Source organism: Mauremys mutica, chromosome 10, assembly GCF_020497125.1.
Source record: "Mauremys mutica isolate MM-2020 ecotype Southern chromosome 10, ASM2049712v1, whole genome shotgun sequence".
Taxonomy (NCBI): domain Eukaryota; kingdom Metazoa; phylum Chordata; order Testudines; family Geoemydidae; genus Mauremys; species Mauremys mutica.
This window is the reverse complement of record NC_059081.1, coordinates 46,618,461-46,690,549: the sequence shown is the minus strand read 5'-3', so window position 1 is coordinate 46,690,549 and position 72,089 is coordinate 46,618,461. Positions and strand designations below refer to the sequence as shown.

The 72,089-nt window shown below is 41.2% G+C and overlaps 1 long non-coding RNA gene across 1 annotated transcript; it reads right to left on the bottom strand.

Moving 5' to 3' along the window:
• Nucleotides 1-14,824: 14,824 nt before the first annotated feature.
• LOC123343334 lies at nt 14,825-50,152 on the bottom strand. Its single transcript, XR_006572204.1, has 3 exons — nt 50,039-50,152; nt 17,320-17,691; nt 14,825-14,950 (listed from the first exon to the last, which is right to left on the bottom strand). It is a non-coding gene; the product is annotated as an uncharacterized LOC123343334 (long non-coding RNA).
• Nucleotides 50,153-72,089: the final 21,937 nt, after the last annotated feature.

The window sequence follows — 72,089 nt, the reverse complement described above, 5'->3', positions numbered from 1 at the left end:
AATCCGTGGGCTGCAGGGGCTGCCATGCAGGTCCTGCTGGGCGATACGTCCTGCCACGCCCAGCCTCCTCTAGGAGTCCAGCCTCACAGGGTCCTCCTGTAGGAGACCAGCCTAAGCCTCCAGTGCTGATGCAGCAGCATCAGCAGCACAGAATCCCCATGGTCCCAAGTTCTAACCTTTCAGGTTCTTACAATCCCTGTGAAGAATCAGAGTATATCTGTCGATCCAATTAAAATTGTTACAGCAGCCACTGAGACTATCCAGTGGAACAGTTGACAAGAGGCAAGTATGAACCCTGAGTTGGAATTCAGGCTCATATCCAGGGTGGTAAATCATTGTGAGACAGTGATTCATTTAGGTCACCCAGAATCCAGACAGCAGAAAGTTGGCTATATATCAGATTCCTGTAATTACAGTACACAACATAATAGGAAAACAAGTGTATGAGAAGAACACGGCACTTTGATTGGTTCTTGGTAATGTTTAATAATTTTTGTCTGTCAGTGGACTTTTACTTTCAGTGTTAACTGCCATCTTCTTGAGTGCACTCTTCAGGAATGGATAGAAGATCTATTGCACTAATGGAGAGCAATATAAGGAGAACAAAAGTGACCGCCTACATTTAGATTGCATAATACTTTCTATTATAAACATTCTCCCAGTATTTTTAAAAGCTCTAGCTCCTCCGGGATATACCGAAGAAAATGAAATTTGGCAAGACAGACAGACTGGGGTCAAATATACATACACTGAGAGAGAAAGATTGGTGTAGCTTGTGAAAAAAATTTAAAAACAAAAATATTTTTGAAAAAGTATATCTTAATGAAAACACACAACAAATCAAAATCCTCTATTATGTCTTCTGCCTTCCTCCACTCTTATATTAGCTACTGTGTTTAGGGTTTGATACTAAAAGGTCATATTCACATGACTTCAATTGCATATTGGGATCAGGCCCTTAGCCCTGATCCTATACATAACTTTACTCACATGAATAGTCCCATTGAAATGAGTTATGAAAGTGTTTATGCTTTTACAAGATCAGACTCACAGGCCCTATCTACTTCATGGGCGGGAGGAAGTTGGGGAGGGGGGGTTCCCCAACCAAGTTACCACAATTGAGTTGGCTGAACATAACTGGAAATCTCCCTTAATACCCATGTAGATATTTTCATTCATGTGACCTAGTTCTGTTGTTGTCTAGCCACCTGTCTGGACCACCTGGTAAGTTCCTTGGGATAAAGACTTTCCATATTATATGTTATGTGCTTAGGGCACCTTTCGGCATTATAATAAATAATAAACAGCATAATGATGCACAGCATGCAAACAATTTACAAACCCTTGAATTTCCAAATGATATAACTAGAAGAATTCAGCACTGGAGAAAAAAACATTTTGTTTTGATTCAGCAATTTGAATTAAGTGTCCTGACTGGAAATAATAAGGGGAGATATTTGTCTTTTAAACAAATTACTCTCAATCTCATTTTCAGCCCTCTTGCTATGAATGCCCAGCACATCTCTTTCACACGTGTAGCATAGTGTGATTCGTTATCAACAAGTTCTAAAACAAAAATAAATTGAAGTATAACAATCTACCTGACATACATCATTTATCAGAAATTAAGAAAGTGCTACAGTACGTAACTAGAAATGCTAGATCAGCCTGGCGAGACCATAAATTTAAAGCTTTAAAGCCAGTTTGAAACTGCCTTTAATTACATGTGGTTCAGAGCAGAAATATGTTCAATGTTCACAATTACTTCTAGTAATATAGTATCATTCCCTGTCATGTTACTTTCCAATGATTTACAATGCCCAGTTTTTAGGGGTGCTGAGCATGTGCAGCTCCCATTGGTTTCAGCTAGAATTCTGGGTGCTTGGCCATTCTGAAAATCACCCACTAAATGAAAAAATATAGGTCCATGTTGTTATCTGGGGAGAGGGATGTGTGTGCTGGGAGCATGGGAAAGGGAAGGACACTTTGTGCCCAAAATACACAAGTCTAATCCCTTTTCATTTCAGAATACACAGCACCCTTAAATGCTTCTTCCCAGCCTTTAGATCAGGGGTGGGCAAACTTTTTGGCCCGAGGGCCATATCAGCATTGCAAAACTGTATGGAGGGCCAGGTAGGGAAGGTTGTGCCTCCCCAAACAGCCTGGCCCCTGCCCCCTATCCACCCCTCCCACTTCCTGCCCTCTGACTTCTCCCCTCAGAACCCCCAACCCATCCAAAAATAAATTGAAGTATAACAATCTACCTGACATACATAATTTATCAGAAATTAAGGAAGTGCTACAGTATGTAACTAGAAATGCTAGATCAGCCTGGCAAGACCAGGGCTCCTTGTCCCCTGACCGCCCCCTCCTGGGACCCTCACCCCCTATCGAACCCCCCCACCCTGCTCCCTGTCCCCTGACTGCCCCAACCCCTATCCACACCCCCGCCCTCAGACAGGCACCCCAGAACTCCCATGCCTATCCAATCCCCCCCTCTGCTCCCTGACTGCCTCAACCCCTATCCACACAACTGCCCCCTGGGACCCCACCCCCTATCCAACCCCCCCACCCCACTCCTTGTCCCCTGATTGCCCTGCCCGCGGGCCATAGTTTGCCCACCTCTGCTTTGGATTCATCTATTGAAATTGACAAACCCCATATTCATTAACTTCTACAAGATTTTATTTGACACAGCAGTGCCTGCAAAGCTATACGTTTGTAAGCTTCACAAGACATAGTAGACATTTCTTCCTTTCTCCTTTCCTCGCTTCAGACAGGTATTTTATGAAGATTATCTAAACCACTAATTAAAAAATAAAGCTACATTTAGTGACAAAGAGAATGAAATTTGTAAAATAACTCCAGTGAGCAAATAGACCTGACCATATGTGCAATAGTAAAGTAAGAAACTAATTTTCATGGCCCTCTGCTCAATTATTGTGAGCTAGCACACTGTTGTCAGTTCTAAAGGTTAATGCAGTAATGAGAGATGACAATCTCTCCTAAGTGATTACTGAATGCCCAAACAGGTATTCACAGATTAAATTAAAGGTGCTCAGACAGCCTGCAGGTGTAGAAGATTTCACCAAAAGATCTGCCATGGCCTGTGCAAAGTGTTAACTGAGCCTCAGCTGCCCTCAAGCATAATGTCAGATACCATCAAGATAAAGAAGATTCTGGTGGAGCTCTTAATGCAAAATCTCTCACAAAGACAGAGCAGAAATATCCAGAGTACATCACCTGAGCCAAGGCTACTTGAATGAAACATTTCATGTTCATTTGATGTTGCAGAAAGAAGAAAGTTACTTTAGGAAAGATGTTTATGCCTGTGTATTGCTTTGGTCATCGGAGGTAATGGCTTTCCTAGCATCACCTTTAAGTTATCATGCTGTTCAGTGAGATGTACTAGGTAGACAAATAAAAGATATTACAGTACAAGATGTTGATTCACATGACATTTCTCTCTGTGGACACCTAACTGTACACTTTACCATTCTTAGATGACAGAGTAGGTAATCTGAATGAGCTAATGAAATAAACTATTTAGTGTTTAGCTCATATGCATATTCATAATTAGCTTTCAACTCTGCCAGTAATTACATAATTATAATGGGTTCTAAACCATACCTGTTTGAACAAAGCATTGAACGTGTCACATTCTTAGATATCAGATACACCTGCAAGATTTTCCTTAGTCTGCACTAGAGAAAAGAGATTATTCAGATGATGCCAATAAAAATGATAGTTATGATGATGACTACTTCTTTCAAAAGTGAAAGAGATGTGTGTATTTAATACAATAATCCATCGGAGACTATGTTAACAAATAGTTCAAAGTCCTGGTTCACATTTTCAAGTCACTTGCTGCTAAAACGTTAGAAAGCATTTCTAAAAGAATAATTTTAGCTTCCTAATCATTTGTTTCAAATTTAAATAACAAGAAGGAAAATGTTTAATAAGGGAAAGAGAATATGGAAAATGTAGTCCCATTAGTTTCAGAAACAAACAAAAAGAGGTATAAATCTTTCAGACATTGTCATGTTATCAGAAATTCAGGCATAACCAACCGAAAGGGTGTTGATGAAGACAGTACTCTGCTTTATTAGATTGGCTTATGGCTTTTTCTACTGCCAGAAATAATGAAGTAGTAAATTCTAGACAGAAAGAGAACCACAGAGGTAGTGTATATTGCTTGCTCAAGAAAGAGATATTATAGGACTCAAGCATACTATGCCCTAGATGTTTTCACTTTCTAACTTTAGCCCTTTTTATCATCACTACATTTTGTCATCCAATACTACATCAAATGGTATCTGTAGACCTACTCATTCAATTCTGAGTCTCATTGAGGGCGTGATAGTATGAACATGTCACAGGTTGTGTTTTGGTTTTGTTTTCTGTTTACTTCACTTTAAAAATTTTTGAAGAATTTTGGCAGGGTACAGCCAGCAGCCATTTGGTTCTCAGAGTTCCTGCAGCATATTATAGAGGAAGCATACACTATGCTCTCCAAGTGAAATTTTACTTTTGTAAAGATTTTTCTTAGAGTGTTTCCAAATTGGCCAAAACAAATGAGTAAGGGAAATCTCATGAGGGTGCCTGTTTTTACAATATTTTCAGACCAAAAATTCAGATAATATTCAGAAAAGCACATGATTTGGGGGATGTGAGGGTGGAGGGAAGAAGTCATGGGAAGGGGATTGTTTATTTTAAGTAAACCTCAAAGGTTTACTTATCACTTTTCTAAAGCTATGTGGTTCATGCCACTCACCCAGCTCCCTTTTTTTCCCTTCAGGATCAACGTTCATAGGCTCAGAAATAGTTTTATGTTCAGTACATGTTAACAAACATTTACTTCCAATAACACAAGAGTCTGAATACCATTCTGACAGAAAATATATTAAGGCTGGAGTTAAACATAATGTGAATTCCTTTCACCTGTCAGTCAAGGGAATGGACTAGACTGGATTAAGAAAATAGAAGACTGTTTTCAATATGTATAACTCAAAGTCATTATTGCTCTTTGTTGTAATTTAAAAAAAAAGTCAGAGTAGCTACAAGTATTTTACACAACGTGTTCAGAAGCTGTACTGTAATATATTTCTAATCACTATGGCTTTGCTGTACATGGATTATGGACAATAAAATAATCAGCCCCTGGGAAGCCTATACAAATATCTCATATCTTTTTACTCCTAAATCAAGGTCACCAAGAGATAAGTGTAAAGCACTTCTACCCTTTTATAGTCCCAATGGTCTCCCTAATGGAGCCATTAGTGTCAGCTGAGCCCAACCACAACTCTACCCCATGACTGGATTTCTTTGCAGTCCCAGCTAGCAGTGAGGGTAAATATCTGGCTGTTGTTCTCCTTTGCTAGAGCAGGGTTTTTTTTAACCCTATCCTTGTCAAATACTGGATAGGGCCTATACAACCCAATAGAAAAAACATACATGGAAAACAGAAGCACAGTAAATCATCGGGAATAGCATGGTGCACTGAAACTGAGTTTATTTGAAGGATTTATGAGTACAAGATTTTTTTTCTAAAACAGCACATTACTCTGCATAGCTCGGTTAATATCATAAAGCAATTAAAGGTTTTGACCCAGTGACAGCACTAAACTGACTGAACATTAAAAGGCCTTTGCTTCTACAGACAGGTTCCCTTGTGCACACATACAGCATATCGTATCAAACCTCTCCGCTCCCATGAATAAGCAATAGCTACTCAGAACTTCAGAGTGACAACAGGGATGGGACTCAGATGCACCTAACCCAGAAGCACAGACATCTATTAGCTGAGCTAAAGGAAAAGCTGTGTTAGCAATATTGGAGCTAAGAAGCAAAGGTATTTAGTTGCCCAGGTCTGGGGTTTAGGTGCCTAAGTCCCAGTTTTAGGTGCCATTGTTATTCACAATACTCCATCCTAGCTGCTGCCTAATGCTGTAGGCACCTCAACTCACTCATGACCTAAATTTTTAAGTTAAAATTTCCCTAGGCACCTATGTTTCTACTTGTGCACTGTTGCCTCCCTCTAGGCATCTGATGCCTAACCCCCAGCGTGATCCACAAACCAGGTGAAGAGAGGTGGAAGAGCACCTAACTCATCCATGGGACTTGATCCAATAGGGATACTCAAAGGCCAGACGAGGAGAAAGGATTCGAATGGGGATCTCCAACACCTCTCAGAAGAAGTATGCTAATCCCATGAGCTATGGGATATTCTGATGTAGATCTCACCTCAATCTCTCCTGTTGAAGCTTTTCCAGTTTGGATTAATAATTAAACAGTCATTGGAGCAGGGCAACTGGACCCTAAGTCATTTGCCTCCCAAGAGGGTACACTAACAACCAGGCTATGGAGTTAATTTCTCTCTCTCTAGCCCAATGACTGCTGAATATTTATTTGTGGATTTCATTCTTAGGTACCCATCTCTCGACATTCATTGTATGAGAGATTAGGTGCCTAAATGAGACTTTGTGGATCACAGAACTGTTCCATTGATTTTCTAGGCTCCTATAGTAGATGTTTCAAAGCCTAAATCAGCAGTTCTCAAACTATGGATCGGGACCCCAAAGTGGGTCACAACCCCATTTTAATGGGGTTGGCAGGGCTGGCATTGGATTTGCTGGGGCTGGAGGCCGAAGCCCAAGCCCATCTCTCATGGTCAAAGCCCAAGGGCTTCACAGCCCTGGGCAGTGGAGCTCAGGCTACTGTCCTCCTGCCCAGGGCTGAAGCCCTTGGGCTTCGTCTTTGGCCCCCGCACCCAGGGCAGTGGGGCTCAGACTTTAGCTCCTCTGCATGGGGAAGTAGAGCTCATCCAGGCTCAGGCTTTTCTCCCTCCTCCTGGGGTCATGTAGTAATTTTTGTTGTCAGAAGGGGGTTGCCGTGCAATGAAGTTTGAGAACCCCTGGCCTAAATCCCTTTGTGTATTTGGGCCACAGAATACAGCATTTCTCATATCATACAGTAGAGGGCAGTGGTGCACAAAAACATTATAGCACGAGAGACAAAAAACACCAACCACCATCTCAAAGTGCTCCATTTTATAGTCATTATAGGGGATGACTAAAGACTTTTTAAACGACATTAAAATTTCAAATTATTATGAAAATGGTAAAACTAATTTGTAATATAATTATATGATTCCCACAGGGTAACATTTAATTTAATTATTAGACATTGGTATCAGGGAATCACTCAGTTTCACTTTACGGCTCTCTCGCTACCCAGAAACCTCGGAGATACTGCAATTCATTCACATGCATCCTGCAGGAACATTATTATATATTGTATGAACAGTGCACTAATTATAAGGGAGTCTGGAAAACATCTTTTAAAAAAATAGATAAAATGTTATGGTTGAGGCCTTACCTTCATGTCTGTCTGTAGAGTGCCTAGCACATTGCTAATGATACAGAAATAAAATAAGAAGTTATCAATTCACATCTTCAGTGTGATGTGTTAAATAATCTCATAATAAATACTAGTTCTAAATAATAGCCTTGTCTCCTGCCACTCTTCCACTATCATTTTGCAAATCCTTCAAGGAGACTTTAGTTTTTTCCATTTTTAAAGGTAACAGTCCTCCAAAATAATGCCATTCTTTTATTCTTAGACCTTTATCTGCCAGTTTCAGATTATATCACACACAATTTAAACAATATTTAAAGGTCAGACCAATAAGCCACAGATATTGTTGAGCATCTTGTAAAATTCAAACAAGGCTAGGTAGAAGCCACAAGGGGGTACTTAGTAAAGCGATCAAGTACTTCTCAGTTTCACATATTTATTCAATGTTACCAGGGGCACAAAATAATCCACTTGTGCAGGAAACGATGGGAAAGGAAAACTGCTGGAAATGAAATAAAATTGTCCTTGCAGAATTTCTTCTTTATCTCCTCTTCAGCCTTATTGTCCATGAGGATCCTTAGGATATATAGTACAATCAAATAGACCGTGGGTCATCACTGTGGAGGGACTTTCCCGCATTGCTTATTTTAAAATCTTTTCTTACTGGCCTGGCCATAATGTGCATGCCCATTTGGTTTGCATGATCCCACCACATCCTTGGCATTTAGCAGCTTCGGAGGGGAGCGGATGCTGCTCTCACCATTCCTGATTCTCACTGGATTTACCTAGGGGAAGATCCAGTAGAGAGTGGCTACCCTTCAGGTATATACGCAAAGCAGATCCTAGATTCTGGTTCTCTCTGTGTTCATTGGGTTTGAGGTTTCAAGCGTGGTGGTTTATTTTCCTTCATTTATTTTATTTATTCAGTGACAAAGCTACACTGAAAAGGACGCGGTTCTAATTTGTTTAGTTTATGGCATACTCTATGGTAATTCCCAGATGTTTGAAATAGAGTTGTAGAACTGCAGTCTGGCTGCAAGGAACACGCCATCTCCTATATTTACAAGCTTCACCTTTGTATTGGACAATTCCATTGTTCCTGATGAACACAAATTAAACATTAGATCAGAGGTAGGCAACCTATGGCACGTATGCCAAAGGTGGCACGCAAGCTGATTTTCAGTGGCACTCACACTGCCCAGCTCCTGGCCACCGATTCGGGGGGGGCTCTGCATTTTAATTTAATTTTATATGAAGCTTCTTAAACATTTTAAAAACCTTATTTACTTTACATACAACAATAGTTTAGTTTATAGACTTATAGAAAGAGACTTTCTAAAAACGTTAATATTATTACTGGTAAGCAAAACCTTAAATTAGAGTGAATAAATGAAGACTTGGCACACCACTTCTGAAAGGTTGCCGACCCTTGCATTAGATCATGAACTCAGAGAGAGATGTATCTTTGAGGTGACTTTTTCCAGCACAATGAGGAACTAGAAAGGTTTAGATTAGTTAATAAATAACATTGGATTGCCCTTAAAGAAAACAGTTCCAGACAATTGCAAAGGTAGGGGAAAACTCCATGTACATTAATATGTGGAAATTAACAAATGACTTTCTGATCCCATAATTGTGGATGGGTGGTTTCTGACAAATAATGTAACAAAAGCAAACTCATTATCTGTGAAGTGCTAATGACTTATATTTAACAGATGAAGGAAGTAACCCTGTTGAGAAGAAATTAAAGTAGTTTTGAAGTTATTCACTTTAAAAACTGTGATAAGTGTTGGGACTCACTCAACACTTTTTACTATGTAATGATCCTTACAAAGGCATATCTAGGAAAAGACAGTTCTAAATGACATAGCTCTGACTACAAATTCTAACTATAAAAAAACAGATTATGATGTTATGGAAAACAAGAAGGGGGAGTAAGAAAGAAAAAATGAGCTGAGACAATTAAGCAATAACTCAAACCTTTGTCAGATAAAGAAACAAGGAAAGTGTACACAATGCACACATTTGCAACCCCATATGGAATTCTCACCTGCTGTTGATCAGAAATGTGTAACCAATTACTAATGTGGACATTCTACTGATTTTGTGGGTTTGGTGTCCAGACTGAGATGAGACAAGCTGCTTGTTTTGAAAGTTTTAAATGTTGGTAAATGTTGTCTGATAATTAGTTAGCTCTGATTTTGGATTTAATTACACTTTTGGGTCTCAACTCAGAATACACTTAAGCATATACTTAAGTCAATCATATATTTAAATTAAGCACAAGCATAAGCTCTGTCCTGAATAGGAATGCTTTCTTGAGGAGGGGTTCTAAGAAGAAAGAAGGAAATATTTGTTTGGGGTTGTTGTGGGGTTCTTGGGTAGTGGAGAAGGCACACAAACGTATTTAATGGGTATGTGTTTAAATGTCATGTGTGTGCATGCATGCACATAGCTAGATATATTATCAAGATATTGTTGATAAATATTTTTTAAAACTCCAGTTTTAAATTTTTTATTTTGTCATGTTTCAGGTAGATTGCTCTGACTTTGTGAACCCTTTCAGGAGCTACTCCTGGGGGAATGCTGTGCTACTGTGCATGCACATAATTGCTGAGCTGTGCATATTTTTAATTTTTTTGTGCAGAAAAAGCTTCTGCCAAAATGTTGCTGCAGTTCTGCGTTTTTCCCACCAGAGGGTGCTGTCGTGATAGAACACAGCAGCAGATCCCAGTCAGCTAGGGAAGAGAGAGAGAGCCTGCCTTCTTCATAGTGGCTGTCAGGCCAGGTCAGGAGACAGGTGCTATGGAGAGACAGACAGCATGGGGTGCTGAGGGGGTGTCAGACGGGCTCATAAGGGCTAGTGGGGGAGGACAGACTGGGACAATGGCTGAATGGGAGTGGAGGCACAGGGCCACAGGGGGGAGGGAGGTGCAGGACCACATGTTTGAGGCTAGCTGAGTTGGGGCACAGACACATGGGGATGGGGGAAGTGGTACAGAGCTACATAGGGACAGGGTGCAGGGCCACAGGGGGAGTGGGTGTCTGAGTGGGGGTGCAGGGACACCTGTGGACAGCAGGTGCAAGACACACTGGGGTGCAGGAACACATGGGAACTAGGGCAGATGTGCCTGACTAAATGGGAGAGGCTAGGGGTCAGCCAGGTCTGGATCGGGGAAGCTCCCTAACACTCCCTCCCCAACCCACCCCGACAAAAACCTGCTCCATACTTTTCCCACCCATACCCAACAACTCTCCAAATTCACACCCAGGCCCCTTCCTAGCAATTTACTTCCCTCTCCCTCAGCTCCTCCATTACTCTTGACTCCCCCAAGCCTTTGTACTGCTTCTGAGGGGGGCAGGAAATATGGTTCTGTGTTGTAGTTTAAATGAATTATGCAGAGTTCTGTATTACTATGCCTGGTAAGGAATCTATTTGTCAAAAAACATTTCCTGAATCTATCCTTATGTAGCTCTGCACCCCCACCCCCCATCACCATGTGGCCCTGCACCTCCCTCCCTCCCTCCTGTGGCCCTGTGCCTCCACTCTCATTCAGACATACTTGCTGACAGGTATTTTGAAATAAATGACCAGAAATAATTGAAACTAGTGTGATTATATTGTGTTATTTTGACAATTAAAATATGCATAATGTTAAAATATTGTGTGCAGAATTTTTTGGCGCAAAATTTCCCCAGCAGTAAGGAGTGCACTCTGCCTCCTGGCAGATAATGTGTCATAATTAAGGTTCCTATTTATAAGTATATTCTGATGGGAGGCTTAAGAGTTCATATTAAGTAACATGCTTCAATCTTTGCAGATTCTCCCCATTTCTAGACAACCTGTGCAGAATTCTGATTTATAAATTAATATATCACCACTTTGCGATAGTATAGTACCACCCTTAGACTGGTTAGTCATTTCCCTTGATATTGGGCTGGTATTTCTTGATCTGAAGTAAATGAAAATGGAATTTTCATATTATCAGGACATGAAAATAATGTAATATCCTGCTTACAGGCATTAACTAGATCCAGGAAATTCTCTCTCTCTCTCTACTTATATGGGTCCCCTAAACTGTAGAATCTAAGTACCTTCCAAGTATTTAAAATGGTTATTTCTAGCTCCCTTCTCACTCTTTCCCTTTTCAGGGGGAAGGAAAAATAATCTGATTATAAGCAGCAAAGAATCCTGTGGCACCTTATAGACTAACAGACGTTTTGCAGCATGAGCTTTCGTGGGTGAATACCCACTTCTTCAGATGCAAGTGAAGAAGTGGGTATTCACCCACGAAAGCTCATGCTGCAAAACGTCTGTTAGTCTATAAGGTGCCACAGGATTCTTTGCTGCTTCTACAGAACCAGACTAACATGGCTACCCCTCTGAATCTGATTATAGATTTTATTGTTTGCTTACATGTATGGATGTGTTCTCTGTGTGTGTGTGTAGAACTTATTGAGGGAAAACTAAGCTGAGGAAGTGAGTTTTACATTTAGTTGATGATGATTATTCTTATTGGGAGTGAATTCCATAGGGTAGGTCCAATTTCTGTTCTATTTAGATTCTTTACAACTTCCATCAACTTCCATCTGCATGTAACTTATGATCCTCTCTGTACCAGTCAACCATGTCATTATTCTGGTAAAATGTAGCTGTCATGGGAGGTCATAGTCAGAGGGAAATGCAATATACGGCTAGACCCACAAAGGCCAGTGAATGTCATCACAAAGGCCTTGAACCAAGAACAGCTTGTCAGCAAAGGGACATGAGACGGAGCGTAACCAAAAATTCCTAAAAGCTACAAAATACATTTTGCACTTTAATTTAATATGTATACAGATTTAAGGACAAATTTTGATTGTGTCAGAACTCACTCATTACAGTAGTAAAAACACAGTTGAAGAATGTAGAGCTACATGAGGCTCAAATCTTGGTATCGCTAATAGTGCCTCAAGAAGCTGCCTTTCTACCATGGCAATTTACCACACCTAGGAATCAGTTTATAAGGGTGTTGCTGTGGTAACACTACTTGTTGAGGCTATGACCAGATTGTAGCAATTAAGCCTGGGCTACAGGGGGTGGGGATGAGACTTGTGCCCTGCATCTCCCTGGCCTCCTCCCTCATGGGCCAGGCCCCAAGTGTGTGCATGAGGAGCTGCTGCTAAGCCCCAGGCATGCCTTGTGCTCCACCCCCGGTGCCGGTCCAAGTAGTAGTAACGGCAACTCCAGCTCCCAGTTCTGCCTGCTGATTCTTCACTGTTAAAAAGGTAAGCTTTTAGGAGCTTTAAATTATATAGTGGGCAGCGGTGGAAATAACTACAGTAACTCCTCACTTAACATGGTAGTTATGTTCCTGAAAAATGCAACTTTAAGTGAAACGATGTTAAATGAATCCAATTTTCCCATAAGATTTAATGTAAATGTGGGGGGTTAGGTTCTAAGGAATTTGGAGGGGGCAGAAAAAAGGCATTATATACAGTACAGTACTGGACTGTGGTGGGGGGGTGCCCCTGGCTTATCCCTGGGGCTCTGGGTGGGGGCGCGGGGTTTGGGAGGGAGTTAGGGTGCGGGTGCAGGAGGCGGCTCGGGGCTGGGGCAGGCAGGAGGTGCAGAGCACTTACCTGAGGCAGCTCCTGTTTGGTGCAGGGGATGTGCAGATGGCTCTGTGCAGCACGGAACCACCCCCATGGCCGCAATTCTGGGAGCCGCGATTCTGGGAGCTACCCCCCCACCCCCAGCAGGCAGGGCCACCCAGAACGCTGGGGCTTTAGCGGCTGCAGGGCCCTGGGCTAAGGGGGCCCCAGGGCCCTGTCCTGCAGCTCTAAAGCCTCTTTCGGAATGCGGCCCTGTGAGCATGGGTCGGAGGACTCAGGAGGAGCAGGGCAGCCACACAGCCCGCAGCCAGAGAGAAGCAGTGCTTTCCCCTTCAAAGCGCCGCTTCTCTCCAGGCGGCTTTGAAGGGGAAAGTGCCGCTTCTCTCTGGCTGTGTGGCTGCCCCTGCTCCTCCTGAGTCCTCTGGCAGGGCCGCATTCCCTGCCTCTCTGGCCTCTCGCCTTAGCCCAGGGCCCTGAAGCCTCACAAATATCTTGAGCTGGGCATCTAATCCCCTATTTGTAAGGAGATAGTTAAAAATTTTTGACAAAGTATTTATGTTGGAAAATGGGGTTTTGTGAAGAGGGTTTTTGTGAAGATTGACTTTCAATTAAATTTATACTTTGAAAATATTTCTAAGCAGAAGTTGGGGGAGTGTCCAAAAAGTTATGGGAAAATGCCCACATTCTATTTTTCACTGCCCCAACTCTTCCCCCCCGCCCCCACTAGAAAAGTGTAGATGGGGTTTTATTGTCATAGGTCTTCAGTATTCAGAGCTCAGTAAAGAAACAGGGAAGCTACATTAAACTGAAATGTGCAATTCAAAGCAGATCCTTCATTCATTTAGTGTTGACCAAGAAAATGTTTTTGTAAAGTGTTTTCCAGCTCAGGATGTGTATTTAAGAGTCACATGTCATGTATTATAGATGTTATCCATTGTGACGGTCCACGACCCTAGGGTCAGGGCAGCATGGCCTATCAGTCACAGTCTATAAAGCAGCCCTTCAGTTCAAGGCAACGTGGCCTAGCAGCCAGAGTCTATAGAGCTGCCCTTTGATGCAGGGCAGCAGGGCCTAGTGGCTAGAGTCTATAGAGCCACTCTTCAGTGCAGGACAGCATGGTCTAATGGCCAGAGTCCATAAAGCAGCCCTTTGGCACAGGGCAGTGTGGCCTAGCAGCCATAGGCTATAGCACTGGGGCACCCTTTATGGGGTGTGGCAGCCCTGGCCCACCCGACTCCACCAGGCCCCAACCCAGGGCCCTAACAGTGGTGTAGCGGCTTGCCACTGACTCAGCAGGGGGGTCCTACCAAAACAAGCTGAGTTTCCTTGGGCAGGAGGTACCACTCTGTCACCCTCCCTGGGTCACTTCCTACCAGAATCTGTGTTGGGGTTTCCCATGAGATGTCAGGTCCTCTGTGTTTGGAAGGGCCAGTCATCTCCAAGGGTTCCTCCAGTCACCAGGGTGCAGGCAGGCTGTGGACGGCTTTGATTCCCGGTGCAGTCGGGGCTGTGGCTGGCCCTCCACAGGAGCTTCCCAGGCAGGTCCTTCCCCTACGGCCTCCAGACCAGAATGAGTTGGGCTCCCTCCCTTTATACTACTAAAGCACTTGGAGCATGCCCAGTCTCGCCAGGGAGGTGGGACTTCCGCTGTCAGTAACATGGGCTTAACCCTGTCTGGGCTAGTGTGGGGTAAGCAGACCCCATCACATCCATATTAGTACACTTTAATTAGAAATAGCCCCTGCAATATCAAACAGTTGTCTTTTGTGCAGTGGGTCCACACTGAGCAGCCAGAGAGACTTAAAAAACACAGGCTTTATCCAAGTGCTAGCAACTAATAAGAGCTCTGTCAACAACCATTGTAATTTTCCTGGTAGAAGCTAAAATCATGTAGATTGGCTGAATTGGCAGGAGGAAGATTTGGGAAGAATGTTGAGAGTTGATTGTTTCTGCTGGATCTGCCTTGGCACACTGGCATGTTGTAGTGAAAGAGCATCACCTTTAAAGAAGAACACGGTATTTCCTTATTAGCTGTGGTCTTTCAGACTGATGGTGATCTATTTAGATTGCAAGCTCTTCAGGGAAGGGACTGTTTGCTGCTCTGGTGTAGAGTGCCTCACACAATGGGGCCCCATTCTTCATTGGCTTAGGCTCTACTGTAATAAACATGATTAATAAGTGATATCCTACTTTTACATTGATGAACAATACTAAGAGTATCCCCAAATAGGGTTAACATTCTGGTTTACTCACACAGGTACAGGGAGAGAGCAAGCAAGAAGGTGGGAAACATCTTTCTAAAAAGGGGTTGGGGAAATGCCGGCAGTAGGTGGGGACGTGGGGCATTTAGTATAAGTAGGGCAAGTTGGGGTGTGTAACGGGTTGGACTCACCCCTGCGGCGCCTCCTGCTGGTGACTCCGGGAATTAGCTCTGTTCCAGCATTCGGAGCGCCCTCTGCAGGCTGGTGATCCACCTGTCTTCAGGCCCCCGTGTCCCTCCCTGGACCCGGTACCCTTTTACATGGGGTGCTACCCCCTAGCAGTAACCCCTTTCTCTCTGGGTCTCCCCTTCTGTCTCAGGGAACCCCCACCCTCTATCCCTACCTTGCCTCAGTATTTGGCTACTGCCAGTCATTGTCTAGCCCCACACTCTGGGGCAGACTGCAGTATCAGCCTACTCATCACTGGCAAGGAGGGTTTGGACCTGCTGCTTTGGCCTACCCCTGGGCTGCCCACTGCAACCCCCAGTACCTGTTGGCCCTCTGCTAGGCCACAGCCTGGGGCTTTCCAAGCTGAAGCTCCCCAGCCTTTCCCCAGCCCTGCTTCACTCAGGTATCCAGTCTCAAGCTCCTAAGCAGCCAGGCCCATCTCTCTCTGAAGGCAGAGAGAGACTGTCTGGGCCTCTAGCCCAGGGGTCCCCAACCCCCGGTCCGCGGCCCGGTACCGGTCCGCGGCCTCTTAGAAACCGGGCCGCGAACCGACCCAGTGCAGCTTCCGCAGGCATGCCTGCGGGAGGTCCAGCTGAGCCGCGGGACGAGCGCTCCCTCCGCAGTCGTGCCTGCGGGAGGTCCGCTGCTCCCGGGGCTCAGCTGGAGCTTCCGCAGGCACGCCTGCGGAAGCTCCACTGGAGCCGGTGGACCTCCCACAGGCGTGCCTGCGGAAGCTCCAGCTGAGCCCCGGGAGCAGCGGACCTCCCGCAGACACGACTGCGGAGGGAGCGCTCGTCCCGCGGCTCAGCTGGACCTCCCGCAGGCACGCCTGCGGAGGGTCTGGCAAACGAAACCGGTCCCTGGACCTAAAAAGGTTGGGGACCCCTGCTCTAGCCTCCCTGGCCTTTTATAGGGGCCAGCTGTGGCTCAGTTTGGGGCATGGCCCCAGCTGCAGCCACTTCCCCAATCAGCCCAGCCTAGAGCAGCAGCTCTCAAGCCCTGCCAGGCTGCTTTTTAAACCCCTCAGGGCAGGAGCAAGGGTCCACCCTGCTACAGGGTTGTTTTACTTTGTGCCACCATTTGAGAATATAGTTGAGTCAGCTATAGGACGGTGACACTTCCCCGCTGATTCCATTCATTGGTTCTATGACCAAGCTCCCTTTCTACTTGTACACTATCCCTGGTGTGTTGCAGGCATACATTACTGCCTGCCCTATTGAGTATTTGGGAACATATTGATCACATGGTTTGTACCAAAGTTGATGTTTCCGTACACACATTCTCATTTTCATAAACTACACTCTGCCCAGCTGGGGTGGAGGTGACAGAACCAAACTGTTTGTTATACAAAACATGAAATACAGGAGTTACAGAAGCAGAGAGCTGAGGGAGGGGAGGAGGATGGAGGCATGCAGTGCAATTAATTCAACCTTTCTAGCTATATTAAAGTTACTAGTAAATACATATTTTCTAATGCAGGAAGTAATCAGCAAAGGTAAAAGATTACTTCTTAAGAAGCCACTTTTAAATGAAAATGTGCTGGAGAAATTCAGTTCACAAGGGCAAAAACAAACAGGATCTGGATAACTGGGATGTTTCTCATTTTTCCACACTGAAAAGTAAGCTAATAAAGCATAGAAATAACACTTGCTGTTCGGTGATTTCATATTTAAAAAAACAAACACATAGCAGTGTTTCTAGGCAGGCTGTTTTCTTTGCTACGGTGTATCTGTGGCCATAATAAAATAAGTCTTGTGAAGATCAATGTTTACAGCAAAGCTAAGTATTTGTGAAATATCTAATACCTCTTCCCATTTACACTGAAATTTTTCCATGACTTTTTCTTCATCCTTTATTGCCCGTTATAGATTACCTTTTATTAGCATAAAAATCATTTTTGCTTTAAACTGAAGGGAAGTCGCATTCAAATTGCACATACCTGTTGAAGACCTCTTTTTCTGGGCTTTGGAGCCATGCTCCGGCTCTGCTCCAGCTCCAGGCAAAAACCTGCAGCTCAGCTGCTCCGGAGGCTGCTCCATGCTCCAGCTCTAGGCTCTGCTCCAAAGCCCTGCTCTTTTTCTTTCTATTTGCCTTTAAAACAAGTGCCCAGATGACCTCCTCCTACACATACTGCTTTTCATCAGGATCCCCTCTTACAAAGTACAAGCAGTTCTTCAAGCTTGATTACTGTGATTGGCTTCTCAGATATCATGGTCACAAGCATTGTGTACGGACCTAAATAGTACGGAGTGGTGGTTGCCAATGATTCATTCTTCTGAGAATCAAAATTGGGTTTCTTTCACTGCTTGGCCTAGGAGGAAGAATACCAAAGCTGACTGAGAATCTGTTGGCTTCCCCTGTGTCACAAGATGTACAAATAACTGTATTATATCAGCACTAGATCAGCATCAAATATCCTTGTTCTTTTGGAAGATATTAGTTTCAGTTACAAATCTAGCTCTTGCAGGAACAGAGATAGTATGACATACGGATCCAGCTCCTCACATGGTATAAGTGAACTGCTTAGTGCCATGGATTTGAATGGAGCTGCACAGATATACACCAACTGAGAATCTGGTCCTGTATCTTTAAGTTGCTGAATGAGGATTGAAGAGCAGAAGTTGTTAGACATTATCATGTCTATTATTCATTGATAAATTTGATCTTTTCCAGTGCCTCCTGAATTGATTAGCTAGATGAATGTTCAGAGTTGTCATGAACCATATGTTGAAGTCCTTACTCCATTTCTCTCAGACAAAGCTCCCAATGAAGACTGCTTGGGTTATGATTTGGAGTAAAAACTGAGCAGGTGGTTCCCAGCATGTACAGAAAAGGGTGGTTAGGGAACGCCTATCCTTTGCTCTGAATCCCACAGAGCAGCCTCCATTAGGTGGTGAAGGACAGGAATAGGGAGGCAATGTACAGGGGAGTTGTATAGTGTTGATAGGAAATGCCTAGCACAAGGACATAAGATTGTGTAAACAAGAAAAAGTCAGTGTTGCATCACTGCCACCATCATGTGCTGGGTCTCTAATCTCTATGTGGTGTCAGAGTTGGAGCAAATAAAGACCCAACAGACCACTGAACATCCCTGCTGCCTCCCCCCACTCCCACCCCCCCAAAAAAAGGGGGGGAAGGAAAACAGAAGCAAACCTATCAGTCCACCCAGAACAGCCAAAAAGCTGCACAGGACTAACTTCAGAACAAGTAGAAGAGAGGCCTTAAAAGAGAAAAATAAAAAACAAAGAACCCAGAGTCCAGCTATGGTGAATCCAGGCTGCAACAGAGAACTAGGGGTTGCGGGGTGGGGGGGAGTAAGACACACTATAATTAAAGCTAGGCCCATACCCACACCAGTTTGTTTCCTTCAAGAGCCACACGCACACATGGTGGCAACAAAGAAAAAAGGGGGAGGGGAATCTATAGTTTGACATATATAACGGCAGAGATGGCTACATCTGACACAGCCTTTATCCAAGTACAACCCCTCATCAGAATTTGATTTCCAGTGCCCTGAGGGATGGCCACTCCCAATAAGCAGATTCCAGAGGCTCCATCGGGCTTCTGATTTAGATCAGTAATCAGAGGAGAAACAATTTAACAACCTGCTCTATACAATGGGACCTTTAGCAAAGATCATTATCCTTCCAGAAGACTCATAGCTGCTCAGGTAAAACAGATCAATACAGCTAAAGGAGAACTAGATAAGCATTTCATGCCATGATGCAATGCGATTTTTGAACAGGCATGATTTTACTCACACAAGCAAGAGAACCGTGAGTCATAATAGCCCTATACACCTTAATCTGATGTGGTACCAAGTATCAGAGGGGTAGCCGTGTTTGTTTTTGTGGATACAAACTATGAGGAGTCCAGTGGTACCTTAAAGACTAACAGATTTATTTGGGCATGAAGAAGAGGGGTTTTTACCCGCTGAAAGCTTATGCCCAAATAAATCCGTTAGTCTTTAAGGTGCCACCAGACTCCTTGTTGTTTTCTTAATCTGACACTGTACCTAGGGGGGATGAATAAAGAACTTGCCAGAGAGACTTGTTGGGCTGAAGGACAGCCAACTATCAGTGTGATGTTCACATCCACTGTACCTCCCCCTCTTCCACAAACATCAACTGCTCTGAGACCTTCTTGCTGTAAATAAAGTACATGCTGGTGCTTACAGTGTCTCACTCCCTCCAGCAATACAGATCCAGGCATCCACACTTTTGCGCTCTTTTCAAGCTGTCGGGCCCCTTCTCCCGAGGGGTGAGTGTACACGTATATCCAAAAAGACACAGATTGCATAACCTGAGGTTTTAGGAGATGATCAAAAAGAACCACCATGGATCACCACAATCACACTGGGAAAGTATAAAATAGACTTTAAAATAGACACAGGCGCTGATGTAACAGTGATTCCATAATCATTTTAGAGGTACCAAGCAGCATAAGCCTCATGAGCACTCCCCAATACAGAGCAGCACTATGCCCAAATAGAAAAAGAAGCCCTACCCGCTACACAATCAGTTTACAGACTCTCCGGTGGGCATAAGATTTCATGTGGAAACTGACCACAAACTGCTAGTTGCTCTTCTAGGTTCAAAAGTCTTGATGAGTTACCATTTAGGATACAACATTTTCAAATAAGACCCATGAGGTTTCAGTTTTTGATTGCTTGTGTACTTGGGAGAATGTCACCACAGGTAATACACCAGCGTAAACAGGAGGAGCTTCTCATAGAAGGTTTCATATATGCAGTACTTACTACTTGACCAACAGGGTGATATGAGTACCTGTGACTGGTAAACATCTCTAGCAAATAGAATCAGCTCTCCAGAACTCTTGATGAGAAGGAAGTTGAGGTCCACTATTCCAACCACCCTCTCCCACCCCTGCAGGGCTGACTCCCCTAGGTCTCAGAAGTCCAATAACAAACCCATGAAAAGGAGGACTTTGTCAGTGACAAAGGGTCAAATCCTCGGCAATATTGACCCCAGGAGATGATGTTTGGGTGAAAGATTCCCAAAAAGAGGGGATAGTGTAAGGATGTGCCAGGACACCTCAATTCTATTTTGTTAGGGTGTCAGCAGGAGTCATCTATCAGAATCAGTGTCATTTTGTGCTGTCACCAGGTGGACCTCCAATACACCCTGAGACTGAACCTGTGAACAATACCCCATCTATCCATACAGAACCACCAGCATGTCCTCCAAATCTTCTCCCTCCAAGGAGATATTGCACTAGAGAAAGACAGCCTAATGCTTTACTGGAGGAGTATATAAGGCATTGAGAATTAAAGAAAGTCAAAGGACTACTAGCCAAATGTCTTAAAGGGGCAGAATAAATCCCTGACACAAGGCTGAAGGTTGAGGTAGCGTACCCTGTCTTTCATAGGACTGTTTACTCTTGATTTGTGTTGATAGTTTATTCCTACTATATGTTTAATATGATGTTTGAATAGAGATTTTAATTACCCTTTCCTTTTTCAAAAGGAGGATGTGGTGTTAGTTGTGAATGGTTAGAGTGACCAATAGGGGACACAGACAAGGAGGTAAGACCATGTAAACAGGAAATAAAGTCAGTCAGTCTTGAATTCACTTCAACCACAGTGTGTTAGGTCCCTAATTTCCATGACGATGGAAGATAGATAGAGGAAAGGTAGATTTCTCTCTAGGATGGGAGGGACAATTTAATAACCATATCTCACTCTGGCCCAATGTACAAATATATGCAGACAAAGCAATGTCTGCTGAGAGACTTATTACATTTTATCATTATAAATAAAAAAACCCAGGCTGTGGTGTATTTGTATTACCTTGTCTGCACACATTTACACATCCTGGGTCCAGAGTAATTGTCCAGTAGTGAAAAGAACAGGAGTACTTGTGGCACCTTAGAGACGAACAAATTTATTTCAGCATGAGCTTCCGTGAGCTACAGCTCACTTCTTTGGATGGCACAAGTACTCCTGTTCTTTCTGCAGATACAGACTAACATGGCTGCTACTCTGAAACCTGTCCAGTAGTGGTACTACCACCTTATTAATGCAAGGTATGATCTTAATTATTAGTCTTTTCCTCCCTCTCCCTGGTTTAGACATTGTCTTCCACCACCCCCTATAGCCCTAGTGTTTCACTATGCTTTCCTCAAAAATATTTGAAGACAATAATCCATTTAGAGACCCATATACTACAAAATACTGGTGGTATTTACCTGAAATACACCACCCTGATAGAAGGTATCAACTGGGAAAGGGTTAAATAGGTTAAGTCAACTTACTGAAGTTGATGACTTTTATATCAGCTGGTGTGAATAGGTTCCCCCTTCCCGCTCCCACAAACACTGGCTGATAAGCCCTTTTTGTAAAAGGGTACCTCTAACAAGTATTTTTATTGCAGTTTATACTCCAGGAACATCATAACACCCACACAAAGTCCACCTTCCTGGTTTCTGGCAGAGTATTTTATACTGCTTGCTTTCTTCCCAGTGCTCTCCAGCTGGTGAGCTAATTAGCACATCAGGCTCCCTACAGGTGCAAGTGATCCCTTCTAAACCCAATCAAGCTACTTAGGGCAGGTCCATACTCACCGCGCAGGTCGACGCGGTGAGTTCGACTTCGAACTGTCGCGTCTAATCAAGACGCGATAGTTCGAACTCCCCGTGCGCTCCGGTCGACTCCAGAACTCCACCACCGCGAACGGCGGTGGCGGAGTCGACCTTGGAGCCGCGGAGTTCGACCCCGCCGTGTCTGGACGGGTAAGTAAGTCGAACTAGGGTACTTCGAGTTCAGCTACGCTATTCGCGTAGCTGAACTTGCGTACCCTAGTTCGACCCCCCCCTTAGTGTAGACCAGGCCTTAGCTCCCTACCATGCCAGCCATATCGTGTCCTGGGGGATCTAAGTGGCTAAGGTATTTATCTTTAAAGGGCTTTGTTTGTAGCTGCTAATGGCACCCTATCACATCTGTAGATAAGAGAGGAAGGCTCAGCTCCCTTGGAACAAAGGAACTAGGGTATCCTCAGAGAAGATTACAGGGTGCTAATAACTATAGCAAGAAAATTCAGGTTGAATTTTATTGTAACATTGTTTCTTTGTTAATATCCAAACCGCCTCAAAAAGGGGGCGAGTTTAGACTCCAGGTAGTAGGTGTGATTTGTTTGGAGTAATTCTGTATGTATAATTTCATTCCTCCCATGTTAAAAGCACCTGCTCATAACTACTTTGGAACACTCATGTTCATACAACATGCCCTTTATTGTCCTGTGATTCACTTTATTCCTTACTACTAGAGAAATTCTTGTGTTGGTTCAAAAAACCTCAACCCTAAATTGAAGCGTTGGCTTCTCAAGCCTTTAAGGCTACAGTTCTTCAAATTAGAGAACAAATTTAACAGTAAGTTAAACTTTGTATTCCAGACTCAACCTAGTACTGTTTTATTAGATGCATTTTAATGACTTTTTTTCTGTATTGTTTTATTAAACAGCATTTCACAAATGCTGGTATGGGTGTATTTTAGATTGTTGATATACTGATTGGTTAGGTTGTTAATGGTTTAAAACTTTTCCTGCATTTCATTCAAGCTTCCATTTCCTGTTGAGTAAATCCCTTCATGCTGTTGAAATGACTGATTAGCAGACTTTTAAGAGAGACTTTATAGTTGCAGTCAAATCTACTGTGTCTTCAAACATTTTTAGTTCACTACCTGTTTTCATATTTCTTTATAACGAAACAATTCACTATGCTGGATGACTGTGTTCAGACCCAATATGCATATTATGCAGCGTACTCTGGTTCTCATATGACCTTTGTTTAGTAAAACCACAATATTGCAAAGAAATTGTATCCTCTGCAGGTATATTATCAGTTTTACAAATCTTTATTGCTACCTACTTTTTCACTTTGCAAAAGATTGAAAGGTCATATTCTGCCTTCATAGCTATCACATCTTTCTCTTCTCAGGTTATGAATTCTTTAGAGCCAAATAACCCTTTCAGTTTTTTCACAGGATTTCAAAGTAGTCTCAAGGAAGAAATTTATTTTCACTAAGGTTTTCATTAATAATGACTCAAGTAAGGCCACCATTCCATAATGAACAAGACACTAGAGCTAGAAGTCTACACTGTGCCAAGGTATAAGCTACTCCCCTGGTAACATCCCTCAGGCATGTTTAATACTAACATATAGATTCTTCCTCTGTTCAAGCACAGCTTGTCTCTTGTTACAATCAAACCTTGTATTATAACATGCAAAATACAGGAAGAAATAAAGTGTTGAAAAAGTGTGTGTTAAATAGCTAATTGTAAAAGTAGAAGGGTGACAAATTGTAAAGTTTACATATACACACTGTGGACCAACTTCTGTAACTCTTTTTCACATGGAATAGCACCTTACTCTTCAAATAGATCCCTGAAGTCAATAACTGTACTCAGGGAGTAAGGTACTATTCAACATGAATGTGTGTGTCTGAATCTAACCAGCTAACAATAATCCAATGAAATAATTAAAAAAAAAAAATACAAGTTTACAAATGTACTCTTTTAAACTATAAGTATTTTTCTCCATCATGCCATAGTTAGGCATATGCAGCTAAGCAATAATTATATTCATTTTTTTCATGATTACGGCAGTGCCTGATAGACAGCTTTAACAAGTGAAGTTTTCTGTTTAAGCACAGAATAGGAACAGCTCAGACAATGAGTGCAAGCTGCCCTGCACTGCTCCTGCCCTAACATAGTTCAGCTCGCACAACTCATTCATTCTTTGACTTCTCTGCTGAGATACCAACCAAGGGGACAAATTAGTTCCAACTGTACTGGTGGCTTGATACTTACCCACAGCTGTCTGGACTGAGACCACTGGAAAGAGCTATTGGAAGATAGCAGCTTTTAGTCCCTACCAACCAGGATTGGATTTCTACTTGTAATCCAGAAACATCTAGGCCCTGCTTCTATTTTCTTACCAGTTGGTGGCAGTAATAGATTCCACATTCATCACTGTGGAAGCTTCTTACATATATTCACTTTCTGCTATGCAGTGGTATTGATCCAGTGAGCATAATTTTAGAGACACTGGATATGCTTTCAGCTCTCATAATAAAACTGATGCAGTGACATCATTGCATGAAAGTGTAAGGTTGGAGAACCCTGTGCTACAGGATGAGCTACCAGGTGCTAGAATCAGTGCTGACTGAGGTTGAGGGTATGGAAAATGGCTACCTTTCTAGTACAGGTTGCTTTCTATATCTCCTGGAAATCATGGAACATACCTCACTGTTCTCTGCACTGTCCATCTTGCTGTGATACCAACTCATCTGTGGCCAGGATCCTGCTCTCTCACCCTTCCATGTCTATATATGACCTAAAAAGGCACCAAAGCGAGGACAGGATGGGGAGAGGTCAGAGTACTGTACAACACAGCTTGTGGACTATCGAACTGTGCTCCTTATCAGCCCTATCTACAGATGCTTATAGGGGAGTTATTGGTGCTGGATGGGTTTAGATTGAGCTGGGAGTAGTGCTGGAAAATAACCAATAGATTTGTTACTATTGGTATTCACTGGCCAAAACTCCAGGAGTTGCTGTGCTTAGACACAAACACAGCCACTGGACTGAACTAGCAGGTCCAACACCACTCTTCCCCCAGCCCTGCAGAACTCTCCTGCACAGAACCCATTGCTTGGGCTTTTCGCAACAGAAAGAATTTCAATTGAAGTGGATTTTTTTTTGACCTTTTAGTGATGAATTTGAATGGGGAAATGTTCAAGTTTGCCCTTTCTTGATGATAATCGTTTTGGAAATTTGACCAGTATTCATCCTTGCCTCAGGCAGGTGACAGTGTCAGTGATGACATGTGGCATCATGTCACCAAAGTTAGACAAACTTCACTCAGCACTTGATGGCAGGCTTCAGGCTTAAATTGGTATAGTTTCAGCCTGTGTACCTTCCAACTGTTTCATGTTGTAAAGGTTTATCCTTTATTAACTACAGTGGGAGAAACAGTCCCTTTAAGTGTCCCAACTATTCGGGCAATCTGCCAGGTATAGCTATGTCATGTAGTAAATATAGTGTAGTCTATGAGCACCATTCGTTTACAATGCAAAGTAGATGTGTAAAAATACACCAAAAGGACTGTGACAAAACAGTAAAAACAAAAGACAGTTGCAGTTAAGTGTGAATTACACTGAAATTGCTGCTCCCTACAGGATGCTTCTCTGTCTCCCCACACTGCCCAACACTTTTCTTCAAAATAACTGCAACCAGCCTGATATCCCTTTGTTCCTCTCCCTCACCTATTTAACCTTTTGCTCGGGGATGCTCCGTCCCCAACAGCACGTTCTTAGAGCTAACCTTTAATCCATAAGGTTCTGTGAATATAGGACCTGATACACTTTTCATTTACAGCAGTGTAAATCCAAATGAACTGCACTGAGAAGCCAATGAAGTAACTGCACTGAGGCCAATGGTGGGAAAAAAACAGTGCAACAGGTAAATCAGGGTGAATAAGTACTGTAAGCCTGATTGCAGTGATAACTGAGAGCAGAGGGTGAGTCAGAAGGAGCTAGACAAATGGAACTGGGGATAGCTCGATTGGAAGACCTAGGTGGAAAGCTTGAACAGGGGCTGGGCTTGTCTGTGAGAAGCTGGGGTTACAGAACGAGCTGCACTCTACCCCTCTTGGTCCCTCTCCAGCATAGCCCTCAGGTGACAAGCCTGGCTTCCTCTCTCACAGTTCAACCACTCTTGTATTAGATCTCTGGGCTGCAGCTCCCCCCTCCTTCCCCATTTATCAACCATGTTAACACGACAGGCCCAAATGGATTTGGCCCCTGTAAGCACTTTACCGCCAGGGACCTGGAGCTGATTATAGTGCCTTTCCCCAAGGACCCTTGGTATTCCTTCTGATAACACCTTATCCTTGCCATCCTTTTGTTTCCTGTTGGTTTTCACCTTACAGCCCCCTTTGGCTTAACCCTATGTATTCAGGCAGGATAATAGCATAGGTAACTAGAAAGGCATATGATAGTTATAAAAACTATACAACTCCCTTACTCTCCACAGAAGCATTCATTGATAATCATTGATTTGGGATTAAAAAGGAGTTTGGATCCAATTCTGCAACATTTAAACATGTGTGTAGAAGTATTGAACATGAAAATGAAGTCACTACTATTCCTAAGAATGAATAAAAATACAATAATATCACTGGTTCAAAACCCTGGTTTGTATAAAACTAGATTGTAGCTTTACTTTTGTATTATTGTCTTTTTTTTTAAAAATACATCTGTCGGGTAGGAATTGTGCAAAGTGTCCAGCACAATGGGCCCCCTGGATCCTAACTGAGGCTACTAGACACTATCAAAATGCACATAACGATAGCATTCCAGCCTTTAGACTTGGTTAGCAGCCTTGGAGGGGCTTCACTGCTATTCTGCAGCCTGGGAGAAGGAAAATTTCTCCTCCAATTTCACCCAAAGAGTTCTCAGAGGGCAGGATTTATGTCTCAGTGTCTGCTTTTATTAGCATAGGTTTCAGTATAAGACACATTCTTATCTGAACACTGAAGCCTTCGCTGCTTGAAAGTAATTGATATCCTAGTAGTTAGTTGTTTCTATACTTAGCTGAATTATATTCACTTAAAAATAAAGTGCAAGTTCAATACAAATTTGCATTATATTTTGTGTACAGCATAGAGATTCCATTGTTTGTGCTCGTGGGAATGTATTGATATTTTAGGATCTAGTTCTCTTTAAAGACTGGTTGTTAATTCTTGATATTTTTTTAGAGTTTTTAAGTTTGAATTTTGAATAATTTGCAATATTTTGAAATCAAAATAACTGTATTAACATATCAAGTTGATTTTAAACAAGCAATGATACAGAAAATGTCATGAAAAATAGTGGAAGAAATATAACTGACAGTATTTTTAACACCTTCTATGATGTACAAATTCTATTTGACTAAGAACCCTCTGCTACAAAATTGGCTCAAAAATGTGTCAAAGTCTTGTCTGGTAATGGCATGATTCTAGACAATGTTGATCTGATGGGGCAGGATAGGTGCATTCAGGTTCATCCTCTCATTCCCCATCCACCCCTAATAGCCAATTTTCTGCCTTAAGAGACTGCCTCATTGTGTCTTTGAATTTCTTGCTTCACATCTTAATCTCAGTATAATTCAAAATAACTCCATTGACTTCAACTAAATTACTCCACTGGAAGTGAGGCTGGAATTTTGCCTAATGAGTATAATTTTGCTTCACTTTTATTAGGTCACTTGAGTTCACATGATTTTTGCTGGTCCTTTTGATAGGTTTCACTGGATTCTCAAACATAATACAGGCATAAATGAGAATGGAATCAAGCACACTGTATTTAACTGTATGCAAATTCCAGCTTAACATTTCAAATACTTTCCTAGCCTTCTTATATTTCATGTATGTCATTGTCAAAATGTAACAAAAGTTCAATCCCTGCAATGATCTAAATTTTCCATAGAGATAATTACCTTTTGCTATTTCAAGTTATCAGCCAAGGAGATGGTGGGGGGAAGGTTATGCATATCCTGGGGGTTACATTCTTAAAAGGAGCAGAAAACTGAAGGGGAGATTTCTAAAGATACATTCATTTGTGCTCTGCTATCGGCAAAAGTGCAGGGTAGCTTCTAACAAATCAATACAACCCAAAACAAAATTAACATGTTGTCTGATATGACAAAACTAAGCTGAACACCAGCCTTGAGGACCAGGGAGCTGGCAAAGCTAATAACACAATTTAGTCTTCTACTAACAATTTGTTGTGGCATAATGTAGATGGTTCATTTTGAAGGGAAAAAATATTAAAACTCAAAATGCTTTGTAAAAAGAATTTACAATTGTTTTGTTCCTTATAGTTCACTCCTCTTAATCCTACCACTGGCCTCATAACCTACTGGTAGTAAGCAGCTTGCCAACATCACCTATTGTTACTTACCAGTTTGAAGTATATAGACTACTGGTCAAGTAGGTAGATAAAAGGCCATCAGTAGCTTCAGGTTAAGTTCCCTCTATAAGAGAAGTGGAAACCTCAAATAGAAAGGCCATTTGGAGATGATACTGTTGGCTTGTCTCTTTTGCCAGTAGCAGAGCACAAGTTAACAAATCGGTGCTAGCCAGACCATTTATAATATTCAAAGGTCAGAGCCCAACTACAAGCCTTCAGGAACAAAGACATTATTACTCTCTCTCACTTCCTTTTCTCATTCCAAACAGGCTGTGACATAACTACAGCGCAAAGACATCAGAATCAGCAAAGTCAGTGTCTCTCACAGGAATTTTCATTCTTCACTCTTCTCAGCTCAGCTGAGTTGAATGCGAGAAGTGTGCTCTTTACAACTAATTTAGATTCTTGCCTACTGCTGTTACTCCTACTGTATCTTGTCTGTAGGGGCATGGCTACACTTGCAAGTTTGAGCGCATTAAAGTGGCCCAGTGTGCTCTAACTCACGATGCATCCACACTGGCAAGGCACGTAGAGCACTCTGACTCCGCGGCTAGAGCGCTCCTGGTACTTCACCTCCGTAAGTGGAATAATATTTGATGCACCCCCGCTGGAGCGTCATGGCACCAGTGTGCATGCCCTGGTCTGTTAATGTGCTCTGATTGGCCTCCAGAAGTGTCCCACAATGCCTGTTCTAGCCACTCTGGTCATCACTTTGAACTCTACTGCCCTGCCCTCAGGTGACCAACTGTCAGACCCACTCTTTAAATTCTCTGGGAATTTTGAAAATCTTCTTCCTGTTTGCTCAGCCAGGCATGGAATGCTCTCAGCGAATCTTTCCAGGTGACCATGCCTCCACGCGCCAGGCGATCCCCAGTATGGAGCAATGGCGAGGTGCTGGACCTCATCAGTGTTTGGGGGTAGGAGCTGGACGCAATACTTGGGGGCGACCCCACCTCCACTTCGAGTACCTCCATGGACACTTCAGAGCCCAGTCCAACAAAGCAGGAGGAGGAGCAAAGCGGGAGCGAGGGTGATGAGGCAGACACCCTAGAATCCCTAGATGCATGCAACCAGGAGCTGTTCTCAAGCCAGGAGGAAGGTACAGTAGCCAGTTGCTGCAGCCAGTGCTTGGGGAAGGACAAACACCAGAGGAGGTTCCTGGTAAGCTGCTTTTATTTTGGGAAGAAGTTATTCGGTGCAGGCTCTTGGGGCAAGGAGGGTTAGGGCTGCATGTATAGGCGCCAACTTTCCCTGGCGCTGGTGGGTGCTCGCGCCCTCCCACCCTTGGCCCTGCCCTTACTCCACCCTTTCCCTGCCCCTGCCCCATTCCAATCCCTTCCCCAGCTCCTTGCCCCGGCCCCACCTCTTCCCCCCTCCCTCCCAGCACTTGCCACGCGAATCAGCTGTTTCTCGGCGAAAGCGCTAGGAGCCGGAGGGAAAAGCAGGCATGTGGTGCGCCCAGGGGAGGAGGCGGAGGCAGAACGGAGGTGGAGGTGAGCTGGGGCAGGAGGGCAGAGCGGGGAGCTGCCGGTGGGTGCTAAGCACCCACCAATTTTTCCCCATGGGTGCTCCAGCCCCGGAGCACCCGTGGAGTCAGCGCCTGTGGCTGCATGCATGCCTAGATGCAGAATAGGATGTTGATGTGCTCTCTCACATCATGGTAATCAGCCTCAGTGATCTCTTCAAAGGTCTCAGCCAGAACGTGGGCAACGCGCTTGCACAGTTTCTTGGGAGAGCCACTGTGGTCCTTGTCACAGTCAGGATAACATGTCCACGCCACTGTGCTGTGAGGGGCGGGGGGACCATTGCTGCACACAGGCAAGCTGCATATGTGCCAGGGCGGAAGCCGCATGGTAGTTGAAGACCCTCCCTTGCTTCCCAGGTCACCCTCGGCAGCGAGATATAAACTCATAGACTTTAAGGTCATAAGGGACCATTATGATCATCTAGTCTGACCTCCTGCACAATGCAGGCCACAGAATCTTATCCACCCACACCTGTATCAAACCCCTAACCTATGTCTGAGTTACTGAAGTCCTCAAATCGTGGGTTAAAGACCTCAAGGTGCAGAGAATCCTCCAGCAAGTGACCCGTGCCGTTCAGGGCGAACTCCTGTGGAAAATGTGGGGACAGTGTTAAGTATAGGGGCCTCCCTGCAACTGTTGGCTCTCCCCAAGTCACAGAAACCCAGAGGACAGTACAGCCATGAAACAATCATTCCCCCTGGACCCTGTGTTTACTCACCATTTTGTGGCTCCTGTGGGTTATGTGCACTTGCTTTTGGATGGGCAAATTATGCTATTGTGTAGACTGTGCTTGCCCTCTTTAAGTACGGGGGAATCATTGCTCTGTCTGGTGTGAACAATGCTGCTTCTGTTAAGTGTTGCATTTTGCCTTTATAGATGCAACCTTGAGATCTCAGCTGTCTGTGTTATCACTGGCCGAGAGACTGCAAAGACTCAGGAAGAGACCACATAGAAGCAAAGAAGACATGCTGCATGAGTCATGCAGCACTCCCTTAATGAAAATCAAAAAGCGCAGGATTGGAGGGAAAGTGAAAGGAGGATCCGCCAGCAGAATGAGGAGCGCCGGCACAAAAGCGCGGAGCTCTGGCAGCAAAGCATGGATCGACTGATAAGCATCATGGAGCGCCAAGCAGACTCAATCCAAGAGCTCGTAGCCATGCAGGCGGAGCACTACCATGCCTGCCCCCTCCCCTCCTTCAGCCCTTGTCCCGAAACTCTTTCCCTTGTGCCCCCATGTCACCTCCAACCCACTTTCCCCAACATCCATGTTCTTATCGCCACAAGCTGCCTCCAACACCTGTAGCTTCACTAACCAGCCCTGAAAACTACAACACTTACCCACTGCACTCAACCCCCATCACCATAAAGTATAGCCATCCAGAAATGCACCACTTACTGCACAGCACTCCAGCCAGAAAGGCTGAGTATGATGATAGGACATACGCAAATCTGTGATTGTACCGTTCCCCACCCCACCCCACCCCCTTGCCCCTTCTGTTTCCCAAGCAGTTGTGTTTCTTTTCAATAAATGATTTTTCTTTTCAATAAATGGATTTTTTTTGGCTTTGAAAACATTCTTTATTGTTGCATAAAGTAAAAGATACCTTAGCCCAGGAAAGCAACAGGCACTGCAAGTCAGCGTAGCAAACACAGATTCCTACTAACACTGGAACCACTGCACTTCACTCCCGTGCAGGGCACCAGAAATTACTGGTGGATTTCGGCCTCAAATTGCTCCCTCAAGGCATCCCTAATCCTTGCAGCCCTACGTTGGGCCCCTCTAATAGCCCTGCTCTCTGGCTGTTCAAATTCAGCCTCCAGGTGTTGAACCTCTGAGGTCCATGCCTGAGTGAAGCTTTCACCCTTCCCTTCACAAATGTTATGCTGTCATCAGCCATGTCCAGCTTCCCATACAGAGAGCACCAGCGGCCCTTTAAGCAGCCAAAAGCACACTCCACAGTCATTCTGCACCAGCTCAGCCTGTTGTTGGACCGCTCCTTGCTGCTGTCAAGGCTTCCTGTGTAGAGTTTCATGAGCCATGGCATTAAAGGGTAAGTGGGGTCTCCAAGGATCACATTGGGCATTTTGACATCACCTATGGTGATTTTTCTGGTCTGGGAAAAAGGTCCCGGCTTGCAGCTTCATGACAAGGCCAGCGTTCTGAAAGATGCGTGCATCATGCACCTTTATGGGCCAGCCTGCATTAATGTCAATGAACCGCCCACGGTGATCCACGAGTGCCTGGAGAACCATAGAGAAATATCCCTTCTGATTAACGTACGTGGAGGCTAGGTGGGCCGGTGCCGGAATTGGAATATGCGTCCCATCTATTTCCCATTTGTGCAAAGCCAGCCACGATGTCATGCACGTTACCCAGAGTCACGGTTCTTCTGAGCAGGATGAGATTAATGGCCCTGCAAACTTGCATCAACACAATTCCAATGGTTGACTTTCCCACTCCAAACTGATTAGCGACCGATCAGTAGCTGTCTGGAGTTTCCAGCTTCAAGATTGCAATAGCCACCCACTTCTCCACCATCAGGGCAGCTCTCAATCTCGTGTTCTTGCGCCACGGGGTGGGGGCGACCTCATCACACAGTCCCATGAAAGTGTTTTTTTCTCATCCAAAAGTTCTGCAGCCACTGCTCGTCATCCCAGATTTGTATGACAATGTGATCCCACCGCTCAGTGCTTGTTTCCTGAGCCCAAAAGCGGCGTTCCATGGTGGTGAGCATGTCCATGAATGCCACAAGCAATCTTGTGTCATATGCGTTACTCAAGTTGATATCATCATTGGAGTCCTCAGTGTCAGTTTGGATCTTAAGGAGTAACTCGACTGCCAATCGTGACGTGCTGGCGAGACTCATCAGCATATTCCTCAGCAGTTTGGGCTCCATTCCCACAGACCAAACGGGAAGACAGAGCACACAGCACAAAATATGTTGAAAGATGGCACCAAATGTGGACAGAAGCAGAGGGATTGCTGGGACGTGAACCAATGTATCACGGGGCATTGAGACAGGACCCAGAATGCCCCGCCCCCTTCCCACAAGCCACGGTGCCAGAATGGGAAGAGGTGCTCTGTGGGATAGCTTCCCATAATGCACTGCTTGCAATGCTGCTGCAAGTGCCACAAATGTGGCCACTCCAGTGCGCTTGCAGCTGTCAGTGTGAACAGACTGCAGCGCTTTCCCTACTGCGCTCTCCGAAGGCTGGTTTAACTCAAAGCGCTCTACATCTCAAGTGTAACCATGCCCTAAGTATTCTTAGGTCAGTATTCTAATGTCCTACTAGAAAAAGTGACTGGGCTGCAAACATATGATCCCGGAAAAGCTTTTTCAGAGAACTGCATTTGGTGAAATGCCACCTTTAGAGAAGATATTTAATTTAATATATTGTTGATATAAATTTCACTGCAAAATATTTTCTATGACCTTTTTCGTTCTCATAAAAACCACTGTTAGTTAGCAGTATAGTTTTAGTGATTCTCAACAGAGGACTTCAATGGAGCTATATCAGTTTATATCACCTGATAATCTGGTTTTGGAACTTTTGTTCCAGATCACAAGTATTTGGCTAGTTGGCCCAACCAGCTATATCTTAAGGGCCAGTTAATTGGCTGGTGCAAATGGGCACAGATCCAGGAAATTCACCCACTTACATGAATTGTATACCTGGCCCTAAACCCACTCCATAAAACATCTGCCTTCCTGCATCTAAAATTACACTCTTCACGCAAACACTATCAGACATCTTTTTTTATCCAAAATTAAACACTAATTACATATGTTTTATATTTACAGTGAGACACTATTATACAGTATATGGCTATTGTAGTAAAAAATATGGCAATAATTCTAGTGGCACTGGTCACCTTTGAGCCAACCTGGCAGGTCCAAAGCAGCTCAGCAATTTGATTTGATGAGCCCACAGCATAATGAGACTCATCCTAGACTCTCTTCATACCATCCTAACCCAGCAGCCCCCACTTCCTCTGCAATTCCAACCAACCACCCTCTCTTCTTCCCTCATACTAGACTTCCTTCTTATCTGATCCCCATTCCTTTCACACCCACATGAGTTGCTGGAATTGGCCCCAGGCAGTATTTTTTATGCAGCTCACAAATTCAGCATTAACTCCTCTCAATTTCCACAGTTGTTTATGTCTGTGACATATAAACAAATGGGTCACGTAAACTGGAGAGTCATGGTAGAATTTTATATCATTTTTTAGAAAGTATTGTAATCTCATGGTACTAAAAGCTATTCAAAATTCTAAAGTAACATTCTGCCTCGCTTTACTCCTCTTCCATCTCCTTTCCCTTTGTTTCTTCATTTGAGGTCGTCTTTCCTTTAACTATATATGTAGTACCTCTTTCCCTCCATCTATGTCAGTATCCACTTTCCTGCAATCTAACTACTCTCCCTTTCCAACTTTCTCTTCTTCTTCCCTGCACCCCACCCTTTTTGCTCTCTTCTTGTTGGATTATTCTTTCATTTTCTCCCTCCCTCTTCCCTAACTCCACTTTCTTCCACTCCCTGCCCCTTACAGGTTCTCTCTTTCTCATACTCACTGATGCTCACCACAAAACTAGTGTCCTCAGTCATACACTATGTGACTACTGCCACTGGCTCCCCTGCACCACTCACACAAACACATTTCCGATTGCCCTTAGGGCATTGTCATGGGGCAGCTCCTTGCCCTTGCTCCCTCTCCCAGGCCTAGAAGGAGAACCACAGAGAGGATCCTTCACTCACTCTCCCTGAAGACATTACTCTCAGAAAATGCTATTGAGGAGGAGAACTGAACTGGGATCCCCTTGTTCTTGTTAGGAGATGAGAGAGTGGAGCATAAATCAGTCCTCCTATTCTGCACCTGCAGACCGGCTCTGTGCTCCAATAATGGGATCAGCAATTACGCATTTTCCCACTGATCTAACAGCCCAATCTGGACCTGGTGTTTTGGCTAAAATGTAATAAAGCTATCTATCAAATACAGAGGGCATTTCCCTTGGATACCTCAGTGCCACAGCAGCACACTGAGTAGAAATACAACTACAAAATGGAAATGCAGATTTTTATTTCCTCCATGACGCACAAATCTTTGCACACACACTAAACAATTTTATAGGGTGCTTGGATTGAAATAGTGACCCTTAGCGGGCAATGTTGCATCCTGCTTTGCATCAGGCATCAATACAGCTGGGCAAAATTTTTCACATGAAACTTTTTGTTGCTGAAAAATACATATCCATGTTGACTGAAACATTCAAATTTGTGTCACTTAATTTTTGCAGTCAAAAAACTCCCACAATTTAAAAAATGAGATGTTTTGACATTTTGAAGAAACATTTTAATTTTCCAATTTGAAATGACATTTCATTTTGAATTTTATTTCAGTTTTAGTAAAAAACAAGCCAGAAAAGGTTTAAAAACTCAAAAAGAAAACAAGATATTTTGTTTTGGGTTGAATGAAATGTTTCATTTGATCTGAAATTAATTTTTTCATCTTTTTTGTCTAGAAGAAAGCTTCAAAAAAAAGTTCTGTTTCCAGTTGACCCATTTTAGTATTCATGTCAATCTTTAGATGCATTTTTCCTTCTCCTTTGATTTAAAACTAAATCATCAGGGTCTGTACAAGTCAAAAGTGAATAATTTCTATATACCTCATCCTTCTGCACTCCAACCCCCACTCCTGTTTGTCACTTCTACTTGTAGTGTCACATCTTATGCCTTATACTGTAAGCTCTTTTGGACAGAGACTGTCTTTTTGTCTTCTTGTGAAATTCCTAGCATGTTTTGAGTACTATAAGTTTATGAATAATAATGATTTCAATCATAATTCCTGAAAACACTGATTAAAACTACAGTAATGAAGAATACAGGAGCAGCTAGAGGACAACAAAGAGACATGGATGTCTGCTATGTAACAGCAGAAAAGCAAATCAGATGACAAAAATAAGGCTGGAAAACAATGTGTTCCCTCAGATTTCACTAAGTGAAATTACAGTTAAGATTAATGCTGTAGAGTGTTTTGAATATGAACGTTCTAATAAGTATTAATTATCATTAATAAAAAGGATATTTTTATTACAGCATAAAGACACTTAATAGAATAACTAATGAGGAAAGGGAGATATTACAATACTGGGATCAAGGAGGAACAAGCTATAGAATGCCTAGTTACGATGACTATACTCAAATCAGTGGGGCCTAATGAAATGAGCTCTAGAATACTCAGAAGTACTGGAATTACTGACAGTGCTAAATGAGATTCCAAAGCACTGAGACATAGTAGCTATTAAGATGTGAAAAAGAGGAGACCTTTACCAGGGGATTTCACCCTGGTATGTTGGAATTCAGTACCTGATAAATTACTAGGAAGAATCTGGAATGCATTTAGTCTGGTCTCTCCTAAAGAAAAAGATGATAAATAGAAATTAAAAGGCGCAACTGGGAAGCAGTCTGAGCTGGTGGGCAGAGCAGTAGGCTGAGAATCAGCCCAGGTTCAGAATCAGAACCCGGATTCTATTCCTAGCACTGCTAATGATCTGCTATGTGACATTGGGCAAGTCACCTCGCTGCTCTTTGTCTTTCTTTCCCCTTTGTCGGACTTGTCTATTTAGATTGTGAGCTCTTTAAGGCTGGAGACTGTCTCTCGCTATATGTTCCTACTGCGCCCAGCACAATGGACCCTGAGTATAGTAGGGAGATTGAGGCCCCACTGTATTATAAATGAATTTTATTTTAATTAAAAAGACTCAATATTTTTTAAAAAGTTATAATAATTATATCATCTAAATGGCAAAAACAGCATGTACATCTAATACAAAATTATTAATTTAGTAGTTGTGTCTTTGCTGTATTTATTCAGTAAGAACCAAGGCCCAGCTTGCTAAAGGTATTTAGGCATTTCTGCTTAACTAATTTAGATGCCTAAATGTCATTTTCAAAAGAGAATTAGGCACCTAGGTGTGCTTAAACACAGTCAACTGTCAAAGGGATTTTAGCTCCTAAGTGTGTAAATCCTTCTTTGAAAATGAGATTTAGGCGTCTAAATCAATCAGGGGTTGCAACCCTGAACACAGTGATGCTTAAATGCTTTTTAAAATCTGGGCCCAAATCCTTAGCCCTGTGCAATGCCCACGTAACTGGGCTCTGCATTATATCACCTATAGGGAGAAAAGGGTAAGAAATTGCTCAAACACACACTCTTCCTGCCAGGCCATTCCAGAGCTGCGACTTCAGGTTTAGGGCTGCAGCAAACCTCACAGGTGGGAGGGAAAATTGCTGGTGGATTCCTGTAATCACATAGCTACTAGCCCCTCTTTTCTCTCTCTAGTGCACCACCATAACTTGCCTGAAAGATCAGCATTGCCATTAGGTTATTGCCCTGTGGTTGGACAGTAGCAGTTGTCATTGTGATGTCATTAATGTAGGTTCACTTCTGCTTGAAGCAGCACTAATACCCATTCAGATATCCCCATAGGCTATCCTCTGCCCACGGACTTAGGGAATGATGGGAAGAGAAGCTGCACTCCTCCTGCTCCCAAAACACAGCTGCAGCCCACGGAGTTCCAGAGAAAGTGCCTCTGTGGAGTCTCAAGAAGGGAGTAGCATGCTGAAACCTCCCCCTCTACCCTCGCAAATTTTGCTTTCTTTTGCTGCATGCCAATTGCAGAAGCAGAGGAGAGAATATTGCTCAACTCAGAAATAACATAGTCCAGACTGCCTTGTTATAAAGATATTATATTGCATGATAACAGCCATCAGTTTTTGTTCTGATGATGTACAGTGTGTCCAAAGATGTTGTATGTCTTAATTACCACACAATCTGTCATGTTTGTTATGCCCACATATATACGGTATGTATATATAGTATGCTATATTAAATATGCCATGAGATTTTTTTAAAGAATGCACTGCACATTAGTTTGCACCTAGTTACAAGCCTTTTCTTTTGCAAGTGTGAAACCTGAAGGATTTGTTCATATTTCAGATATACTATAGATGCTGTCACGAATATTTTATATAGAATGTGGGCGCACTATCTTCCGAGCCAGCAGGCTGGGTTATTGTTTCATGACAAGCAGTGAGTAGTATATATATTTGTGCCAGGCTGATCTATTGATCTGTTTTTTAAAAAACTCCTTACTATCAGGGCTGTTCTCCTTCCTTCTCTTGAACTTCTCCAGATGAGCTGTAGCAGATTTGAATGGTGGTTGTGTTTTTTTTTCCCTCTTTGCCTACTTTTTTTTTATTAAAGCTCTGCTTTTGCTACTTTATGTAGCAGACAGCTTGCTGTAAATAGGTTTCACATAATACCCATAGTAACTTGAAGAGCATCTCAGATAGAGTACTAGAAGCACATTAAAATCTCAAGTGAATTGAGACCCAACATACAGCATGTCAGCAAAGGCAATCCAACACAGAGTTCAAAAAAAAAAAAGTACTCTTGACATCCCCCACCAATACTTGTAATGCAGGAAGAAGTACCATGAAGAGAAAGTACATTATCAGTTCTATTCAGCACAAGATTGAGACGGAAGTACTATACTTCCCAATCCAAAACTGAATGGCAGCTTCATAAAACAAATCAACCTAAATATAAATAGCAGCTGTTTATCTTTTCACTTAGTTCACAACATGGCCAATGAAAACTGTGTTCCCAGCTGTCACCATCCTGGACACGCTCCCCTATTGGACACTCACCAGCTGTCTGTGTTTGAACCCATGTGCTTGACCTGTATGCTTTTGGGGTCCCCTGGATCTCAGCCCAACCACTATGGCCTCTTTGGCACACTTACTGGGCACAGAATGTCTGTCTTTGTACCCCTTCCAGAAGTGGGATCTTGTGGCCCAGTTGCCCTATACCCCAAGACTGGTGCTGAACTTCCCCTCCCAAGCCCCCCAGTTGCTCTAAGCACACCCTTTCCCTGGGTTTCACCCTTGTTGGCCTTCTGGTTTAGTCTTACCTCTTCAAGAACAAATAATAGTTGAAGCAAATAGAAACAGACATCTGATGAAATGGGTTTTAGCCCACGAAAGCTTATGTCCAAATAAATTTGTTAGTCTTTAAGGTGCCACAAGGACTCCTCGTTGATTTTGCTGATACAGACTAACACGGCTACCACTCTAGACTTGCAGAAGTGTTTCTAAATCAATCTCTCTTTAGACAGCACACAAGATCTACAGATCTAGATAAAACATATCTGTACACCACTCTCTGCCTCAGTTTCCTCATCATTCTTAAGCATTCTTTGGTGTGTGGGTCAATGTCCTTTCAGGGTTCCAAGTTCCCTCTTCTGGACCACATACTCCTCCAGCTCCAGGATTTTCCTCTGAATCATGGAGTTTCCTCCCTCTGATCACTGAGGTCTGCTTCCTACAACTGCAGCTGATCAGAAGACCCAAAAGGTATTCCCTCCTCTGAAAGCCATTCCTTTGTTCCTCTCTGTCACTCCCCCTCAACCTCTCATCTTTTGTGTTTTTAAAACCCTGCTTTCACACCTGTCTTTCTCAGGATTTTTCACTCATTAAAATCTTAGCTCTTTGCAGACAAACTGGAAAAAAAATTGGCTTCACCTAGTATACATTGTTCTCTTTGGGAAAGATCTATTTAGGTATTTGTGATCTTTGACCACCATCCTGTTCAGACACAGACATTCAGGCAGCCCTCCCTGTGTCTTTAGCTCAAGAAGTATGAGAACTAAAATAAAGTTAATCATAATGGTTTAAATATACAGAGAGATCAAAATCTTAGACAGTATTCATAGATGGTGTAATGATTTGGGGAATCTATATACAAACTCTTGCAGTTTTATTTTGAGTCTTATGGTATTGTGTGTTTTTCTTAAAGCCCAAGGTCCTAAAACCGATGCTATTTCTTGAAAAATTCAACTTTCATTTAAAACAAAATTCTAGCTCTTATGGTTATGGCAAAAAGTTTGAAAATATGATGCAACTGCGTTCTATAGGCTCCAAAATCAGCAGGCAAACAACAAGAACCCACATTTTTTAAATTAAAAACAAAAAACAAAAACCCTCATGATTCTGGGGGGACCTGACTGATTTTTAATACTGTGAAAATGAAGGGCTACATCTTCAAAACTGTTTGCATAATTTTGCATGACCCTACTGCTTTGGGTGTACCAATAACCCAAAGCAAATGAGCAGGTCAGGCACTGTGAGATCTATATAGTACCTATGTGAACTGTAAATCTTGACTATTACATAAATGTTGAGGTTTGTGCTTTCCTAAATCAGGCCTTTTCATCTGGTGCAAGCACTTTTGCATATGCAGTTTCAAAGTTATGGCTTGAAATTGTTTACTCTAAATTACAATGAATTGGGATATTTAAAAAAAATAAAATAATGATGTTGCATCTTTAAGTCAGAGAACTGGATTGTGTTTGAAGAACTGGGCCTGGACTGCAGCCTGTAGGTATAAATATTTGCTGAATGAGGCATAGGCATAAATTAAGGGTATAAAACAATCAGCCTACATCCTGTAAAACAATAGTTTAAGCAGCTGGCGCAAAGTTTTGAGGCCTGTGAACTTTGGCACAGATAAATGGCCCAACAGTCATCCTGAGGTTTGGGGAACTGGAAGAGGTGTGTTTAAGGGCGAAGTTTATAAGAGGTAATCACAAGAACATTGAACTGATACTAGGCTTGGATATTTTAGGATAAAATGTTGGCAAATGCTCCCATGTGTTAGCAACAAATTGACATATATGGTAATTGGTTGAGATCATTAATATATTAACCTATAGGATAAGGGAACCTCAACATTAGTAGGGTGAGGAAATACAAATAAGGAAGAGGGGAGAAACCCTTCCTGACTATGCATTAGGTATAATAGCATCAGTGTTATTAAAGTTGTATCCCAGCCTGCATATTTGAGGAGGGAGAGATGTAGCCCTTGGAAGGTGCCACAATAATAGCCACTGGTGATGGTGAAGAGAAAGATGACTAATCTTTTGGGTTGATCTGCAACGGAGGGTGTGGGTATTTTAATGTTCAGATGTATGTCCTCTATTATCTCTATCTACATTGCTGGGTTAGAGTGTTGGTAACTTTGTGAATTGTATCAATAAAATTATTACAAATATAGAAGTGTTCCTAAGTGTGAGTGTTGCACATCAGGATTTCCAGCTGAACAGTAATTTTAATAATACTGGGCCTGATCTTGGGACAATAATTTGAGAAGCACAATACGATTAGGACTAAATGATTATCACTAAACAAGACAAGTAGTAGGTCAAAATATCAGGTCCACCTAGGCAGTGCTTTCGATAACAATACATAATATTCCTTTTAAATGTGGATATGCTTCCTTATTAGAATGGCATTTCCCTATACATTTTCTGATAGTTTTGGTGTGAGTGGGCCAGTACTGTTTTCTAAGTTACCAGACATGAAGAGCATTTTCTTTTATTTTAAAATGATTTCATTATGATTCTTATAGACCATCACTTACAAGAAAATATCTGGCCATTTGAGCTGCTAGCTCACAAATTACATAAATAGGCATAGTCTGTTATGAAGGTGAGGAGGATGGAGACCTAAACGAAACATAACGTACTTTACTAAAAATGGATTTTGTGTGTGTATGTATGTATTTGGGCTTCCATTTCCCCATTGGGAAATACATTCTCTCTCACGATGACCTTATGAAAGTGTAACAAATAGCAATCTATCTATAGTGCCGTAAGGTAGTAGCAACTGCTACATAAATTGGCCATTTCAGGAAATATTTTCATTTTTTAGAAGTACCTTTTGTTCATCTAAATAGGAAAACTTCCAACTGTGTCCCTTTTGGCTTTTATATCTCTGGCTTTTCCCTTTAAGCTCATCTGTATTGTAACCAGGACATCGCTGGTCGTTGGAGTAGAGCAAGAAGTGTGATGAGTGGCAGAGGGTCTTAGCTGCTGCATCTCTGCTAATAAAACAGTATTAACCTTGTACCTGAATTTTCCAGGATTTCCACTGTCTCCATCATAATATCAAAGTAGCTATTTAAGTTGAGCGAGGCTCTGATCCTCAGCTGTGCTACGGCTGCTTTGTGCCACTCTTCCAGTGCAAAGCAGCCCTCTCCTCTCCTCCCCCAGCTTCCTCCAGTGGCAAGGCTCAGAGCCACTCCACAGTGGGCAGGGGCTGGAGAGCCCTCCACTACCACTGCATGGCCGCTCTGCTCTTCCCCATCTATGCAGGCTCACTGCAGAGCTTAAATGGCGTAAAGGACCCGCAGTGAGCCCTCTGCTCTGCGTGAATTCCACCCTATGGGTCTGATTTCTCCTTTTACTTACTTTAGTTTTACAGGGCATAACTCTCCTGACTTCAGTGGAGTCACCCCTTATTTATACTGGTGTAAGTCCAAAAGAATTAGATCCTTTATATTTTAAATCTATTTCTAATACCAGTAAAGTGGAAGACATATTGTAAATATATTATGATCACATGTTGTCCCATAAAGAATGCTAATTAGCTCTGAAAGCATTTATATTATTAAAACAGTTAGAAACCACAATATAATGGCATAATTTTTTTAATGTGATACAGACAAACTCTCACACTGACCAAGAAGTTCTTGGCAAACAAGTCTCCACAGGAGAGCATGTAATGTATAACTCCTACTCAGAATTCGCAGGTCATATGTCTAAATTACAGATATATCCAGAATTCCTCTGAGTTCTGTCTAGCATGTCAAGCAAAATTTAACCCACACAAGCTAGGTCTGCAAGAGAAGTTTTTCAGCATGCCAACACTCCTTTTAAAATCTTTGTCAGGTCTTGCTTAGCAAGGTTCTGCCAAATTCCACTGATAAAATTCAGTGAGGCTACAGATACACAAGTACAACCAGGTGAACAACCTACCAAAGTCCAAATATTTGACACAATGTGGGCCAAAGATTCAGAACACAGGAAGCAAGAAAATTAGTTTGTGGGAGTGGGAGCTGATCCTAATCCCAGTAAGTAAATTGAAAAACTCATTAACTTCAATAGGTTTTGGATCAGGCTTTTTTTGCAGAAAGTCTAATATGTGGTATTAGTTTCCTTAGGAAAAAAATATTTTTTCATTACTTAATTCTTCTTCCACAGGTTACATATTGCCCTTTACCCTTTTCCAAGGCTTTCTGACATTGAGTGTAATCCTGTCACTTCAACTCAGACAAGCATTTCTTCTATCTCTTCATAGTTCACGTTCTTTTCTGTGTGTTCAGCAGTAACTCTCTCATTTTTCTATAAACTCTCACTGAAATTAATAATAATTATTTCATCAAAGAATTGTCAGAATATATCATTACTTGGGCCAAATTTTTAAAGAAAAATTAGGACAGAAACCTAATTTTGTAGGCTGCTCTCTACCACCATTATAAGGCTTTCTGTTACAGTACATAAAACCTTTTATTGAATGACACCGACAGATCTTGCCTCCTAGCTATATGTAACTAGTAATAGTATTAATGATGCCGGTCCATTCACACTCCAGAGTGATGATACTAGAGGTTCAATCCTGCACTCCTAACTTGGGAAGCTTTAATGGGAGTTTTTTCCTTCTACAATGGAAATGAGCACAAGGAGTGTGTTTTAATAGTTTTTCCCCTTGTTCACCACTTTACTCACCTGATTATTCTATTGCATTGTTTTAATATTCTCCCAGGTTTTCTCTTTTCTTTGCACACTATAAACATCTCCCCCTCACTCACACTCTGCCCTAAACAACCAAAAGAAAAGCCAAAAAAGCAACCAAAAGAATTTTATTAATTCTGCCTTCATGACTTCAAGAATTTATTGAAACCACCTCACTCTGAGACACATAAAAACACAAAGCACTGTGATTTACAGAGCAGAGAGGGAATTTTCATTGTGATTGCAGTTAGTTTGTGACTTGCAATTCACACCATGCAGGGCTTTGTAGCTTTGTATGGGCTAGCTGTAATTTCATGTCCACTTATTTTTCCCTGTCGCCTTCCCCACTCACTGAGCCGTGGGTGGAAAGTTGACAAGAAGCAGTGAGGAATGAATGGAAACAAAATGCTCCCACCCACAATGTACCAAACTGCACAGCTAAGACAGTCATAATTTCAGGTAGGCAGGAAACTGTTTTCCTGTACTGCAAAAGTTTGAGACTTTGAAAAATTTTCCCTCCCCGAATTGGGATGAAAAGTCAAAATCTCAACCATGCACCAAAAATCCTAAAAACAATTCAGTTGGGGTCAAAATTTTTCATTTTGATCATTTTTGAAACATTGTTTCAATGTCAACCATTTTTTAATTAAGCCTAACTAGCTTAAATTTCAAAATAAAGTCATATTAAATCAGAAAACAGGAATTTTTCATTTAAAAAAAGTCAAAATGAAACATTTATATGGTTTTAAAAAAATACCAATATTTGTTTTCAATTTAAGAAATTCATCAAAACTGACCCTTTCCTGCAAAAAGTTGTGTTTTCAAGGAATTAACATTTCTGACAACAAACATTTTGTTAAAAAATTCCCAACCAGCTCACGGCATAATTTGCTGTGGGAACAGATCAGCAGAAGATTACTGCCACTTGAAATAAGGGGAAGGTAAGGAAAGGATTGTCCTTTTGGCTGGTTGTCTTTGCAATATAATGCCTCCCACACCTGTTTCAGTGATGGTGCATAGAGGCCCAAACTAGTCTCTAGAGTTTATTTGTAGGGTTTTTTTTTGTTTGGTTGGGTTTTTTGGGGGCGGGGGGGGAGAAGATCCAAATTCATGCTCTTGCTTTCTCCTTTTCAAGGTGTTCTTGCCTCAAAAAGAGAAATTAGTCATTTGCCATTTGAGATGCAGCCCAAGCAGCAAAGCTTGTGAATGTTTAGCTCCAGAGATTTGGCTTCACCTTGTGTGGAGATTGATTAGCTTTTGGCTTCTGAGTTATGGTTAAGATCCACCTGTACTATTCATATCTGTTCTGGATGAAACTTTGCCAGGGCTATAAAGGGATATTTCCCTTCTAAGACAGAGGCTGGAGGAACATATGGTGGGGTAGTGCTGATATTATGATAATTGAAGGAGTGTTCCAGATCCCGCAGTTGCAGTAGAATATTATTTTTGGATGGAAATACCTGCCCACAGTTTGAAGCAGTGTCTTCTGCTGGATTTTGGTGGGTTTGGGGAAATCTATCCCTACAGAAAATAATGTACTGTGATGCAGATTTCCTGCAAAATATCTCAGTGCAAGCCAACAGCTAATCAATCTCCACTCACATACTGCACATTGTGTTTTGGCACAATATCCATGAATGCTGATTGCTTATTCATCTGACTTTGTGTGACTGCATTAGAGAGCTAGATCCTGGCATCCTTCTCAGCAGAAACTCTGCTAGAATTCAGTGGGATTTCAAATGTATTGGAATTTTGCCTGAACAAGGATGCCAGGGCCTTGCCGTTTTTATTGCCCTTCTTTAATTGTGTGATGTTGAGTTGGTGTGAATGTGCAGAAAGGGGATAGGGATGAGGAAAAAATGGAATATATTAATTCCAGTTCTTTCGAGGCAAACAGATTTAAGCCATTTCCTATTTTAAAACTGAGTTATGAATGAAAAGATGGTGGTAAATTTGATAACATCAACAGTATTGCTTGAGGGTAGTGTAAATTGATCCTGTATGTTTTCCTATATTTTAATTTCATTAGTAACTCAAATTGCTTGCAAAATGGAAAAGGCAATACATGGGTGATGTAGCAGCTTTAAATAAATATTCTACCTAAATATTAAATGTGTCCTCCAATTTTCAAGTTGAAATCATGAGTTCCAAATATGGGCGTAAATCTGCCTACCAGATGAACTACCATAAATTTCAATGGAATTGTGGGCAATATCTGGGGGCAGAAATGAGTCAAAGAAAAGCTAATTTTGTTGGAGTTAATTCATCAATGACTGGATTGTATTAGTAAAATTCACTACTTATTAATTCATCACCATTTCCCCTCCCCCGCCCTCCTGGGTCCCCTCATTCAATGTCAAAAGCCTTTTCTTTACTGAGACAATATCACAAATGCAATTCGATTCTGTAAAAACAAGGTGTTTGATGAGAGGTAAGACAGTCATCTCCAGCCACTGCAAACTAACACATTTTGGGAGAAAATACCCTATACAGTCAATGGAACTACTCAAGTCAGCCCAGGCTAAAGAGCTTTGTTGAATTGGGACCTTAGACAAATACAGTCTAAAATAACATCATTTAGACTTTCAACCAGAGCCATCAGTGTGTAAATTACACAGACTTAGTCTCACCCTTCTTTAGAATCAAACAGACTCTATTAGACTCCCCTAACTCAAGCCCATTTACCAATGTGTTATTTATATGCTCTTATGCACCATCTCTGGACCCAATGAATCATTACAAGAAACAGAGCTTTGAATCTCTTTCAACATATAATTAGGTTACTGAAGACTGGTTTTAGCCTTGTGTTGTAGCCTATTGCAGTGCATCTTAATATGTGCTCACATACAGCACCAAGTCTTGACTTGTGATATGAACCCTTTTAGATGCAGGGCCATTACATGAAGCATAAATTACAGCAACCTCAAATATATTTTGCTATAATGTAATTTAGAGCATATGTGGTGTTTATGACACTCCTATCTAAAATGGTTACTACTGTTGTTAGTTATGCTATGATCAAACACTCCTGAAATCACTGGTCTCTCACTTCCCCTTCACTGACAATATGCACATCCTTTTCATATTGGTCATAAAACCACATGCTGCATTTGAGCTCAATATTCTTGGTTACCTAACTTACCAGAAGAAAATTCACATTCAAATTACTGAAATCCCCAAATTGGCTTGGCTTTATCAGGTCTTCAAGAACAGGAGAAATGTGAACACTGAACTAAAACAGAAATGATCATATTTTATGAAAAAGTGGGGGGAGGGGAGATTTTTCATTTGGAACAAAAGCGTTGGGAGATAATGTTGTTTTTTAAATGGGGAGAATGAAAGATGAGTCGTATGTAGCTGGTATAAACTAGTGTAGCCCCACTGAGCTTTATTGGAGCTACACCATTTCACACCAACTGTGGATATGGCTCGCAGACCCTTCCAAGTTAGCTTGGGAATTGGAAGTCGGAGTAAATGTCACTCACAGTTTAAGCTGGCCAAGAATAGTAAACTCAAATGCAGCATCTGGCTTTCAGTGATGGTCTGCTTTTAACTTTAACCCGATTTTCTATCTGGTTTGACTGATATATACAGAGATCAAATAACTTGCTGGAGGTCACGGAGCGAATGAGTAGCTTCCATTCCTGTTCTCAGATTGTTAGACTGCAATGTTTTCCAATCTCTTTTTTTGTCTTATGAGAATAGATGTGCCTTAATGCGATCTAGACTGTACTTCAATCCCATCGTTTAAGATTCATCTAGTGAAGGAATTAAATAGTGCACTGCTCCAGTTACAAAGCAGCTTCAGGCCTCCATATGGGGGACACCATTCCTGACCCTGTCGCTGCAATTTGTCAATTGCTCATGGTATTCATTATCTTAGACACCCACAGGGGACAGTCCTAAAGAGGTCTCATGATGTACTATAGAGTGGCAACATCATTCTGTCAATTGCTGGTTATAATGGACCTGTGAGCCCTTCATATAAGATTACAAGTGAAGCATGAACAAGAACATTCTTCCTAAGTGGGAACTGGTTCAAGCCAGGAAGCTTTTTTTTTAACTTCAGCAGAAAAGCCTTCTGGGCTTGAACTAAACCTGTAGAAAAATTATGCTTTGCTGGAGTAAGGAATGGTTATTAGAACCAGATGGGTTATGAGGAGTTTGAGAATCCATATAGTGAAATTTTGAATCCCCAGCATGATCTACAATCCTCAGAGATTTTGTTAATTGCTCTTTAAATAATTTAAGAAATGTTCCTGTGAAAATTTGAGGGTTTTTTTTAATTGCATCAACAGTCTTGTTTCTATGTTAAAGCAATGTTACTCTATCTCACACACACACTTACTCCAATAATAGAACACTTAGCATTGAGGGGGAAATATCAGAAAATAATTGCAAAATCATAATAAATTTATAACTGAACAAAAGTTTGTGATGTTGCTTACAACGAAATTTTTTAAAAAGCAACCAAAAAGTTAATACTGCATAAATATTCCTGAAATCATCTTCACCATATATGTGTAAGGAATGAGTCTATTTTGATTGCTGTAATTTGTATTTTAAGTGCATTTTGCATAATTACTTATGCCTTTATGGGAAACCTAATGAGGAAAATTATAGACAAAACAGAAAATGCACTAACTATGTAAATGAAATTAATTCCAGCTAATTAATCAATCATTTCTAGGCAATAAATTTACATAAATAAATCAGACTAGGATTTCCCCTTGACTAATATTTCCTGTTGAGTTTTCAGGAGTAATAAGAAAACTGATAAAATGTAAAATAAGAGTTTTTTAAAATATATTCTGCAATGCTCATGAGGTTGAAGATCATTATATAGCTACAACATAGGTGGGCAAATAAGAAAGATGCAGCTAATCTTTATTTGTCGACAGAGATATAAAAATCTATTACAACATCCTTTGAAAGACACTGTATAGAATATTTTTGCACTTACAGCATTCTTTTTGTTCTTGTTACATTTAAAAATCTAAAACTTAGGCCCTGATTCAAGAAAGCACTTACACACATATTGGTGTTGCTATTTAGAATAACACGTAAGCACATGACAAAAGTTAGACCTATTCATAACTGCTGTCATGACTCAGAAAGCTTTCTTAAATCAAGGCCTATGTCAATATTAGTGGGAGAAATGACTGGGTATTTCTAGATATTAAAGTTGCTCCCACAAAGATTAAAAAACCTGCTCACTGCACTTCCTGGAGGCCAAATTCTTGCCCAGTCACATTCATTGATGCAGAGAAAGTCAGACTTCTGTCTTGTACCCACAGAGCTCCACTTTTGATTTTTGAAAGAGAACAGTGAGAAAGCACCTTTATGATTGCCAAATCTTTCCTCCTCCATATCGATTGCTCTACCCCCTAAAGCCAAGGAATGATTTCAGAGAGGTATTGGGCTTGTAGAGAGGCATTAAAGTAATTGCAAGAAGACAATGTCTCATTTACGTTTTACTCTTGTATTCTACTTGATCTTCTCTTACAGGATATATATGTACTAGTTGTTACAAATTAATTAGTATTTAGCACATGGCAATAAGAAGTAAAGTAGAGGAAAAGTTTGAAGCAATAGTTCCTACAACTTCAAGACAATTGAATTTTATAGGTAATTAGATTCATTCATAGAATTACAAAGAGGCATTTCATACCTGCCAGATTATGGTAAAAGGTATCTTTTGCTACCTTTTGCTAATTATAGCTCTAAAAATGCTTTGTAAAAATGCTTTTTAAAAAATCCCTGTCTGCAAAGAGAGTTTCTGGGGCTGATCCATCTTCCAGTGGAACCACAGAAAAACTGGAGTTTTTTTAATTGGAAGCAGAACTGGCCCACTCCTACTTGCTTTATAAAATTGCAGAAATGCAATTACAGAAATTCATTCCATTTTTATTTATGAAGCATCTTTGACTGAAAGATCATAAATTGCTTTGCAATAATTTAATGCACAACATAAAATGGAAGTTAAACATACACCAACAATCATTTATTAAAAGCACATTTTAAAGGAAGATATTTAGACTGATAATGGGTGAAAATAAAAAGGTTCAGAGGTTAAGCATCCAAAATTCTGCAGGCTAGAATTTCAGGTGCTGTATATCGATATATCTCTATTGAAGCCAATGGAGCTACACTGAATTACAGGGCCACAGGAACCAGGGGGGCACTAGCACCCCTGCAATGGAAATATTGAGTGGGCTCTACTCCAGTGTAAATTCCTGCACACTGGCACTCATTTGCTTTTCTCTCCTCTCATACAATACTTCCACGTCTTTTCCACTGGAATGATTTAAAACATTGCAAGCACTACGTTTCTGGTTTCTGAATCACATGCCTTAATTTGTTGTGACTGGTTTACCATTTGTTGTTGTTTTTCTACTAACTGCATTTTTGCTTAGTTTTTACTACTTAGGAATAATCTTTATAGCAAAATGAACTTTGGCCTATAAAGCCAAAGCTGGTAAATGCAAATGTTTTCTTCCACACCTCAATACCGCCACTGTAACTTACCAATGCTCTGATCAGCAGTTTCAGTGAGAGTAAGGCCAGTGGTCTGAGTTTAGAATCTTTTTGCCTGCTTCTCTCTTCCTCCAATAGATACTTCTACAAAATAAGAAAAGTAACTAAAATCTCCATCAAAATGTACCTCCATAGGTTTACTGCTCAGTGTCATTCATGCCATCCTGTCTCTGAACCTGTTCTGGATTAGTATGCAGCAGTTCCATATGCTCTCTCTCTCTCTCTCTCTTTCTCCATATGAAGAATCTAGACTGGTTGTCATGAGATGAAGGGCAGGATAGATGCTCCCTTGTATCTATATATTGAGGGGATGATGGGTAAGGTCTCATTGAAATCATTATGAGATTGCAAGTTGTGTTTATATTCATGTTATTCAGAACTCAAAAGACACCAATAGCGAGCCTTCTAGGAGGCAGAAGACTGATTATTATTAATTTGTGAACGGTCACCGATGTGTCTGATGACTGGAAAAAACATGAATCCTTCCCTGAGTGTCGTACAAGCTAAGATACCCAATACTGTGAGGTGCTGATCACCCTGAGAGATGCTCAGATCCCTTAATTTCTATTTATTTCCATATGAGTTGAGGGTGCTAAGCACCTTAGATTGGATTGGAAGCTGAATATTTCTAAATATGTAATGTCTGATATTTGACCAAATGTAAAAAAGTGGAGTTGTCATTTTGCTAATCAAATTGCACCACAGTGGCCACTTACTGCCTTCCAAGCACTCCATCTGAGCTAGGGTTGCCTCTGTGGCTGTCCGGTCTTTATTTCCCCTTTAATTAGTCACTGAAGTCTCCAGTGACTTTCTAAGATCAGTTGTTTAATTTCCTCTTCACCAGTTCTCCTCAGGCGGCTAACAGTATTTGTCAAAAAACAGAACTTAAAAGTCTAAAACAAACATGAAGTTTAGAGCTCATCTTCCCTTCCCTTCAACTCCCACTCAAAGACTATAGCTGGCAGGGTTCTGCAGAAACTTGCTTCTTGTGAATGCTTTTCCCACCAGTCCCAGATCCACACTGTCTCCCAAGCTTCCTGCCTCTGGAAGTTTCACTCTCCCTGTCCCCTACAGCTTCCTGCTGTCTTTTATATTAGAGTCCCTGATTCCTCTCAGGTAATGCCCATCTTGTAATCAGGGCTGGCATATAGCGCCAGGCTGTTCAGCCCATGGCCAAGCCACTCTGTCACATACAGTACTAATAAGGTGCAAGGTGAAAATAAATGTTTATGTTAAGTATTCTAATCTGTATTTCTTCTTACAAGTGCCAATCAGCATTCTGAATACATCCCGCTGGCCACATAGTGTATGGGACAAGGAAACATCAAGAGCAGAACTGTTAAGAATTTTGAAAGATTTTTCAGTTTGTTAGCGCTGCAGCATACATCCAATAACCATCTTCCAAGATAATATTCATATGATAAAATGCAAAGAAAAGATCTGCTGCAGCACTTGGGTGTTTAATAATGATTGTCTGTACCCAGTAATGATGATACATCACCGCTTGCTGAATTCCAGCAATTCAGTGAATCTTTCAACTAAATGTCTTTGGTGATGGTGAAACAAACATTATTCATTTTATTTTATTTTGGAGAGAGAGAATAGACTAAAATAGATGAGGTGATTAGAGTATTTGAATGCAATGGCCAGTTACTTGACATTCATTTGAAAAGTAGTAGATTATTATTCCAAGAAGCCTACTGCTATGCTAATCTCTCCTTGTTAAAGCAATTTTATATTGCATACTTCTTTAGAATCTTGAATTTCTGATGGCAAGACAACGAGTAACAAAAAGAAACACTACTGAATCAGACGCAGTCATTGTTCAAATGAATTTCAACCACAAAGCGATTCTTTCATACACATTATTGGCAAAATAAGAGAAAAAAGATAGACAAGTAAATAGATGAATAGAGTAAAAGAGTCACTTTTAAAAATAAATTACTCACTTTCAGAGTAGTGTTAATTGAACTCAAAATAAGAGATAGATGAATAAAGGGAAATCTTTAAACTTCTCAATGTCTCTCTGTCTCTATGTCATCTATGGGGATAATATTAATATCAGACTTTGTGAGACTTAGTTCATTCAAGTATGTAAATAATTTGAGGTCCGAGGATAGAAGGTATTATGGAAACATACTGAATATAATATACAGTAAGTAATATCCAGAACACACAAGTACTAATGCCATCAAAATAGCTATACGTAATCTTAGCAAACACCCTAAAATATGAAATCCAGTCACCAGCCAGTAGGCCAAACGGCTCGTTTGTGGTTTTAATAAGGTTTAAGTATTAAGTTGTATATGATTATATTGCCCTCAAATAAGCAGAATTACCTGTTCTTAAAATCAAGGCAAATGTGATTTTATACACTGTAGAATAAAGCTGTGTTGTTGTTGTTGTTTTTCTTTTTTTCTATCTTTGGGAGGTAACTGCTGCTAATTCCTGAGACTTGCAGATCCCAAGTTCTAGTTCACCACATCTGGTTAATGAAAATTCTCCTTCTGACAAAGTGCTAAGATGATGTCATATCCCTTATATACTGCTGACAATACAAATATCGCTCTGACTAAATGTGCACCAGGCTTATACACTTCTAAGACTGCATTTTTAATCCAAAATTATTTTGGATTTTATCCAATACTGTTGTTACTGTATTTGATCTAACAGGCTTGCAGGGATTGTTTGTACATACGCCAACCCTCTAGTCTGAAGTCATCTCAGCATATTTTTCCAAACAGAAAAGAACACAGACTCGTGGATTTTGCTTGTATGTGATAACACAGAGCACTGAAGTAATACAGGCAAACGGAGTTTTAGCTCTCCATCATACAGAAGACATTTGTATTTTCATGGATCTTTTCTCATTTAAGTGCCCATCATTTTTAAGAGACTCTGATATTCTGTAAAATTGGTGGACTTGCATACAGCTAGGAGACATTGTTAGTTTGTGGTGTTCTCTGATGCTAGAGGTGAAGTTGTCAGTAAAAATTAAGGAGCAGATTCTCACCTGGTGTAAATCTATTGACTTCAGTGAAGCTGCACCCATTTACACCAGCAGAAGATCTAGCCCAGAATAATTATTTGAAAATAGATCAATAACCCTAATGGAGTCATGTTTTACGAAGGGAGGGAATTCCAATTAACATGCCAAATTCCCCGGTTCTGGTTACTAGGTGGTACAGGGTAAAGAAGGTGTGTGTGGTGACAGTAAGTTTACCCTCCTGTGTCACTGGCTAGACAGTAATTGATTAGGGGCTTGTTTTCTGAAATGGAATATTTACTGTTTGGGTTGGATTTTGCCAACAGAACAAAGTCTCTATATAAATTCTCATTTATTATATTGGTAGTATTTTTATAATCTGATAACAGTCTTGCTAAACTTCAAATTTAGTTGTGGAAATTCTGCATTTTGGAAGATTCCTTGTAAAGGATATAGTCAGAGAGCCTTTGACTGCAGACCTTCTGTTCACCATGCATTTGGAACACTTTTTTCCCACCATTTTCCCCAGGGATTGAATCCCTGACCAGATGGCCACTGGGACAGGATTGGAAGGCACTGGTCTTCTGGACTGTCCTTCATTAACTTCAAGCATATCCTAAAGCAGGGGTTCTCAACCTTTTTCTTCCTGAGGTCCCCCAACATGCTGTAAAAACACCACAGCCCACCTGTGCCAGAACAACTAGTTTACTGCATATAAAAGGCAGGGCTGGTGTTAGGGCATAGCAAGCAGGGTAATTGCCTGGGGGCCCCATGCACAGGGGCCCCCACAAAGCTATGCTGCTCAGGCTTCGGCTTCGGCTCCAGGTGGTGGGGCACAGAGTCCCAGGCTTCAGCCCCAGGCCGTTGGGCTTCGGCTTTCGATCCTGGGCCCCAGCAAGTCTAATGCCAGCCCTGCTTGGCAGAGCCCCTGAAACCTGCTCACAGTCCCCAGGGGCCCCCAAACTCATGGTTGAGAAACACTGTCCTAGAGCATAGGTCAGAGATGGAACGGCACCCTAATCACTATACACCAGCATGAGAACCTGGTTAGGAATACAGAATTTTGGGATTCAGTGTAATGGACCTCACTCAGGGTCTGGTTAGGAAGCATGGCATAGTGGTCATGGCTACAACCCCTGACTGCCAAGGGAGCTGTGGGTAGTGGAGCCCAGACCCTCCCTTCCACCAGGCTCTGCCCCAGGGCCCTTTGTTCTACCAGTAGTCTGGCAACCAAGCCTGTCCTCCCAGGGCCTCTCACCCGCCCTCCCCACGGGGTCAGCTTAGTCCAAAGCTTTCCCCTAGTAGAGAAATCCAAACCAAAATAAGTAAGAGGGGGTTACTAATGTCAAAGGTCCACAGATACTTCCCTCTCTGGTTGTCTCCAAGATGGTTCCTCCCTTCCCTCAGGGAGGACTCCTTTGGGCAGCTATGTCAGAGCGTTTAGGCATCCCTGTGCTCTGCTCTGTTTTAGCTGTGGGCTGCAGGTCTGCTCACCTCCAGCTTTGCTACCCAAAGGACCTAATTCCCTGTCTTTTAATTCCTCCAGCAGATGGAGCATTTGCTGCAGGTGTGACAGGGCACTGGGCCCAAAATAATTCCTTAACCACACGTTGACCAGTGTGGGGTTTGCATACCCCATTACATTTGCACACTCACCTATACTGGGATTCAGGCTACTGGCTATTACATTAGCCATCCCTACACTTAGATTGTACTTTCTGCTAAAATAGTATCTCAATTTTAATTGGTATATTGGTTATCTAATCTACAGTATGCCATTGCGTTAAGGAACAGAACAAGGTCAGTCTGGCTTACTAATGAGACCAGAAGTCAAGCCTAGTGGTCAGAGCAGGCATGGGGAAACAGAACCAAGGGTCAGAACCAGAGTCAGAGTCCAGATGCTGAAACCAAGGATCAAGCCAGAATCAGAAGAAGAAAACAGGGGTCAAAATGCCAGAGCCAACACTCAAGCCAGAGGCAGGGTCAAGAATCAGAGACAGGAGTCAGAACTGGATTACATGATTACGTGGAGTTAGGGAAGGCATGAGCAGGGCTGGGTCCAAGGGAGAAGTGAGGCTTGGATATGGCAGGAGCAAAAGCTAACACAACCTCAGGTATCCTTGGGCAGTCAGCCTCCTGTTGCTACTGCTGGTCTGAAGAGCAGGTCTGCTGATTCCCTCAGCCAATTGGGTGGTTTGGCGAATCAGGAGGCTCAACTGGAGCCTACTTGTGCTCGTTAGACTGCCTTGGGGTTAAGCTAGCAGGTAAGCAGTCTAGCTGTGGGTCCTTACTCTTGACACATTGTGGCTCAACTGGATAAAAATCTACATGCAATGGATGAAGAAATGCTGTCTCTAAACTCCATGAATTCACCTTCTCTCTGAATTCATGGAGTTGAGGAAACTAGAATCCATAAGAGAAACACATAAGAGGACCAGAGAGTCAGGGACTTCGTAAAAGGTTCAAAGCCTCATTCATTAACTAATAAGGTTCAAACTCAATATAAATCCACAGTATGGAAAGGAGTATAATTGAGGCCTGTTCAAACCATTCAAAGAAATTAGGTGTGCAATTTGGAAGATGCAGGAGTCATCAAGAAAGTCTGTGAACTCCCAGAAACAGACCAGAAAAAAGAGTGGACATGGCAATACCAGAACATCAATGAAACATGGTGCCTGCTTTGAAGTACTCAAAGAATGATAGGTTGACTCAATATATACAACAGCGGTGTCAACATGCAGACCACTTGCTATTTAAGTGGCCACATACATAAATAGAGCTGGGCAAATAATTGATTTTTTCAGTTCACTGACAATTTTGAAGAGTTAAAAAAAGTTTAAAATAATAGGTCTAATAAAACATTTTGTTTCAATAAAAATCCAAATATTTTATTTTTATTTCAACCATTATTAAGCATTTTTGGATTTGTTTAAGTACATTTTGGAACAAAGTTGTTTCAAATTGAAAAAAATCAATTCATTTAATTTGGAAATGTGGAAATGAAGTGTTTTGATTTTTTCAGGGTTTTTTGGAGGCTGTTCAAAATGAACAGTTCAGAAAAATTGACACAAATTTGTGAAACATTTTGGTATAATCAAATCTACATTTTTCAGCAAAAAAGTTGTCCAAAAAATGTCACCCAGCAATAACTATACATAGAGCACAACTATGCATAAAGCCCACTACAAAGTGTTACCATCACAGACTGCTGAGAATGTATTGTAGATGTAATGCTTCAAGGAACAGGAAGTCTACACACCATAATCTCAAACAGTGTTATAAACTAAGGAGCCCCACTTTCCTCAACTCCAGCAATTCACCGATTTATTTATTGTCCCACTCTCAATCCATAATATTTTTATCTTGTGTATTTTTATCTACATAAAACATCATTAATGTTGTGGTCAATGTTGGTTGCTCTATTCCTATTTATTGAGCTTAAACATGATTAAAGAGCATTATAAAGAGCATTACAAAGCACAACACGGCTGACACAAATACATTATAGATAAATTATTATTAAAAGTATGTCACGGCAAGATGACACATCTCCTTGGGATCAAGGGGCCCTGAGATTGGTGAGTCCAGCCATGACTGGTAGGGTTCACATCTTTGCTGCTGCTATTGTTTTACTGGAGACAGTTTTCTCTGAAGCTGGTTTGCCAGGAAAACAGTGCATCAAACACCTAACAAAGGGCTGGCACTATACAAATAATAAATAACAATAAACAGTTTGCAGTGTGAAGGCTATTGTGGCACAGGGAAAATAGATTCTGTGGAAAACAGCAAAAATTGTAGAAAGGCCTAAAATTACAGAATCCAAAATTTCCAGGCACCAGTGACTTTCTAAGAAGAACAATTCTATTTTGAGTTAAAAGCTGAATAATTTATCAATTGGTTCCACTCATACTGAAAAATCCATCAGGATGTTTTCATTTCTTCACTAAGGCACCTAGATTGAATCATTTTATATTGTATTATTATAATCAACATTTTGTTCTTAAAAGGTAAAATTATAGCTTCCTCTCTATAATATAAAAGAGAAACTCAAGATGAGAGCTGTTATTTTTTCTTTGTGGGAAGCTTGCAAAATATGGCAAGTCAAGGAAATTATTCAAAATGATAATATAAAATCAGTGGGAAACCTAATCACATCATTAAATGTCCCCACCAGAAATCTCAGAATCATATGAAAATTAAATTGGTTTACTATAATCTGTAATATTTACTGTAGCATGCAGCCTCCTGGTTTTCAGTATTAAATCCTAAAACACAATAATAAACCATTCATCATCTCTCTTTTAAGCTCTAGCTCCTACACCGCTTTTATCAGTCATTACAAGGATTGAGGTGTTTTACCCTGGTTTCTACAAGCTATCATACCACTTTTGTTTGTAATGCCCCCTAATGTCTTCTATTATTTATCTCTACCCAGGACTAAAAAAAACCCAAATACACATTGACAGCACAAACCACCTAATAATCTAAAGGTCAAGCTTTCTCCATAACCTGGTTCTTTCACACCAATTGTCCATTGCAAAGTATTAGCAAATGCCATAATAGCTAATATCACACCAGTCTGTTCTTCCCTGGGGCTTGAAGCATTGAGGGCTGAAGACAACATACAGAAAAATAGAGGCAGTTTTCTTTTTGGACGAGATGAAAACATTCTTATAAAGAAATGTGCCAAGAATATAAAAATAGAAACTGCTGAGATTTGAAGTAAACAGTTTCTATTTAAAAAATTGCCCCCCTCTAGAAATTTTAGTAAGTTTTCTGCAGATATATTAAGAAAAAACATAAGAATTGCCATACTGGGTCAGACCAATGATCCATCTAGCCCAGTATCCTGTCTTCTGACAGGGGCCAGTATCAGATGCTTCAGAAGGAGCAAACAGAACACGACAATTTATTTGGTGATCCATCCTGCTGTCATCCAGTCCCAGCTTCTAGCAGTCAGAGGTTTAGAGATACCCAGAGCATTGGGTTGTGTCCTGACCATCTTGGCTGATAGCCATTGATAGACCTATCCTTCATGAACTTATCTAATTCTTTTTAAAATCCAGTTATACTTTTGGCTTTCACAACATCCCCTGGCAATGAGTTCCACAGGTTGACTGTCGGTTGTGTGAAGAAGTACTTCCTTGTATTTGTTTTAAATCTGTTGCGTATTAATTGCATTGGATCACCTCTTTTTCTAGTGTTATGTGTAGGGGTAAATAACACTTCCTTATTCACTTTCTCCAAGCCATTCAGGATTTTTTAGACCTCTATTATATCCCCACCTTCATTATCTTTTTTCCAAGATGAATACTCTGATTCTTTTTAAGCTCTCCTCATATGGAAACTGTTCCATAGCTCTAAACATTTGCTTCCCTTCTTTGTACCTTGTCCAATTCTAATATATCTTTTTTTACATGGAAAGACCAGAACTGCACATAGCATTCCAGGTGTGGGTGTAGCATGGATTTACATAGTGGCATTATGATGGTTTTTGCCTTATTATGTATTCCTTTCCTAATGGTTCCTAACATTCTGGTAGTTTTTTGGACTGCTGCTGCACACTGAGCAGATGTTTTCAGAGAACTATCCATGATGACCTCAAGATCTCTTTCTTGAGTGGTAACACCTAATTTTGACCCCATCATTTTGTAAGTAGAGTTGAGATTATGTTTTCCAATGTGCATTATTTGCATTTATCATTATTTAATTTTACGTGCCATTTTCTTGTCCAGTCACCCAGTTTCATGAGATCCCTTTGTAATTATTTATTCCTACCCTTTGTTTCCTATCTTTTCACCAATTACTGATCCATCAGAGGACCTTGCCTCTTATCCCATGACTGCTTACCTCACTTAAGGGCCTTTGGTGAGGGATCCTGTCAAAGGATTTCTGAAAGTCCAACTACACTATATCCACTGGATCACCCTTGTCCACGTTTCTTGACACCGTCAAATAATTCTATTTTGTTGAGCCATGATTTCCCTTTACAAAAGCCCATGTTGAGTCTTTCCCAACATATTGTGTTTATATATGTGCCTGATAATTCTGTTCTTTTCTATAGTTTCAACCTATTTGCCTGGTGACTCAATCACTTTAAATTATTCATAGAGAAGAATCACATATCTTTATTTAAGTGAATCTCTATTTTTGCCTTTATTTCTTAAAAAATTACATTTCACATTTCCATAGACCATCCTGGCATCAACAACAGAGTTTCAAATTCAGCAAAAACCCATGCCAGCAAAGTTTAGCATCAGGTATACATTGCACTGTTCTTCATCAAGGGACTGATATTCAGCAGCAGTGCCATCATTCTTAAAAGATTCATAGATTCCAAGGCAAGAAGGAGCCATTGTAATCATCTAGCCTGACCTCTTTATAATACAGACCATAGAACTTCCTCAGAATAGTTTCTAGAGCATATCTTTTAGAAAAAACATCCACTCTTGATTTAAAAGTTGCCAGTGATAGAGAATCCACCACAACCCTTGGTAAATTGTTCCATTAGTTAATTACACTCCCTGTTAAAAATGTACACCTTGTTTCCAATCTGAATTTGGCTAGCTTCAACTTCCAGCCATTGGATATTTTCATACCTTTCTCTGTTAGACTGAAGAGCACATTACCAGATATTGGTTCCCCGTGTTGGTACTTATAGACTGTGGATCAAGTCACCTCTGGTAAATGGCCTAATCAAATGACAGTGGTATCAGAAATATTGTTTGTAAAAGTGGAATCAACTGTTAATAGTTAAGTGAGGTTAGAAGACAGCTGTGGAGAACTTAAAGGAGAGAAGGGGGTTGGGAGATCATGATAGCAGATGGTCAACAGGTCTGATAAAAGGAAAAGAGAAAATTTGAGGTGGAAGCCCTATGGAATCCCTGAAAAGGAAATGGAATGGGGAAAGAGGGGAAAGAGACAGTCTCTCAAGCAAAGAAAAAGGAATTGTTCAATGAAAGTGTTTTTAGTTTCTCAGTTTTTTTGTGGCAGCTCCAAAATATCTGATTGTATAAATGAAATATGAGCAAAATGTGGCAGTACAAATTAAAATGCATTGATTTTTGAAAAAATAAATATTTGTTCTAGTGAAAATCTATTGTAATTACTTAAAGTATCCTATTTCAAAGAAAATTAATTAATCTAGGAATACACAGACTGGTTGCAGTGGCAGAACAATTACAATGCTCTTCAGTATGAAATTATAGCTGTCTTGCTGTGTGATGCCCTTGAGTTTTGTCCTTTACACTATATTCATAAAGAAGCAACATATGGATATTTGCTGTTGTTGGGGGCAGGGGGGGGTCTCCCCATTATTTTTCACAGCTAAATCTCATCTATTTCTATTGCCTAGTGAGACACAACTTTCACCATCAAAGCTAGTTCAAAATGTAGCTTGTCATCCCCAATTTTATCCAAAGATATTCAGCATATTACATTTTTGTGAAGAACCATTTTAATCACCAGTTGCCATTCCATGCTTAGAGATGTCTAAAGGTGGAAGTCTTGATAAGATTTATAAATAATGATCAAAGCAGTATCAATTCAAATCTTATTATTATTAATTATTAATATCTTTCACAACCCAGCTGAATAAAATTTACTGTTTGACAAAATGTGTACCCTAAATCAAGCAGGAATAATAATGCATGCTTAAATGTGATTCTTTCAAAGAACTGTGTAAAGGAAACATGAAATATTTGAGTATTAATTATGGTATGTGGTAATAAATGCTAAAAATGAGGTAATTCCAGCTTGCCCAGAAATAATGTAAATGATTTACAACTCCTAAGAAGGCAAAGATTATGAATGATAACATAATAGCAGCACTCCACAGCTGCCCTTCTTTCCTTCTTTAAACACGTGGTCATCTTGCATACAGACTGAGTATAATCAATTTCTTTTTATGCATCTCAAATACTGCTCTATTTCTTATTATCTCATAGACTTTAAGGCCAGAAGGGACCATTGTGATCGCCTAGTCTGACCTCCTGCACGTTGCAGGCCACAGAACCTCACCCATCCATTCCTGTAATAGACCCATAACCTCTGGCTGAGTTACTAAAGTACTCAAATCATGATTTAAGGACTTCAAGTTACGGAGAGTCCACCATTTACTCTAGTTTATACCTGCAAGTGACCCAGGCCCCAGGCTGCAGAGAAAAGCAAAAAAAAAGCTGCCAATGTGACCTGAGCGAAAATTCCTTCCTGACCCCAAATATAACATTCACTTAGACCATGAGCATGTTGGCAAGACCCAACACCTAGGAAAGAATTCTCAGAGTAACTCAAAGCCCTCCCCATCTAGTGTCCCATCTCCAGCCATTGGGGATATTTGCTACTAGCAGTTGCAGAGGGGCCCTATGCCATTGTAGGTGGTCTCATCATAGCATCCCCTCCATAAACTTATCAAGATCAGTCCTGAATCAAGTTAGTGTTTTGCCCCCACTACTTCCCTGGGAAGGCCGTTCCAGAACTTTATTACTCTGATGTTTAGAAACCTTCATCTAATTTCAAGCCTCAAGTTGTTGATTACCAGTTTATAGTCATTTATTCTTGTGTCAACATTGGTGCTTAATTTAAATAACTAGTATTTATCCCTCTGATGTATTTATAGAAATATATCTCTTGAAATATTTTTCCTTCAAATAACCCAGAGGATGCTCTGGCTGAAATGTTTTAATATATAAAAGGGTCTTCATTACTACAAATTATTAATCGGGAAATAATGACTCATTGGTTTTTCACCTGCACATTTAAATTGGCATCATCTGAAGCCAAGATCCTTTACAACAAAAGGTTTGATCTCTTCCTTGACCTTTTTATAAAGGGTCCCACAACTAAATGTGGCTTTTTCAACAGATGCCTGAACTTCTGGCAGTACAGAAGTGCTCCTAATTCTGGATGAAGTTTCACAGTGGCATCACCACCTAGCTCCACGTGTCTCATTGTTTGTTAGTGGCATGGAAAGCATACCCATTCTCACTGGTTGTGTACCTTTGATCTCAGCTCTGAGTCTGTCAGACAATGGACGAGCAATGAAGGAGCTGAGGAATGTGTAGGAGGAAGAGGCTGCCTCCATTATCTCTGGACTTGTGTCCATTTAAGTCTCCCTTCAAAACCACTTTTTGGTGCCAGACAATAGAAGCAAACATTTCTGCAGATTCCCTGAGCCACTTTCCCAGAAATAATATTTTCTATGGCATAAGAACCTAATGACCAAAGCTGCCTCCATGAGTTGGCTAGAGTTGAATACCCACCCCATCCCATCCTTCAAATGTCATCCCACCTAAGCAGTATTCTGCTCCACCATCTCAGATCATCCCATGGAAAACATGAAGTATGCTCCACTCCATTGGCTATATGATGTACCAGAGCTCCTGATGTAGCCGAAGGCAGTGAATGGCCAAGACCACACATACACTAAAGCTCTTGGATTGCAATGTTCTCAGCAAACAGCTGGGGACTCCACAAATAGAGAATTTTTTAAAAATCACAATTTTCCTTCCTCACCCCACCATTTCTGGCCAATTCTACTAAATATCTATGTCTGTATGAAGTCCAAGTCTCCAGGCTTAGTGAAGAGGAGATCTGCAGAAGGAATCGTTCATTCAGCCACTCTACCACAAACTTCCCACACCAAACTGGTGGCACACCCCTCTACAGGATACTTTCAGAGACTGGGTCTTCCCAGAGACTCCAAAGTGGGGGCTTTCCAGGAGGGCTTTCTCTCACCCCCAGCAAAACCCAGACTTCTAGTACCCTAGACCCCTTCTTAGACTCTTGGAACTCTTGGATGCATCTGCTAATTGTTTTAATTCTCTCATGTTTTCACTCTCTCATATCAGTTCAAGATCTGTAGTGGAGGAGAGAGATGTGAGGTGGGGAGAAAGAGCCCTGCTTCAGAGAAGATAGCTGAATCAGGAACAGTTGGTAAGAAAATAAAATAGCATGGAACTAAAACTTTGCCTCACTCATTTTGCTTTTATGTTATAGCCATTTCCCCCAGCCTATTTAGATTGCAAGCTCTGCAGGGCAGGGATCTGCTGTTCTTCTAAAACGGTGGGGTTCCTTCCTAGCATAGTTCTTGGCACCATATAAATAATAAATCATCATCATAAAGCAGCTAAATCTTCCCAGCCCTTTGCGGGCAACCCCTCTACAGTCTTTGTCAGAGTTATTTCACCTGTCACTACACAGTCAGAGTGGCAGTGGCAAGCAGAATAGAATTCTCTCTTCAGATAAATCTTCCACAGTGACCAGTGGCATGCTAGATGAACACTAATGTGGTGAGAGGAAATGTAATGCTGTGAGAGCCCCACTGTTTTCCAAACTATCCACAGCAGAAGAGACATTTCCCTGAAGATAGGCTGTGAACATATTTCACTTACAAAAGTGTAAGTGGCCTATGGGACTTTTTAGAAGTGTGTTAAACTTTAAAAAACTAGAGTTGCTTTGGCTCCAGGAAACTTTCAGCAAATTACAGAGACCTGTTTGCCATCCCCCAAACTCTGAAATTCTCCTTTAATTTAATGGATGTCATGTTGTCCTCCAGCACTCTCATTCTTTCATTCTTGTGCCTAACCTTACCAATAAAACTGTCTGTGCTTCTCAACTAAACATTCATTTAACAAATCACAAATCCAACGGACCTTGACTACCTTCAGAGTAAGGCAAATAAATATATTGAGGCACTCATGATTTCCTGGTTTTGTAGTCAAGAGGCATCCAATTCAATAAGAATCCATTTAATCACACTAAAATGCAAGTGCCCTCAGGAGTTATATGGTACCTGATAGCATGAACACTATTCTGTATAGCCTCAATGACTCTTGAGAATCAGTTTACATCAGATTTTTTTCTTCTTTTCCATATTTAGGTTAATCTTTTTATTATTATAATGATGATTCCAGCTCTTTCAAGGAACAAATGTTCTAACTTCTAATTCTGATCAGGCTCTGAGATGATTAGGCCCCATTTCTGCAACTTTACACTGATTTGACTGGGACTATTAACAAAAGATCAGAATGTAGAGACCTTATCCACACTGAACAACATTTACTCATGAGAGTAATTTCATGGAAGATTATTGGACTACTTGTGAAATGAAGTGCTATTCAACATTAAGAGTACCAGAATCAGGCCCTTATAGTTTATTGGCAAACTCTGCATTCCAGATGCTATACTTTCCCCTCTCTTTCTAATGTTCCCACTCACCCAATTCAATTCCATCCTAATATTGTGTTGAACTGTTCATCACTTTTATGGGACTATTCACATAAGTACAGCACTAGCCACATAATTTAAAATTAACCAAATTGAAACAATGACTGGAATATGAAGTGTGACTCTTCTGCGGTGTTCATAAGTAATGTGCTTTAATTCTCTAGTAGTAAAGCCAAATGAGTAGAAGTATGTAAATTTACTGAAAATCCATTTGTAGTTTCCTATGCAACATGCTCTTTTTTTGTTGTTGTTCAATTCAGAAACGGACCCAAGCTGCAAAATTCAGATCCTGATCTGAAATTTTCCAAAGGAAGGAGATGGTCTTGTTTGAGATTTACTTTGGGCCCATTCAATTCTTTTCAGGACCTCTTTAATTGTAAGCAATTAAACAAACTGAAGGGACATCTACAGCATTAGGGCCAGAACCAACCAAAATTAGCCTCTATACCTGTCTGTTGGAATTTTTCCCACAAGAGGGCTACACAACTGCCCACTACATGTGACAAAGTCCTTGGGAATGATGGGGGATTCCATTGAGCTACTCATACTTGATAATATAATGTGGAAACAAGTTCTTCATTAAGGGCCTGAGTCTGTCTTTAATCACACAGAGAAGTGCTATTCCAAGCCAGATTGGATCTTATTTATGAGGACAAGACGTCCTACTGAAAATAAAAGGGCTACCATTTGACCTAGCTTGAGAAGTTCCATTCATTTCAATGAGACTAGCTGCAAAGTACAGTACTCCTCAGCATGAGTAAGGGTGGCAGAACCTGGCCTAAAGTGAGTATCAGTGAGCCAGGGGAGAAATTTAAAAGGCCTGTGACCCAAGGGGGTCTTGAGCTGTTCTGCCCCATGTATCAGCAAGAAAAGAAAAGGACCAGGAAGCTCAAAGATTGAGAACCATCCCCTCTACTTCCCCGCCCCCCAAAATTTGAGGGCATGAAAGCTTCTTATTTTGAAGCTCTTTATCCGTTTGAGGGAGGAGAGGAATGAAGATTTCTCTTTATTGCTCTAAAGTAGTTTTTATCAGTTGTCTATCAGAGACAGAGAGCTTGTCTACACTTAAAATGCTTGCCACTGTAGTGCCTCAGCATAGACACTACCAATCCGAAAGGAGGGATTCTCCCGTCGGTATACGGAATCTGTTTCCCTGAGAGGCAGTCGATAGCAAAATTCTTATTTGAATGTTCTAAGAAACAGGAATAATGGAATGTTGAAGTGGGAAATTCTGCACTTCTCTCAGCTGTGAACCTGAACTTTGTTTGTCCTGAACTAGGCTTTCACGTCCGGCCAAATTTTATTCTAAATAAGTCAATCTCCTAGTGGTTCCACAGCCTTCTGAAACTTGCACTGCACAGAGAGCTATAGATGCTTTGGGCTATATCAGTCCCTGTTTATTTGATCTCACTAATAACAAACATTAAATTAAGAGGTTATTTTGGTAACATTTTAAACTTCATGGCCTTAATATGCTTGGTAGCAATTTACTGTAATTGGATAGTCATTGTAAGAAAATAAATGTTAATGTATAAATAACAGAATATTTATTGAAGTTTAACAGCTACACCAATAACACACAGTAATAAATCATACACATAAACAAGCATTTGACTGCTATCCAATTGTTTAAGGTCAGAACATAGTTTTATTTAATTTGTGTTTTATTAATATAATTCCCTCTACAGAATGGAATTAAAAAAATGTTAAACTGTGTTTCATAGGCCCTAACCAGCTAAGACCTAAAGGATATTTTCCTTTAGCTTAAGGGCTAAGTGGCTGTGATTTGGGGGGTTGGAGAATATGAGTTCTTCATTGTTTCCACTGGCAGCATTCCCCTTTAAGTGGCACATAGACTCTGTATTATCCTTCTGCACCCGGGTGAATTTCACTCATTAAAAGTTCCAGGTGTCTGACTATAAAGCAGAGGCAATTGTGACACCCTAGAGGACCATACATTTGGTCCAATATTGTATTCAATTTAAATGCCAATACACATTTTACAATATATTTGAAGTTTGCAGATATAAACCCTGAAATGTTTTTAAACTCAAGAAACCTCTTTGATAATGGGCTTGGGATTCTAACTGATATTGCAGATAGTGAATATTGAACTTATTAAAATAGATCCAAAATCCTTATGAAGCAAGTACATTAAAACACAATCACTTCCTTAAAGCCACCATGTTCACCTCATCTGATGTTTTTATGCCTATAGTTTTATTTTTATGATAATTAACAAGATGGTGATGTACCTGTCAGAAAACTGCACTAATTAAAGTATAAGAAACAGGGTAAGTAGTAAATGGAGCCCAGAGAAAGGGCAATTAACAGCAATTTGGGGAAGGTGGGGAGACCTTCTAAACTGTGCAGTTGCTTTTGTATTTTTCATCAGTGACATTGTCATTGTCATCATTAATCTGTCTCCTTACATTACTGGCACTTTATTGCAGTTAACGATCCATTGTCCATGCACCCTCACTCTAAATCTATGTCTTTTTTTATTAAAGGAGTAGTAAGTTAGCAAAAAGCTGTAATGGTTGTATTTTCACTCTCTGAGCCTTCCATACTACTGCCCTCTTCTCCCTCTTCATTTTAACAGTCACTAGCTCTAGCAATTACTGTTACCTTCCTCCATTAGACTGGTAGAGAGTGTATTTATTTGTCCACACATTATGCATATAATTTTATCTCCATTAGAATTAGCTAGTTAAGAAGAAATTTCTCTTATGGTGATTACAAGAGGCCTGTTATACTCCCAATGAAGTCAAAGATGAGATTTCCCATTGACTTCAATGGGAGCAGCTTTGGGCCCTAAATATGTACATACATGAGGATTGAGAGCCTGGTGATTTGTAAGTATGCATGACTGCAGTAGCTTTTCTTTAACTGAAGTGACAATTTTCAGATGCTGGCACCTACAATGTATCTGCAAAAATTGTAATACCGCCTATTTAAACTGCACAAGAAATAATTGCATGGCATATTATCTGATTTGCATGCACAAAGGTTCACAGAATGACAATACAACCCGTATAATTTTTGTTCACTTATACTAGTTTAATAAAGAAAGACAGATTTAGAGTGAGGTATTTTATTTATTTTATATAAATAAATAAACATGCTAACCAGATAAAATACCAGGAGTTGTTTTTCTACAAAGAGAATAATAAACTTTACCCAGGGAGAGGAAAAACAATCTCCAAAATGGACTAGAAAAACATTTTCAAACAAAGAAATGAGCTGAGATATTTCAAAATAGTCAAATACGCCTATTTCAAATCTGCTTAGTGCCAACTGGCAAAGGGCAGCAGGGTGGGATGGGGTGCATAGACGATACAGGAATTTCCTGATTCTGGTATTGACATTCTAAATCACCAATAGAGTGACATATAAGATCTCTAATAATAGCCTGTGTCACTCTGGTCATCAATACCATTGTGAAATGTATGTACAGCTTCTTTGCAAGGAATTTGTGTGGGTGTGGGTGCCCGCGCATGCACACACACACACACACACAGTATGTTCTTAAAGTCTATGTAGGGACTGATCCCTAGATGAAGGTGAAAAAGAGGTTTTGATCAGTCTGGCTATTGAAATGTAAATTAAGTATTGTATATTTCACACTGGGTCTCCTATCACCTGTTTGAATCAAGTGATGATCCCGAGTTGAATCTTACAAGCTGTGCATACTTTACCTTTGGCAGGGGCGGCTCTAGCCATTTCGCCGCCCCAAGCACAGCGGCACGCCGCGGGGGGCGCTCTGCCGGTCGCCGGTCCCGCGGTTCTGGTGGACTTCCCGCAGGAGTGCCTGCGGATGCTCCACTGAACCCGCGGGACCAGCGGACCCTCCACAGGGACGCCTGCAGGAGGTCCGCCGGAGCCGCCTGCCACCCTCCCGGCAACCGGCAGAGCGCCCCCCACGGCATGCCGCCCCAAGCACGCGCTTGGCGTGCTGGGGCCTGGAGCTGCCCCTGACCTTTGGGAACAGCAGGCCAGATGATTCTGTGACTGAGCAGCAGAACAGGGGCTGAGCACTCCAGAGGGATGCTTGGAGGACACGGGGGTTGGTGTGTGCCTATTGCTACCTGTCTAGAGAGAGGGAGGCCTGTAAGTTATGCTTGTGCTGCTAGAGACTGGTCATTTCAGGGAGCTGATCCATCGCGGACCCTGACAAGACTTCTTCACACTAATGGCAGAGGTGATGGTGAGATGCTTCCCAACTCTGGGTACCACTGGGGAGTGTCACAACATCAGGGATGTGGGAGAAAAAAGGAAGCAGGAAAAAAAGTGATAAAACCATCTTAATTTGTTAAATTCTCTTTATCTAGGAAAAGTGGCAGCATGGCTTGGCTCTTGTCAGAACGATCTAATGTTGTGTCCCTGGTTTTCCATCACCGCTCCATTGAGGATACAATTAATTCAAGGTGCAAATGAAAATACTCACTTCTAACTTAACCCAGCAAATTAGCTAGTTAAATGTCTAAATGCTAGAATTGCACCCACAATTCACTATAGGCACAAACTGATGGACTGTATCGAGACCCTTAAAAACTGGCCCAGTGTGTCTTCCACATTGTTGATTATACCGATGTGGGAAAATTACTATAACTATCTGCCTTTTTCTTCTCATTGCTGAATCATAAAACACAAACAAACAAACCCCACTTTATCATTTTATCATTAAAAAAATGTAACTACCCTCAGGATGAATACAAAACTTTAATGAAGCAACACTGGCATTACAAAAACTGTGCTGGCAGAAATAAGTGAAAAGGCCTACTAATACTTGTGCTCACAAAAGTTATGTTTTCTCTTGTAACAATTAATCTTGCCAGTGTCATCCATAATGGAAAGGTGCATGGAGCCAATTTTATTCAGTCCTGACTCACCGTAAATACATTATATTTTCCATACAGCACTGCAAATGACATTAGATACTGCTGAGCAAACAGGAACATATTTCTAGTTTACTCCACTAACACTGATAATATTTGACTACATTTCAGAACAAAAGGATATTGGGTAGTGAGATATTTTTAACACAGGCTGGAATTTTTCTCCTAGTGTGAGCTGTAGCACCTACTAGAAAAGAAAAAGGGAACTGAGGATTTATGCCTGGTACATTCTCCTGGAGGGGAGGTAATCATCTGAACATTTATCTATAACAAAAAAACTGACTACCTTATCAGTTTCTTTGAGACTGCCAGCTGTGATACATCATTTCACATTGCTACTCTGAGCCAAGTCATCCATCAAGATTTTTAAAGCTTAGCTCACCACCCGTGGATGGAGAGAAGTAATTGAGGAAATAAAGTCGAAATTACGCTTGGTCATCATGTTAAGGGCAAAAATGTAACCTTTGAAGAGGATAAGAGATGTTACAACATTCAGTAATATTTTTTAAACCAGTTTTGGTAATAAAGGTACATTTCACCCAACTGGATACTTCCCCAGAAATTATACAATTGCAAACATTGCCACTCATTAAAAGCAATTCACACTGAACTTCGCCACTTCAGTATTTTGTCCAACCCCAATTCATAAAATGATTTAAGGCCTCACTTTTTAGCATATCTGTTTTTCATCAGCTATATATGTATGGGGCCCTATCCCATATTCTGTACTCAGGCAAAACTACTGATAGCAATGGGATTTTACCCTGAATAAGCCATGATTCCTTATAGCCTAATAATGCTTTGTATTGCATACTGTATTTCATATATACCATATATGACCAAGGCTGATAAAAGCTTTTGCAGTCTATACCAGTCCAAGTTCTATTCCATTTCTCTTCTTAGATCAGAGGTGGGCAAACTATGGCCCGTGGGCCACATCCAGCCCGCGGAACCATCCTGCCTGGCCCTTGAGCTCCTGGTTGGGGAAGCTAGCCCCTGGTCTGTCCCTTGCTTCCCTCCCCACCCCTGCAGCCTCAGTTTGCCGTGCTGCCAGCGCTCTGGGTGGCGAGCTCCTGCTGGGCAGCATGCCTGCGAGAGCCACCAGCCTGCCCTGGTGCTCTAGGTAATAATTGGAGATATACCAATCTCCTAGAACTGGAAGGGACCTCGAAAGGTCATCGAGTCCAGCCCCCTGCCTTCACTAGCAGGACCAATTTTTTGCCTCAGATCCCTAAGTGGCCCCCTCAAGGATTGAACTCACAACCCTGGGTTTAGCAGGCCAATGCTTAAACCACTGAGCTATCCCTCCCCCCTGCTCTAGACTGCACGGTGGCGTGGCTGGCTTTGGCTGGACATCACAGCTGCCAGTCCTGGTGCTCTGAGCAGCATGGTAAGGGGACGGGGTGTGGGGAGGGTTGGATAAGGGGCAGCGGGTCCCAGGGGGCAGTCAGGGGATAGGGACCAGGGAGGGTTGGTTAGGGGGTGAGGTCCCAGGCGGGCGGTTAGGGGAGGGGGGTCTCGGGAGCGGGCGGATAGGGGGAGGGTGCCAGGCTGTTTGGGGAGGCACAGTCTTCCCTACTCAGCCCTCCATACAGATTCGAAACCCCGATGTGGCCCTCAGGCCAAAAAGTTTGCCCACCCTTGTGTTAGACTGATATAGTTTCCATTCTGCTTTTCTTCTTCATCTCTGTCTCCCATATCCCCTGGTATTTTGATTGCTGAAATTCTAATTATGGATTAATTGTTCAGATAACTGTTGCCCTGAGGGGGTTGAAAATAAAACAGGAAGTGCTTTCCAGATGCTTGATTGCTCTTGTGAATGCAACAAAATGCATTTCCTGAGTCTGGTATTGACATTCTAAATCACCAACAGAATGAGTTACCTTTCCACCCCCTATATAGTATATTTTCACAAAGTCTGATTGCAAGATATTTTTGTCCTGAGATGTACTGTAGTTAGTGTAAATATTAAAGTTTGGAGAAAAAGATGAGGACAGCACGGTGTTTGATACAGTAGTTATAGAATAGCAGTTTTTTCCCAAAGATATCTGTGTAAAAGAGTCACAAATATTCCTCTGTTTTGCTTCTTGATTAAGGGATATGAAGATAGCTAAGTCTCCATTTATCACAGCAGTAATTTTGTTCAATCCTCTGACACAAATGAAAGATGACCCTGGCATTTACTTGGAAGACAAATCTCTCTGATTTGATGGTCCACCTACAAATTTGTGTTTGTAGTGCATGATAATACTGTTGGTGAAGGATCATGGAACATTTTTAACAGCTAAAAAGGTAAAACATCCCGGTTCCATCAATATCAACCACCATAGTTTTCAGTACATGTGTGGTATAAAAAAAAAATAAAACTAGACTTAGTTGAGCATATATTATAGCATAGCTAGTAGTTTATTCCACAAATTTCACTTTATTTTCTTTTATGAATTGTTATAAAAAGCTTGGAGACTTCTGGAATGTATTTGTTATTTGAAATTATTCACACATTTCTAGTGAATAATTATTGGTCTTCAGATCATTCACAAATAGATTTGTTACATAGATATATATATAATATATACAATTTGTGTTATATTGGTTAGTTATACCAGTCATGTAGTATTGCTTCTGTTCCCCAATTTTATCACTTACTTAATTAATCAATACAACATGAACTATGAATTTAGCAATTGCAACTACAATTCTAAATTCACTTTCAGCTAATATGCAAGCATTTGACCTTAATATTCACTTTTGGTGAGAATTAATACTAGTAAAAGTTGAGCACTCAAATATCTATGGATGGTGAATATGCGAGAGTCATCACTATGACTGAATCAAAATCCATTTTCAGATTCAAAAGAAAATTTGCACAATTTTGTCTGCTATTCAGTCACTTCTATACCAAGGCATCATATGTTTGTAGGATAATAACGAC